The sequence below is a fragment of the Chinchilla lanigera genome, unplaced genomic scaffold (assembly GCF_000276665.1).
Source record: "Chinchilla lanigera isolate Chin_1 unplaced genomic scaffold, ChiLan1.0 scaffold00103, whole genome shotgun sequence".
Lineage (NCBI taxonomy): Eukaryota > Metazoa > Chordata > Mammalia > Rodentia > Chinchillidae > Chinchilla > Chinchilla lanigera.
In genome coordinates this window covers 1,733,567-1,805,655 of record NW_004955504.1, presented here as the reverse complement: position 1 = coordinate 1,805,655, position 72,089 = coordinate 1,733,567, and the positions used below count along the sequence as shown (strand labels likewise).

Here is a 72,089-nt window from a genome sequence, read left to right as displayed (position 1 = left end):
AATCACAACATTTGGCTAATATTACAATTTAAATTATGAAAACAAAAAGAGCTTTTAGTTAATCTTGTCTTTCTGCTTTTATTCTTCAGGCTCTTTTTTATTTTCCCTGAATCCAAAACACCATGTAAACAAATAAAAGTACGGGGGGGAAAATAAACAGTTTGGCATCTCAGTAGATTAATTAATGCGCTTCAGTCTTGGCACCAGTAGGTGAAAATTATGTGCATAAATAATATCACTAATTAAAAAGATGCAGATTAACATGCAAATAATGTTAATGAGGATCTGTAATTCCAGAGTGGATTCGCATAACATCAACAATTTAATGGGTTGGAAGGCTTGTGTTTGCATTACATTAATAAATTTCAAAGACCTTGCATTAAAAAGTTCTGTCAGAGCCCTGTTCCCCACTTGTGAGTTGTAAATTCTGTGGGCAGAAGCGAGCGGCCGTCAGCAGATGCCAAAGTCATTATCTCAAAGACTGGTGAGAGGCTGCCACGTGCCAGCGTGACCAGCTGCTGGGCACTGGGCGTCGGGCGCGACTCCGTGCCAATTATTCATATTATTTGGGTAGTCTTGATATTTATTTAAACTGATTAATATTTTGTGCTCTGCATCTTGATCTGGAGGGAAATCATTTTAAGCAAGCAAAGTTAAAAAAAAAACCTTATCAGCCTTTGATGTGCCGTGGAAGTTGAATGCATAATGGGACTGATTGAGCAGACATAATTCCGGACTACAGACAAAAGGAACATAAAGTGTTCCCAGCGATGTCATATAATGTTGAAATAAAGTATTACAGTGCTGCATTCTAAGTGGGCCGTAATCCGCGGGGCTCTACTGAAAATGGATTGGTCTTGCATGCTGCAAAACACTGTTTGTGTTGTTCCTGCTGCATGAATGCTGACCTTCTGCGGATGGAGTTTTTTAAGGAAAAAGGCGAAGCCATGTGGAATGCTTTCTGAAACACCAAGTTACCGTCTCAGAGCTCCCCGGAGGGTCCTTGACTTCACTGGATCCGGAGTGGGGACCACTCTGCCTCGGGCCTGTCCTTGAGCATCCAGGCGGGAGGGAAGGCAGGACGTGGCTGCCACCACACGGGTCAACCAAACACTGTCTCCTGCCGGTGAGCTGACCACTGCAGCCCCTGGGGAGGGCTGGAAGATGTCCCTTCCTGAGAGCCAGCGGTGAGTTCCCAGATCTGCGAGCATGGTGCGCCTGCCGTCTACCAGAGCCAGAAGCAGTGTGGTCGGATTAGGAGGCAACCAGCACACTGTGCCAAGGTGGGGCACCACCTGAGAGGCCGTGGGAGACACAGCAGGCTGGTGACACCGAGCCAGGGCCTCAAGCCAGCCCGCACGACGTCTCTCTTCAGAGCACGTTGCTCAAACACCATCACGCGTGCCCACCAGGAATTCTGCCCTCCACCACCTCTGTATTCACTCCTAGCACATCCCGGCTTCTGGAGAAGCAACCTGGATCTCAGACCCGCTCGGCCGCTGGATTTTGCTCCACTTGAAGCTTTGGGTGACCACTGACCTCTGTGTTCCTCTGAAGCCAGTGGCTCCTGCACCATGGGCTGAGCTGTGTTTCCTGGCTCTGCCCCAGCCTGGCCTGGCAGCGCTGGGTGTGTAGGGGCCGGAGATCAGCGCGAGGCCTACATGCTTGCAGACTGCACTGCATCCTCTGCCAACTCAGATTCCTTCAGGGAGGCAAACGACACAGATCATGCCTGAAGCTTCAGGCACCAACGCAGAGTGGTGGCTCACCTAGGGCAGCGTGGGGTCCCTCTGCAGGCTTCACAGCCACGATGGGCAGATGATGGAGAACACATCCCCAGACTCAGATCTCTCCAGACAGTGTGGGCCAGGAGTGGGCCCACATGCAGGCCCTGCCCTCCCTGCAAAAGCAACCTGCTGTGCCAGTCCTGGTTGGGTACTTTGAGGGAATTCCCCCCAGCCTCCTAGCACAGCACCTTCTCCCCGCCAGCGAGGGTGTTCTTCTGGGTCTCCTCACAAGATAGCATGTTCTTCCGGGTCTGTCCCGGACACTCAGTCCCCCGAGTCAATAGCCGTGCTCACTATGGGGCAGTGGCAGGGGTCCCATGCTAGGTCTCTGCCCTGAGCCAGTGACATTTCTGCTGCAGGGTAAGTAACTCCTGCGATCTCAGCCTGCCTACAGAAGCCCTACAGCCCACACCCAGCAGCGCTGTGACACCAGAAGCTGGGAGGTTCACTTCCTGCAGGGCCCTCACCCCTGAAAACCCTGCTCTCCCCCAAGCAGATCATGCCTGGGTGCAGGAGAGGGCAAGAGAAGCCTAAGGGCTAAGTGGCACAGGAAATAACCCCCACTGTGCCAACTCCAGGCAAGCCTTCATTCCCACTGTGAGCCATCTAGCCAGTCAGACCCTACAAGACGCTATGCAAAGCGTTGCCTCCAGAAATGCTCACCCATCTCCCACACCCCAACCACAGATTTGGTTTGTAAATTCTCTTGTGTAATGTTGAGAAAATACCATCATTATACCATTGGTTTCCAGGTTGGCAGACGCACACACACAAAGTACACACTTACAGAGCGATTATACACATGCCACATGGGGTACACGTGCCACATAGTGTACATACACTATATGGGATACGCATGCCACGTGGGGTACACACCTACTGATTGCTCGACAGATGCCTCACTCCTTGCCCTTTGCCATCATAATGGCAACTAGTGACCTGTGCCCCGCCAGCCCCTAGAGGGAGAGATACCGACCGCATCGCTGGCTGTCCTACCCCAGGTGTCTGATGTGGTGAACCGGGAGATAGCAGAAGATGACAAGATCAGTGCCCCTGCCAATGAACCCTGGCCATGTGCCATGGGGCACCGGCCGCCTGGTTTAATGGCCCCCTGCCAGGTCCATCCTGACCCAGCTGCGTGTGACTGTGACGTCTGCTCTGCCAGGTGTTGTCCCCTCTGCCGAGCAGACACACCCGACGCTCCCGGCATCTGAGAGGGTGACCTTCCTCATGCTACTCAAAATGAGGACAGGAAAGAAACCCTCAGAGTATGGTGCTTCTATTTTAAATTTTGCCTATTTTGTGGTTGCTCTTCTCTCACTTCCTTGTGTGCAATGAGAAAAAAAAATTGAGAATCATTTGCTGGACTTGAACATAAAGTGATTCAACGTGATTAAGGATCAAAATTTCCCTTAAAGATTTAAATTATCTCAATTGGCCACCAACACGTCCCAAGTTAGCGAGATAATTTGCAACACTTCATTTCACTAACTACCTCCCGATAGCACTAATAAGGCTGAGCTCACAGCACCAAGCACACCCTGTGCCAGCCACCAGCAGCGAGCCCGGGCACCCGGCCCTGGGCACCAACCTTGCCCAACCTCTGCCCTGCTCCTCCTGGGCACCTGCCACGCATGGCTGGTGAGACGCTGCAGAGCAGCCACTCCGGCCAGCTGGGAACCGTGGACAAGGTGTCCCCTGGAGCTCCCATGTCTGCATTCTGGGGCACCGAGGAAGACCAGCAAGAGCAGCGCTGAGACCCCACCAGGTCCTCCTGGGGAAGACGGTCACAGGCACAGCGAGCGGCGCCTGGAGTCAGCACCGCATTACTTCTGCTGAACGTATTTTTCTACTTCCTGGGGTTGCCATCAAGAGCGGAAATGCTGGGGTCCTGGCAGCACATTGACCTTTCAGATCCCCTGGTGTTCAGTTGCAGTTTGTCCCGATGGGAGCCCTTTACCTGTTTGCTGGAGCCCACAGTAAGCAGGGGGCAGGCAGAATGCAGAATTCAGGGTGAAGCAAACGGGTGGCTTGCTGGGCACGCAGGGCATGCAGTCCCCACCTGTGAGCTGGGCGTGAGGCAGTCCTAGACAGCAGTGAGGCTGAGGACCGGCTATGGGGGAGCCAGCCCTCCCAGGACATGCACTCACCCCAGGCGCGAGGAGTCTCGCTCCAAGGCTGGGAGAGGCCCGTGCATCCTCCTCCACATCAACCTACAGCTGGTCTCCTCACCATGGGCCACATCAAGGCTCCATATGTGTCCCTCTCACTGGCCAAGGGGTCCCAGGGCAGCAGTGACCACCCAGCCATGGTGAGAGAGAGCCCGGGCTGAGGTTCCAGCCCCGCTATTGCTGCCCCAGTGCTGAGGCCACAGCCCCACGCTGATGCCCACAGAGGAGCCCCTCGCTGGGCACACTGGGCGACCCCATGCCTCTCCCCAGGGCTGCCCTGGCAGTTATCAGTGAGGGCGCCGCAGCTTGACTGGATGAAGACGCGTGCAGCTCGGTGGGGCGCCCTCCAGGGGTGTCTGGCTGGGCCAGAGGAGCTGTGCCGGGGCACCACACCCGCTCCCTGCTCATCCTTCTCTCAGCCACCACAAGCTGCAGCTCTGGGAGGGTGACCCTCCCGCTGCCCCCAGCTCAGAGTCCCCGGGACCACGGGGGGGGGGGGTGTGCGCTCGTGTGAGCACATGCGCAGGTGAGCTCATGTGGGTGTGAGCACCCCCACGTGCGCCTTCCCAGGCAGAGCAGCCCTGTCCCCCAGATCAAGGTGAGGGTGTGGCAGTGGCCCGGGGAGCAGCCCTGGAGCATGGGGGCCAGGCGTGGGAAGTCTGGATGCCCACGTTGGCCTGGGGAGTCCCCGTGGCTTGCAGCCCAGTCCTGTCCTGCAGATGTGCTGTTGACCGCTAGGCCTTTGCTAACTCTCATCCTCCTGCGTGAGGCTGGACGGGACCTCATCCTGCTGCCCACCCCAGGCTTGTCCCATCTCGGGGCCTCTCCAGTCCTGGCCTTCCTCGTCTCCAGACCACTGAGCCCCAGCGTCTGCATCCAGAGCCGGGGACCCCGCCTGGAGGCCATGGGCAGAGCCACCATCCCCCACTTCCCACAGCCTTGGTGCTGACCCCAAACTCGGACGCAGGTGTCACGCCGCATGGGGAAGGGCGCATGTCAGACGTGACGTCATCGCTGTGGTCTGCTGATGGTGGCCGGCCAGGTGACGTCCACCACCTGTCTGGAGATGCTGGGGCGCGAGGCAGGAGGGGGTGCTGCAGGCGTGTGGGGGTGCTGCGGGGTCTGCTCCCCACCCGGAAGCACAGACGTCAGTTCTCTGGACCCTCTTCACGGCCGCATTCTTCTCCTTGCTGAGGACACCCGGATGTGCGCCGCTTCCTGGAGTCCAGGCCTGACCTGAGCCCAGGCACCGGAAGCTGAGCCGTCAGACTCGAGCCCTAGGATCTCGACTCCACATGAGCCGCAGGCAGGCACCTCCCTTCCACGGTGGGCCACCAAAGGCCGAAAGGGGCCGCAGCCCATTCACCCTGGGCGGGTATCTGCTGTCGGAAAGGGCCTAGGGCTCCTCTGCGGAAGTGACTTGGACCGCGGGTGAAGAGGTGGGAAGCGGGGTGGGCAGCGTGTGTCATCGCGACCAGCACAGCAGAAGTCCAAGGGGAAATGAACTTGGGGGCGCAGAGCCGGGCGGCTCCCCCTCCCAGCTCTGTGCGAAGGGTCTGAGCCCAGGGAGAGGCAGCCTGGCCCGAGCGAGCACCAAACGCCAGCACAGCTGCTTTTACTGTGCTGTGCTCCTCCCGCAAGAACTGCTGAGGTGAGGCCCCCCCCTCACGTTTGTTTGCGTCGCTGGGCACCAGGAGCACCCCCAGGGGCAGTGGACACTGCTGCCTCAGGCAGCCCCGCGGGGCCCAGGCGCAGGGAGCGAATGTCAGGCCTGAGGAGAAGGACGCTGTCGAGGGCCACCTCGGCCAAAGTCTCAGCAAGAATAGGAGACAGCCGGCCCCACACCGGCTCTGTCCACACCCAGCTCAGGCTCCGACCTTCCTTCCCGCACCTCCACTCACACACAGTCACTCTCACACACATTCACACACACACACTCACGCACTTACACACACACTCACACTTAATCACATACACATTAACACACACACTCACACATTCACACATACATACATATTCACACATACATACAGTCACACACATACTCACACACACAAATCACACATGCACTAACTCATTCACACCTGCACACACATTCACACACACACACTCACGCACTTACACACACACTCACACTTAATCACATACACATTAACACACACACTTGCACACACTCACACATTCACACATACATACATATTCACACATACATACAGTCACACACATACTCACACACACAAATCACACATGCACTAACTCATTCACACCTGCACACACATTCACACACACAATCACACATGCATATACTCACATACTCACATGTACTTACACACACATTCATAATACTTGTGCACACACACATTCACACTTACACACTCATAGTCACACATATACACATACACACACTTGCACACACATTCACAAACACACTCATGCAGCCACACGTATGTGCTTACACACGCACATACACATACAGTCACACACAAAGCTAGTGAGTGTTCTTAGCTCCTCCTCTGCCCTCAGATCCTCCCCACACACACGCACACCCAGGCACACGCACACAGACGCACGCACACCAAACCCACTGCGTGTCCTCCCGCCTCTCCTGACCCGCACCTGGCCAGAGCACTGTGGCAGCCACATCGGGAATTGGGCCAGGTGGCCCGGCCAGGGAGCGGGGTTCCTCACACCTCCCACCTCGCTGACAGGCGGTGCTGAAGGTGCTGACGTGAAGGGACGGACACCTCTAGCAGCCGAGGCACAGGACAGGCTGTGTGAGTGTGGCTGGTGGCGGCCGTGGTGCTGGCAGCGTGTCAGACGTGTCTAGGGAGTGTGCGCCTGATCCCTGCCCGGGGCTAGCACAGAAACCTTACTCCACGTCACCCCTGCCAGAAGCGCTCTGGGCACGAACATCCTGAGAAGGCACCGTGCGGGGCCTCGGAGGACGGGGAGGGAGAGGCCTCCTGCTCCCCCACCACACAGAGGGTGACCGCATGCCAAAGGACGGCCTTGACCTCGACCTTGACCTTGACACAGGCCTCCACCGGAGCTGCCCCTCTGGTCCAAGAAAGGAGGGGAGCGAGGATGGACAAGGTGGCTCCCAAGGTCCCTTGGATCTCCCCTGGGCCCTGGCTTCTGCCTCCAACCCTGACAGCAGGAGCCACAAAGCCTCACACCCAGAGGCCTGGAGCCAGCCCCTCGGCTCAGCAAGGCCTATGCCGGTCACCACGTCACTAAAGCACTCATCAACCCAGAGGCTGCCCCGTGTGCACCCGTCCTGCACCTCAGAGTCACCCAGAGCCCCACAGTGCTGGTTCCCAGCCCCCCGCAGGCATCTGCACGGCTCTGTCTCTCTGCCCAGCCTGGGCCAGGCCGTGCCACACACTCAGCTCATGCTCCTCCATGACAGTTACCTCCTTCCTCCTTGCCCAGGGATCTCGTGCATCTGCCGCGGCCCACTGGCGGACACTGGGTCTGCAGGTCACAGGGCGCACCCCCTCCTCCCCAGCCTAAAGCATCCCTGCTGGGCACTGTGCCCGTCTTAGACAGCACGGAAGCAGAAGTTTGAGATGGGAGAGAACAGGGGTGCGTGCAGAGTTCGAGCGTGCCTTGGTGAAGTACTCCTTAGGGGTGGAAAGAAAACATCCGAGTGTCCTAGACAGATCATGCACAGAAGAAAAGGGCAATTTCCTCAAGGTGTTCCCCCAAATAGAACTAAAGGATGCTAATGAAAAACAAAACATGGAAAACCGGTTCTCTGAACTTGGTCCCACACCCCCCATACTTACCTGCTCAAGTGGACCAACCCGGACAGCCCTGAGCACGGTTTGCGTCAAATGGGAACGCTAGGGCAGTGGGCCAGAGGTACCATACCTCCACAAGGAGTAGGAAGCTGGCGGGGGGCTCACTGTAGTTTATTTGCCGCCTAACTCTGAGACCCACAGGACTGGGGTGTGTGGCTCAGATACCCCCAAACCCGTGAGGCTGTGATAATGACCTCTTCACTACGTATGCGAGTGCTAGGTAGAAACATTGTAGGATGAATATTGTCCCTGTCCCCTGCTGGACTAAGGGTCAGGAACAGAAGACGTGGGGCCCTCCCAGAACAGGCCGAGGAAGCGGGATTTCGTGGCCACGTCATCCTGCAGTCCTGAGATCAAAACAGGGCATTCGCGGATGTCATTCACACTCTGAGACACACTTGCACTTCTCAGCTGTCCAGGGAGAGTGATGCCCCGCGTCTCTGTGTGGAAAGTATCCAAGAGCAAGCTTCTCCTGGCCTGTGCAGAAATTCCGACTTGAACTGTGAAAGTCCCCCAAAGACCTCGACAATCTCCAAGAATATGAGTAGGAAAACAGACTTGCCGGGGCAGAGGTGCACAACAAAAGCAATAGTATAGCATTTGGCATAAAAGTGGTCATTGGAAGTAAAATTTGCCATGCAGAAGGAGAGGCAGCCCTAAAAGCCAGGAAGCCCAGCTCTAAAGGTCCAGGTTGCCCTGACCAGCTTTGTGACTTCCTGCAAGTCAAGTTTGTCCTTTGAATAAACTTCAATAAAACTGAGTCATGGGTTTAAAATGCGTACATTAGGGAAAGATGACATCCAGGTCTCTCTCCTGTACCCAGTTCTACACGTGTCGCCTGCTGTGGGATGGGTGTGGTAAAGCATGACTATCGCAGTGAGGGCTTCGGCGGGTGGAGCCTGTGAGCCGCAATTGTTGGAAGGAGGGGTTGATGCCGCCCTCCATGGGCTGGATCAGGCGCCGCTGGAGCAGTGGCCGCAGACACAGCCCTGTGTCGTCCTCTCCCTCCCAGTGCACCCCCTGCCCTTTCGCTTCCAAGCCCCTCATAACCCAGCACACAGCCCTCGCCAGCAGCCACTGCCCGGCCTTGGACCTCCCGCAGCCAGAACCGTGGATCACGATGCGTTTCTTTTATCAGTGAACTACCCGGCCTGGTGTTCTCTTTCACAACCACACAGGGATGATGACATCAGCTTCCCAGTGCTGACAGACTAGTCACCGAATTTCACTAAAGCACAGAAATGGTATCAAACTCAGGACAAAATCCGTGTTTCTTTCTGTGTGAGAAGCTTGAAGTTCTTCTTTGGTGAAACCTTATATAGCACTCAACTGCAGCCTTTTGGAACGGGAAGTTTTGCTACAGAATGCCATATTGGCAACCCAAGTTTGACAGATTTACACCAAGCACCCACTTTGGGAAGCCAACGTTCTGTTGGAAGTTCTCAGGGCTCCTTGCTGTGCCCCTCAGATGCCCTAACCGCTGTCCCTGCCACAATACATGAGGCGCGTGTCACATTCACTGTGACACAGACAGGTGCCGGCCAGGGTGCTGTGCTACTGATCACCCTGGCTCCAAGGGACATTGCCAGGCCGACCCTCAGCACATCTGTCTGTGCGGGCACTCGGGCGCTTGCTCACAGTTCCCTTTCACGAAGGATTTCTACTGGCATCTGAGAAGGTCCTCAGCTTGTGTGCAGTGGCGGGGCCCTCTGGAGGGGCTCTCAGTGCCTGTGCCTGGTGCATGCCCCGGGTGAGCCGCTCTGGTCCTTTGGGCTCACAGCCCCACCTGGAAGCCAGACCCCTTCCAGAAGGCCAGAAGCCAGACGGGGTCCGGCACCTGAGGAGGTGGAGGCCACAGGTCCCAGCAGCCCCCTCCCAGGCCTCTGACATCGCAAGAGCTGGGCTCACAGGGAGGACATGCAGGGGGCTCGCCGCAGTCAATGCCTGAGAGCGGGCGGAGGCCCATGTGCTGACTGCAGGGGCACTCAGGCCGTGAAGCGCTGCCGCCCAGTGTCACCCACCTCCGTGTCTCCGCGACCCTCAGCGTCCTCCCCGTGGACCAGGAGGTACCAGCTCTGGTGGACAGGGCCTGCTGTCCCCTGGTGTCTTGCAGGTGGCCCAGAGTCCTGCGTGGGTGGCCTCCTCCAGCAGGAGGGGTAAATAAGCTCTGCTCTGCATGGTAGTGGGCTCAAGACCCACCCGGGTCCTATGGCACCAGGTCACAGCTGGGGGACAGCATGACCCTTCAGCACGTTCCTGAGGCAGGGCTCAGGGCCGGGGAGGGTTCTGTCCCACCGCCAGGCTAGAGCCCTGGAGATGCAGAAGGGAGACTTTGGTGAGAGAGCGGGAGGGAAGGACACATGGCACACGGAGGGCAACTCCGGCCCCGGGTGACAGAGGGGCACATGCGGGAGGACAAGGACTCCTCCCTCCAGGCACGGGCAGGTTGGACAGTGGTGGTTGCACCGCAGGATGCAATGACCCGGAAGGCCTCCAGGGCTGCAGGGAGACTGGGCCCGGAAGCAGCTCTCTGTGGGCCTGGACAGAGGAGGGAAAGGGCTGCATCCAGAAAGGGAGGTGGCCCTGGGCAGGCAGGGACGCGGGGAGCTGAGGCCTTGAAGAGCAGGAGGCAGGGCAAGGACTGAGCTCACCAGTGAACCTCCTCGGCCAGGGGGCAGGGCCTCGTCCTGAGGGCAGCATAGCCAGGCAGACCCCTGTCCACCAGTGACCCCTGTGGGAGGGCTCAGAGAGCTGTGGGGACGAGGGCTCCCAGCCCAGAGGCTGCCGTGGAGGTGAAGGGGCCTCATTCTGGGCCCTGGCTCATACTGCAAGAGGACACGGGGCAGGACGGGGAGGCAGCCCCTGCCAGGGCAGGGTGTGAGGTGATGACCTCCCACCCTGAGCCCAGTGGACGTCCACCCCACTCGGCCACCACCTTTGGAAACCCTCGGTGGCTTCCAGCAGCCACACTCAGGGGGCACAGAGAGGGTGGCCCTGGCAGGCGTTAGGCCGAGGGCTCTGGCAGCTTCCCATTTCCCCTGCCTGCCTGATAACCTGCAAAGACTACTTTTTACGGTTGTGGGGTGGGGTGGTACCCGGGATATTTTCTCATTTCCTTTTGTGGTACTGCAGGTTGAACCCAGAGTATATCCTGAGCTACTTCCCAGTACTTCTTTATTTGGAGACAGGTCTATAGTCATAAGTTGCCCAGGCTAGCCTCCAATTTGGCGTCCTCCTGCCTCAGCCTCCCAAAAAGCTGGGATTATAAGCACAAACCACCAAACCCAATTTCAAAAGGTCTTTTCTAGAAATTAATTATGGGGCTAAAAATAATGAATTCAAAAATTTCTATCTTGTGTGATGCTAAAAAAAATGAAGTGTCTGTCACACAGAATCGAGGGGCCCCTGGGCAGCCACTGCTCAACAGCTCGAACACACAGGGCCGAGTTTCCAGACTTCCTCCCGCCCCTTGAGAGAGGATGAGCTTTAGTGCACACTCGAGAGCCTGCGTGCTGTTTCTTCAAGCTTTCACCACAGCCCTGTCCTCTGGCCACAGACGGACACCTGGCAGAGAGGTCAGGAGCTGGGACACGTGGCTGGCTGCACCCCGCTGAGCAGGCCCTGCCGTGGGGACGGTGAGCAGCACTGCAGCCTGGGCAGCCGAGGTCCCTGCAGCTGGCCAGCAGCTTACATGGGCACTTGCTCCTGGCTCAGCAGACATCCGGGACAGAGCAGAGCAGGGTGGAGGCATGACAGGAAATGACAGGATGGGCCTGACCCTCCCTGCAGCCTCCGGGAGGACCTGGGCTTTGCCTGCGACGGTGGGCGGGGTGGGGACAGGGCCATGGGCTGCGATTGAGATGTGAGCACACACCACGTCTGAAGGACTGCTGCACCCCAAGGATGGACCCCAAGGAGCGAGGTCCCCCGAAATAAGAGTTAGTGATGCCGGGTTCTGGGGCAAGCGTGCCCAACCTTGGAAGGCGAGGTTCAGTGCAGGAAGCAGCAGGCAGCGGCTGCATAGCGACGGTTTTCATGACTTCCTCCAGCGATATTTGCCAAAACCCCCGATGGCTGGCCCTCCTGGGACACACACATAGCACTTGCTGCAGGCTGCACCAGCTGGTCACTGCCGTCCTCAGAGGAGAGCCCAGTGAGGGGTATAACAGGCAAAAAAGAACCTCAAGGGGAACTACATTTTTTATTTTTTATTTTGAAGCAAATTCTCACTAAATTGCCCAAGCGGGGCTTGAACTTGTGAGCCTCCTGCCTCAGCCTCTGGAAGATTAGGATGAGGGTGTGCACCATCATACCTGGCTTGCTTCCTACTTTGGAGATGGCAAAGTATCACAGCAAGTGTTTTCAGCGAGTGCTTTGTTCTCTTCTTTGTGAACTGATGTATCTATTCATTCAACAAAACCATCCTTTGGCGCCAGTGAAAGAAATCCAGCCAACTCCAAACGGGTTTTCCCTCCCTCCCCGCGCTTCGCAGCCAGTGACCTGGGCGAGCTCATGTGACCTCGAGAATCACGTGAATAAACACAAGAGGAATTGCAGGAGCGGAGGGTCGAGGGGTGGTCCTTTCTGGGAAGCATCTTGCTCTGCAAGAACCTGGCCCCTGTGCTGGTCCCTGGCTGCAGAATAGGGTGTCGGCTAGAGGCCTGGGAGAGACCCAGTGGGGCTGGCACTGAGGGGAGGAGGGGGATGGCAAGAGGAAAGGCAGCAGAAGCCCAAGGCTGGGCTCCGTGGGGCACAGGGGCCGCTGCGTTCCCATCCTCACTGTGTCCAGGAGACCTGGGAGGTCCGGCCTGGGGAGGGAGACCAGGGCTTGCTCTGGGCAGTGAGTTTGTGGGGCCTTGGCACAGCCCAAAGAGCCCAAGGGCAGTCTCACTCGAGGCTGGGCCTCTTCCATGGCCAGCGGCTGCCACAATTTCCATCCAAAGCCTCATGCCCTCGCAGGTGGTTCTTTGGGAGAGTGGCTGGATGGCAGGGGTGCTGGCTTGCTGTTAGAAGTTGGGGCCTGGTGGGAAGAGTCAGTCCCTGGGGCGTGGCCTGGGAGTGTGCGCCTCTGTCCCATCCTTCCTTGATGTCTCTCTGCTTCCCACCCACCCTGCCCTGAGCAGCCCTCCTGCACCAGGCCCCTCAGCTGTGCCGTCCACCTTGCAGCCAGATGACTTCAGACTGAAACGTGATCCCTGAAATTGTGGTGTCTGAAAATTTGTTCCAGCAAGGAGGGAAGTGGCTAAGACTGCCCAATGTCCTCCAACAGAAGGCTGTGACCCCTTGCTGGTGCTTGGCCCCAGCTCCACAAACTGAGTGGCTGAAGGCAGACCTCTCGCCCATGGCTCTGGAGGCTGGAAGTGAGACCATCCTGCCTCGTCCATGGGGCGCTGCACTGCTCCCCCGCCACCTCCCTGTCTCCTGACTTTTGCAGTGCATCCTCCTCTGCTTTCCTGTCAAACCTCCCCACCCCCTCTTTGAAGGATACCTGCAACGGCATCCAGGCCTCCCCATCACAGCCCAGAGCAGCCTCCCCACAAGACCTTCTGGTTGCCACCTCAGCAAAGCTGGTTTGGCCACGAGTCAGCGCTGATCACTCCTAGGGATTCGGTGTGCCTATCTCGGGCGGGGGGACCCATTACGCAGGCTCTGCACACACAGAGGCCGTGGCCACGGCCAGGAGACAACCCTGCAGCAGCTGTGCCTGCCATGCTGGTCTTGTGTCTCCCCTTGTGCTCAGAGCTCTCCGTTGTGAGGGATTGAAAAGCAAAGCAGACTTGTTCAGAGACAGGTGAATGTACTGTTCCACATAACTGAAAAGCCCAACCCAGGCCCAGCAGGGTTCAGGTGAACCCCTTCACCCTCTCTCTCCAGGTCTGTGTCCTGCACTGCTGCTGCTGATCTCTCCCCAGAGACCCCTAGCAGGCCTGCTTGTCGCACACCTCTGCTGCAGCTCACCCTGCTGGAAGGAGGCTTCTTTGCAGCCAGAGGTTGGCCCAGAGCAGATGTAACCACGGAAGTGGAAAATTATGCCTGCAATCTGTGGGCTCCACTGACTCCTGGAAAGCAAATGGGCTCCAAGGGCAAGAAGGGGCCCAACACTGCACCATGCTGAGATGATGTTGTCATTAAAAGAGGGACGTGTCCAGCAGCTGTCCCCCCCACACACATTGGTCCACACCAACAGTGCCCATCAGATGCTTTCTACCGCTGTCTGTAAAGATCTGCTACTAGCACAGCCCACAGGCCTGCTGGACTCCAGCACTCAGTGAGAACCTGGCCTTTCACCTGTCTGATCTGCATCCTGAGCACACAGCATTCCCATGTCTGGGGCCAGGATCAACTAGGAAGCCTCATCTGGCTGCAGAGGGGCTGGAAATGCAGACCCCTGGCTTTTGCTCTGCCTCTAAGAATGCTGTGCCATTATCAAGGAAGCAAAAGGGAATCAGAGCAGGACTATTCATACACCCAGCTCCCCACTGCGTTATACACAAATCATTTCCTGGTTTAAAACAGAATTTAAATAAGAAGTAAATATCAGATGAACTGAACAAGCTGTTGAGATGGAAAGGTGTGGTGGGGCTGGTGTGTCAATTTAAATAGCTTTGGAATCCACCCAGAGACTGATCGAGTGCACTTCTGGGAGTATCTATGTGGATCGTTGAATTGTGGCCCTAGGGGTCTGTGCCTGGACCCGACTCTTCCTCTTTGGCAATGCTCCCCTGCTCTGCTTCCCAGGAGCCATTTTTAACAGAGCAGCTTTGCTCCAGCCCTTCATTTCTGCCTTGAAGCTCGCTGACTGCTGACTGGATCCCTTGAAATCATGACCTAAACTAAACTTCTCCTCTAAGTTGTGCTAGAATTGCATCCAACATTCACTGATACATAAAATGGTACCAGAGAAGTGAGGTCTTTGCTGTGACTACCTGACCATGTGGTTCAGAACCCTTAGAATTGGTTTGCAGAGGATTTTAAAAGGTTTTGAGATGGGGACTAGAGAATCGCTAGAATGCTGTAAGCAGAGCTTCACAAGAAATTCTGGTTGAAGCTCAGGAGACCAGAAAGCTGACAGGAATGTGGACAGTAAAGGCCAGGCTCAGGAGTTTTCAGTTGGGAATGAGGGATTGGCAGTTGGACTAGAGGCCGTGTGTGTTACACTGTGGCAAAAATTTTGCCTGCATTTTACCCATATCCTGAGACTTCACAGGAGACTGAGATTGGGAGTGATAGACTGGGCATGAAATTTCAAAACAGTACAACATTCTGGTTGTGGAATGGAACTGATGCTGGCTGCTTTAGCCAGACTTATAGTGAGAATAGGAGACAAAAAAGCAGATCAGAAAATTCTGAAAAACTTAAATTTTGGTCCAGAAGGAACTACTGTCCATGCTAGTAGCAGACTTTGGCATCATCCACAGAAAGCTCATTTTACCAGCATACAATATAAGAAAGTTGTGGGGTCAGGAAGGCATCCACCCAGGTTTCAAAGAAAGGCCATGGATGCCAGGCAAGGAGCCCCATAGGGCCCTGCACGATGCTGTGGGAAGGAAGCCAGCAGTGCAGTGTAAAACCACAGATGCAGGCTAATAGGGAAGGGAGTGTTTCTTCTTCCTTGTGTGGTCAGTCATGGAGTCAAAGGTTATTCCACTTTTAATCATATAAGCCACAGTAATTTGCAGCTTGCTTTAATTGCATAGAAACTTTAAGATCTATTCTGCCTGCAGAGGCAGACATGCAATCTCCACATTCTTCTATGGTGTTTATCACCTCCAGAGGTTAGAGGTTAAAGCTGGGCATGGGGATGCAAGCCTGTAATCCCACCACTCTAAGAGCCTGAGACAGGAGATCCACAAGTTCCAGTCCAGCCTGGGCATCTTAGACTTAGGAAAAAACAAAAAAGAGTTAAGGATGTATCTCAGTGGGAAGGCTGTGGGTTCAGGGTCCACTTTCACAGAGAGAGAGAGCAAGACAGAGACAGAGACATAGACAGAGAGACAGAGAGAGGATAAGGAGAACATAGTGCATCATAAACCCATGTTACATGTTCATGGACATCACACTTTTTACTGTGGAAGCAGCTTTGGTGTCCCATTGAACAGAGCCTGGAGGGGGCATGGTGAGGTGGTATTAGAGGAACCCCCCTCTGTACAGAGTCTGTATCAAGGGGACCAGCACTGGCCTGGTACACAGATGGCAGGGGCAGCCCAGGGTCACCTCTCAGGGCACAGCTGCGTGTCACTCTGGCCCTGCACCACTTGAAATCTGCTTTATTTTCAACTCACCCACAAGAAGAGCTCAGAGGGAATATCCAGACCTAGTCACAAGGGGGAGAAGGTGGCAGCCACCCAAGGTGCTCCATGCTATGAAAGGACCATGGCTCTCAGTCCCGGGCTTTTAGGAGTTGTTGCCATATCTGAAGGGTGCATGGGACGGGGAGTAAGCAAGCATGATCAGGTTCAGGGCTTGGGGAGACCCCTCATACTCCGTACCTATTTGGGCTGATAAAGAAAGGAATCAGCTGGCCTGGCTGCAGGGAGGGGAGGCTTCCACAAACTCTGCTTTCTGCAGATCAGCAAGGAAGAGGAAACAAGCTGCTCTTCTCCCTCCCTTGCAAGAGGTGGTATAATCAGCTGAATGGTGCACCCCAAAATCACCAACACCCAGAGCCTCAGAATGCCCATCATTTAAAAAGGGGAATTTACAGATGCAATCTGCTACTTCTGATGAGGTCATTCTGGATTAGAGCAGAACTCCAGTCCTGGTACAGCAGTCCCATAGAAGGGAGAAATCAGGCACAGGAGAAGTGAGGGAGCTGGAAAGAGGCATACAGCCAGAATGCCTGCCACAGTCAGGAGGAGGAGAGGCAGGAAGGGTCCTCTCCTACAGCCCAGGCGGAAGCAGGACCCTCCCCACACTGGATATCAGACACTAGGCCTGCAGACTGTGAGAGGGAGTGGTTGCTGTCTAAGGCACTGGGTGTGTGGTTAGGCAGCCGCCAGGGCATCGCAGAGACCGGGCCAGGTCTCAGTGTCTGCCCGCTGCGCCCGCTCGGATGCAGGGTGTGGATGTGAGCCCGGGTCAGGGGCATGGACAGAGGACAGAGGAGGAGCTCTTCCTCTGCTACAGACAGGCACCTCGGGGGTCGTTTTCAGGCTCTTGGTTCCTCTGAACAGGAACCGCAGAAGAAGCAGCAAGAGGAAGATTCAGTGGAAGCAAAAGGGGCTCTACAAGGTAGGAACTGGAGCTCATGGCCCAGCAGGGACAGGCGCTGGCTCGCTGAGATTCTGGGTTCTGAGAGAACACGCAGCTGAGGCCTGAAGGAGTCACAGCCCTCGAGGGTACCTGCTCAGCCCACCACCGCCTGCAACAGTTTTTGACCATACAAGGCTTGCAGAGGCCCAGCCATGGCATCCAACGCCCTGGGGAAGCAAAGCCGCAGTGCAAGCGAGGCTGGACACGGGCCGCGCACTGGACTCTTACGTTTCCTGGGCCTGGGGGCCTGGGGCACAGGGCGATTTCAGCTCCTGGTTTCTGTTTTGACACAGGCGTCCTGCTCTGTTCTCAATTGTTGCTTCATGGTTCTCGGTTGTTTACCTGCCCTTGCTGCACCTCCCACCTCACCCCAACCTCCCTGGGCTGGGGGACTTGTCCCCCATCCCCCACCCAGCGTCTGGGGTGGTGAGTGTCTGCTTGGCTTGATCCACAGTTCCTCCAAGATTTTGTTCCTCCTCAGCACACGGCGAGTGCACTGTGAGCGTTTCCTAAGTGGGGCTATCCTCTAAAATTAGCACCATCCTGGGGGAGGTGGGGTCCCCAGAGGATCCAACTGGGGTGTCCCGAGCACCTTGTCCAGGACAGCAGGAGGCAGGGGACACTGTGGCCCCCAGTGTCCTCCTGGTCTCATTCTGGAGCTGCTACCCCACCCAGTCATGTCTCCCCACCTCGGGCCTGGGTACTGCCAGAGCTGGCCTTGCACAGCTGCCCACTGGGAACCAGGGTGGAGCTGGAGGATGGCACACAGTTGCCTGGCAGCAGAGCAGGGCCCTCTGTCTGCACACAGAACCTGGCTCTGTCCTGGGCACTGACCACGTGGCACAGCCATTTCCTGTGTCTTCCTCAGGGGCTCTGGACATTCACAGAGAACAGTGCCAAAGGGGTTCATGTACAAGTCTGGGACAGGTCACAGCAGCCTTAGGTAGGTGGCAGGGGCCAGTGGGTCCTGGGGATCTCACCCAGTTCCAGAAAGAGACCAAGAGGACATTGGGGACCACATTGTCCCCAGCCTGCTATTCTCCTAGAAAAGGTCAAGCGGTCTGCAGGTGCGTGGGAGACTCCAGTCCTGGGTCCCCTAAGGACACCAGGACCTCCACACAGTGAGGCTTGCCATTGGCCATGAGCAGAACAGGTACTTCTAGCTGGGGAGGCGGCCCCGCATCGACCCACCCCTGGGGCTCATCCCGTTCTGAATATCGTCATTTAATCCATAACACAGCCCTAAGACAATCAAGATCCAATTGTGTGTCTATTACCCTCAGAAAGAAATAGCATTGATTTTCTAAAAACTACTTCATTTTGTTTTTTTAAATCCAGTGATTTTTTTTTTTCAGTTCTCTCAATCTAATATTAGTTCACACACCAGGTTTTCTATGTCCTTTGAGATAAATTCAGCATCATAAGAGATAGAAAATGCCTCTTACGTGCACAAATTGTATTAGTCCTCCAAAAAGCAGCGTGATAATTCCATGGCGGTGACTGTTAGAATTCTGGGTCTCTCGGTGAGGTATAGTTCATGTCTTCTGCTGATAACTCACACAGTTGTTTCAACAGCAAATAAAAAGAAAATCTTGCTTTTCTTCTCTTGCCTTTTAGACTTTGCTTTTGAGACAGCGATTGTCATTTATCAAATGATGTCATACGTAAGTCATAATATTGGCAAGTGATTTTAAATCAACATATTAAAATGAAACTGCACTTGGTAGGTTTGAGAAGACAAAAGGCTTGTTATCAGTGATAATTATTTAAAAACTCGGTCCCTACCCAAGCGCACGGACTTCTGTAAAGCTTTAGCCCTTTTCCTCGGCTTGCTGATGGCCCACAAACCCCACTCACTGGGGGTCGAGCCCACTGCCGTCCAGTGAGGCGTCTTTGTTTCACAGCTGACAATACGTTGTCATCAAAATCACGCTCATGAAAAAGTGATGATTAAACATCTCCCCGTACAAGTGTTACATAATGTCACGTATCTCTTCCTAAGAAGGCCTATTTTCTGGGACCAAAGAGAGTAACTGGATTTGAACTAGAGGAATGGAATAGAATTGTTAAACAATCCTTTGCATTTTAAGCAACATTTAATTAGAAACACACTTTAACCACCAAAATGATAAAAATCCAAGAGATTAAAATTTGAGTGTCAATTATCATAAAATTCATCATTGTAATTCTTATTAAAACTCACTGTTTAGATAGGTAATGATTTTATAATATGCCAATTTGCATAAGGAGCCTTGAGCTGGCTTATTATTTCCATTCTACACAATTACAATTCCAGCTCCATACATCAGAGCTCTCAGCAATGTAAAATCACGGCGCTAATTAATAAGCCATTTACGGACTGCAGCTAGTTAGGTTGGTCCTGCCGCTGACCCCGCGGAAGATGAGCCGCTCTGAAGTGGCTCTGTGTAACTACAAACATAATGGTGTGCCAGGAGGGAATCATTAAAAATAATTTACACAAGCCTTCATTTACAAGATCTTTTGATAGCGCGCTTCCCCGGTGTTTAGATCCGCAGCACAGCCCCTTCCATTTGGGAAGTGCCAGGCGGGGGAGGGAAGGAGGGCCTAAGTGGTTAATTAAGAGCCATTCGGACGCCACCAGAGCCTCCTGAAAAATCCCTCTGATGTCTGCCGTGTCAAATGTCTCTCACAGGCAGAGCCACCAGGGGCAGCCGCCATCTCAGGCTAATTACTGGGGACAGCAGCAGCTGAGAATGGTCGTCACCACGCTCTCGGCGCGAGCACCCACACCCGAGATGGGGCAGGGCATCCTTTGTGTCCCTGGATGGGTGAGGAGCTGCGAGGGGAAAGTGGGGCAGTCCCACAGACACGGGGTAGCCGGAGAGAGAGGCTCCCGAGAGACCACGGCCAGCTTGTCGTGCGGTGGACACCTCCCCTCCACGGCTTCCACCAACGCATCCCGGGTCGTAAGTCTAAACAATGCAGATTCTTCAAGACGGTTCTACAGAAAAGCAAGGAGCTGCAAAAACAAAACAAACCAGCGAGATCACGCAAAGCTTAGCCTCGGTGACACGTGTGTGTACACTCCGCACACTCAGGCTCACACATAGACACAGCAGAGAGAAACAATAAAGTTCTAAAGCCACTTTGCCCAGGAAGGAGAGCTGCTCGCTGATTTAGAGAATAACTGAGAGGGGCTGCCACAACACAGTCTTACGAGACACAGGAGCCTGTTTGGGAAATTAGCAGAGGGGTGGTGGGAAAACTGTCTACCAGGGCAGGTGTCAGGAAGGATAAGAAAATGTAGATGAGGGAGGTAGACACACGCAACCTCACGATGAAAAGATACATAGGCAGGGAAATGGCTCGCTAAAAGCCCGGAGACACGAGCGTGGCATCTACGGGCCGGAACGGAGACCCTCAGCTTTGGGAAGTGGTCAGTGATAGGCAACAGTGTCCAGCTGTTTGTGTCTGATGGGACAAAGGGTGCTGAAACATCAATCACTAATCATCTTCGCCCTTAGCTCAGTCTATCTACCCACACACTGACCAGACAGTTTAAAGCACCCACCCTTAAAGATTTTGTTCCAAAATTACCACAAGTTTCTGTTGATTTGGGGTGAGTTCCTGGGTGCAGAAGGTTAATAAATAATAAGGTGCTTAGCGGCAACAGGGCCAATCGTTCTTGAGTGGTTTTGGGGATGTTAACGGTGTATGCAGAAGCAACATATTTGTCATGACCAAGGACACCCAGACTTCTGAGCCTTTTATGGTAAGAAAATAAAAGGCATGTTCCTCTTGTCTTTAAATAAATGGGTGTGAGTTTCCCATGCTAAATTCTAGGACCTTGCTGTCTTGAAAACGATGCTCGGTTTATGTATGTCATTAACTGCTGGGAAGTTTGGCAAGGGTGAGCTCAGGCATTTAACTGCACAACTTTTATTGTAATCCCCATCTTTTAACACAGGCTTTTGCCACAGAGAGCAGATTCAAATGCAAAGCACCCTTTGAAGTCCAGGCAGGCATCTCCAAGACAAAAGGTAATAAGGCAAAAATCAGTCATGGGATGGGTGTAATTAGCACCCATGTAGCTTGGGGGAGACTTCACACGCACAACTACCGCGCAAGCCAGGGCCCATTGGAAGTGCACAAGATGCGTGTTAATCTGACCCAGTGGTGCATCTGTCCTTGGCAATCTCCACTTAAACCACGAGGGGCTCCAGGGGATGTACACCACATAGCTCTGATGCCCTTAGTGTTGAGAGGTGGTGGGTACCCGGATGCAATGTATACGGAGACTCTCAGCTGGAAGCTGGGCCTGCCTCCTCAGGAGCAAGCGCAACCCACACCCAAGACCAAAACCCCAGCTGCCCAATCCCTCCTGGACTCCGCCTCTGAGTTTACAACTCTGGAGACCTAAAGGGGTCACCCCTGGGCAGGCTGCAAATGGCCTAATGTAAGTAGACCGGATAAAAGTCACTGTACTTGTATGAACAGCTCTCGAAATCCACCTAGGGAAGGAAATAGCAATGATTCATCCACAATGCAAAAGAAAAGTAGGGGGGGAAAGCTTAAAATTTGAAAACTTATGGCAACTCATATGAATAATTTTAATTAAGAAAATTCCCAATCCAGTGCAACCCTTAAGCCATGTGTCTCTGGAGAAAAATACGTTCATGCTTTTAAAAATTACATACTGTTTTGCTTCAAAAGCCAAACAAAATATTCAGCATATTAAGAATCCTGTCATATTTCTAGCCTATCACCTTTCTACATCCGTGGTTGAAACTTTATTGAAAAGTTATCTGGGTCTTAGTATCCGAAGGCCCTGACAGGTCAAATCACCACTAGCTTTATGCAAATACTTTGATAATTCCATCTCCCGTGCAGAGAGCACATTTCAGCACATTTCCACACATTTTTAACTCTACTGAAAAGGAAATTATTATATAGAGTAAACCAGTCTACCAAATCGGGGGCAGAACTGAGCGATGCCCGTGGTTCCTTTAATTTGTTGAGGGTTTAATGAATTTGAGTGGAAAGGATTAGTTCAGTCAGTACTTGTTGGTGACTTTGAAGCATTTATTGACTGTTGCATCTGTTTCTATAACCAGCAGAGAGAAGGCTTGATTCTAAAAATTTAAGCCAGCAGCTTCTACTTGCTCATCTGTTTACTTGTACAGCCCAAGAGGGAGCCGCAGTGTGGACCCTGGGATTCGGTGGGCACAGAAGGAGACCCGGAACCACATTCCCAAGAACCTGAGTCCCTGGGAACCAAAGTCTGACCGGGTGACGTTAACTGAGAGGAAGGTTCACAGTCAAGGAAAATGTACAAAATCCTTCCCTTTACAGAATGGCCAACATCTTCCCATTCTCCATCTTTTTGGTGGAGAACACTGAATATTTTAAAACTATTTAGCATGTATTTCCAGCCAAATTCACACTTAAATGTACGGTTTTCAACATTGAGGTTTTGGTTACCAAAATTCAAACCAAACAGAGACAGTGCAGGGCTTCCTATGCCAGGGAGCTTCGGGGTCCAGGACCATGGCCCAGCACGCTCCCTATGCAGAGGAGACAAGTGCAGATGGACAGATGGACAGAAGGACAGAGGGCTCCTGACATTGCCCGTGCAGGTCCCATGTCTCAACTGACCCTGCTCTGGGCTCCAGAGCCGAGGACCACCTGAGAGTCTTAAGACGGAGGGATCGGCCGTCCTCTGGGCGCAGACAGACTTCAAAAAGTTGCAATTAAGTGGGAGCTACTGAGATTACAGGGTGACATTAACCGTCATTAAGCGATTTCGGCGTGAATGAGTGAGCATGCCTTCCCACGTCTCGCTGCGAGGCCCCTCCAACCTCGGGTTTAGAGGTAATTTGATAAATACCTGTACGTGTCGGGATATTTGTCTGACAGACAGACCGCATGTATCACCTTTACAAAGACATCAGTGCTGCTGCAAATCCGACGCTCCAGTTTCCAAACAACGCGCCCCGGCATGTCACACAAAACCACACCGCTGGTCCCAGGAAGGGAGGCGACGCCTGTCTGCTCTGCTTTAAAGAAATTAGCTCAGTTTTCTCATAATAGTAAACAGAAGCTCCTGTACTCAGAATGTCCTGCTCACTCACACTGTATGTAAGCTTTTGATCTTTTGTTTTCGCTTGCAGCATGACATGATATTGGCACTGGGAGGGGAAGGCGCGGGCTTCCCTGAAGGCAGAGGCGAGGGCGCTCAGTGGCGGCAGAGGGCAGTGTGCGAGGCCGCAAGCAGCGCTCTGGGGAGCAGGTCCGTGGCCGGCCAGGGAGCTGTGCTTGGAGAGCAGCACCTGCTGTCAGCAGCCCCAGGGTCTCTTTGCTGCCCAGAACCAGGGCTCAAGGAGCCCGCACAAGACCTCTGACAGCACCCTGAAGCTTGACCAGGGATATTTTCACCGGGGACAGCAGTTTCCCCACATGACACCAAGACCAAGTGGAAAGGCCTGGAAGACAGCACACACCTTCCTTGCACTCGGAGTCTGGGCCTGTGGGGCAATTTTCCACAAGGAGGATATGCTCCTGGGCCCCCACCACAGCCTGGACTTTTAAAGAGGAAACCACCTCGTTATATTTTGAGAGTAAGGTCTATTTTCAGCAGCACAGAGTTGAGAATTGCAAACACTTTAAAACAGGCAAAGTGCTTTGCTAAAAATATATTGCAAAGATGTCTCCTAAATAAGGTCTCGGGATGGCACACCTGTCACCCTGGGCGCTACACTTTTCCAGCAGGGAGTCCGACGGGGCTTCATCCCGAGCACCCTGCACTGAAAAGTCAGTTTCTATGAATGCAGCCAAAGCAAAGCTAGTTTAATTGGACTAGCTCCAGCAGGCCTTTTTATTTTATTTTACTTCTTTTATAATTAGTATTCAATGCATGCACTCTTAATGAGATGAAAATTAAAGTTTCCACATTTAATACCATGTTTTCATGCCAGCCACGCTTGAGAAGTTTTCGTGAATAAACACGGGTATCAATGGGCCGCCAGAAAGGGCTTCCTTGAAAGGGCCTGGAATCTGTTTACAAAGCTCCGCACTGTTTGGAAATGGGAGGCCAAGTGGCTGGACTTAGGGGAAGGGTCTCTTCCCAGCCCTTCTGAATGCCAAGCAAATGCGGAAGAACTCGCAGATGGCTGTCCAAGGGACTTCTCCCTCAAGCCCTTTTGCTGGATCTATTTGCAGTCCATTACTACCCTGGCTTCCACCAGAAAAAAATCTCTCACTCAAAATCACCAATGTCACTCCGTAAATCGATCATTTTTTCCAAGAAGATCCCACTCCTGTTTTGAGTTTGGGCCCTCACCAAATGGAGACGCTCTGGTTTGAAATTGGTCATGCTGGGACTGAAGCAAAATCACAGCTCTCGTGTCCCATACTGCAGCTAGACAGGGTGTAGCTCTCATCCCGATGTCAGCAAGCCAGCCCAACTTTCAAACATTCACGCAAGGAAAGAAGGTCACACTGCAGCCTCAGTTCCGAGCAGAGACTTCTGTCTCCCCCAGACGCGCCGAAAGCAGAGGTCCGGGCTGGGGAGAGAGTGCAGCTCCACAGGGCTGCAGGGTTGTTTTAATGAACAGAAAATGCGCTATTATTTTTAGGAATGGAGGCACTTGCCCAGGGGCTTCAGGGAGCTGTCCAAGGACATTTTCTCCACATCACACTCACAGGCACGATTTCTCCCCAAGCTGGTTTCTGGGCTGAGAAAAGGCCACATTGGATTATTTTAAAATTCATTCCTAAGACCTCCTTGGTACCTAAAATAGCAAGAAGAAATAAATAAATAAATAAATAAATAAATAAATAAATAAATAAATAAATAAATAAATGACGTCTCCATGCCTCCCCTGTGGGGGAGAGAAGACCGAAGAAGGGAGCTGCTCCTGCCTGCGCCGAAGCCTACGTGAAGGGGTCGGTGGTGAACTGCTGGCCCGGCCAGGCTGTGGCTGGAAGGAACACAGGAAGGCAAAGGGCTTGATGACAATTTGCCAGAGGTGTCTTCCTGCTGAGAGCTGTGAGAACGCTCAGGAGTGACCTAGCGCACACATTCCCACCATAATCCACACACAGGCCTGACTCCCTCCAGGTAACCCGGAAGCAGATGGGGTCCGCAAGCCCGTTACGGAATTAATACAGATACGATCTTTTGAGTAATTGTTCTTCGTCCTGGCCTCACACCTGACATCGCTGTGGGGGCTCCGAGCGTGAAAGTAAGCTTGGGCTCTCTGCACAAAGGGTGCTCCCGCTGGGTGTGCACGCCCGGCCAGCAGCCCCGGTCTGACTGTGACATCAGCCCCACCACGCCCGGCACTGCTCGCACGGGTATCTGCACACTTACTGCCCACACCGCTGTGAAGTCCACGTATGAAAGGGGAAAGGAGTCGGCAAATGCGCTTTTTAATTGATTTACTAGCAAATATCTGACAGCAAACCATGAACCCATCTGCTCGACAAGCTGCAAGCTGGAGTGCAGAGCCAGACAGACAGACACAGCCGTGACGGTGCGGGTGTTTCGGAGTCAGGGGTTGGGGCAGTTCTCATTTTCTTCTTTTGGCTTCTCCTTGCTTACAACTCGTCAAGAAGAGTAACTGACTCCTGCTTTGCTGAGCAAAGAGACACTGGGCAGTGTTTGTCTAGCAGGTTCAGCTCCAGAAAGGAGAACAAAGCAGGGTGGTGGGCTAGCACTCGGCTGGGCAGGGGTGAGGCTGGCATGGGGGAGCTGGGCGGAGGGCAGTGGTGGCGGCAGGGAGCTGGATCACCAGGGAGCACCCCAGGCAGGACAGGAGCGCCCCTCAAAGAAGTCACACAGGTGCCAGGGAAGCTGCTGGGCGCAGGACCCCACAGAGAGTGGACGGGAGCGAGAGAAGGGGGTTGAGCTCGTGAGTAGGGGGCAAGTCTGTCCTCGGAATACCATTTTCCCTCCTATTTGGGGTTCCGCTGAGGGCTTCCTTCCTTTCCCAAATATACTCACAGATTGCCCTTAAAAATTAAAGCCTGTAAGGAATCAGGCTTGGCAACTTCCAAATAAAATAATATTCCAAAACCAAATGAAAACACAGGCAATTATCTGAACAACCTTTCTCTTTAAGGGCCCACAAGTATAATAAATTGTTGCTCCTACACTGAAGTGCATCTTAATTGTCTTTCTCAAATGTAGGTGTGTTCTCCTCTGTCTATTTTTCCCCTCCTCCTCCCTCTCTCGTGTCTGCTTCCATTCTGGAGGGAAGCAGGCCCGGCGCAGTGTTTTGTCTCCGGCCACACTGAGCTCTGAGTGCCAGAGTCCGCCGAGAGGCCCCGCGACGCAGCACGTGCGCCTGTGTGGGAACGGGCCAGGAGACTGCGGGAACGTCACTTCCGTGCCACCAAGACCCAGGAACGTGGCCTCTTGGTGGGCCAGCAGCAGGGCTGGACCTCGGCGTGCTATCAGTCGCTAGGAGAAAGGAATCCCAGCCATCTGCCCACCGCTGCACTGCGTGTGGTACAAAGAGCGCGTGCGGAACGCTCCTGACTCAGTGGAACGAGATGCCTGGAGCACTCCGCTTACCGAAGAACCCAAGTTCTCCTTCCCTTGCCTGGCAGCCAGGGCGGCTCCAGCCTCGCCTCGGTCTGGGTACAGAGGGATGGGGCGCCCTCGCGGCATGGGGACGCCCCCGCGCTGGGGCTCTGAGGGGGCCTCAGAGGATGAGCCCGCTCGGCTTGGACTCCACGGGGCCTTGCCTCAGCCTCGCCAGCTCCAGCACTTCCAACCCAGCTGAAGGCTTCTAATCCCTTTCTTTCGAGGTGTTCTTGGAGGAGAGTCAGGCATTTATGCCGGCTTACGCAGCTTTAGGACGCGTTGCAGGATGCGTGCTGGAACGAGCAAGCTGCCGTTTTAGAAAAGGACAACTCAGAAATTCACAGAGAACTTAAATGTTGTGATTTAGTCCCAAGGTATGGCGTACGTTGCAGTGTGATCTCACTTAAATCACATAATGAATGCAGTAATGACAATTAAACTCCCAGTATGCAGAACCGCGCCTCTTCATCTGCACACGGCCCCAGACAGTATGTCCTGGGGATCCGTTCCTTCTTGTGAGGGGCCTGGTTTGGAGACTCGAGAGTAAGTGTCCTCGAGGACTGAGTTTCGTGGTGTCAGGTGTTTTTCTTATTAGAAGAGGATTTATCTGCCCCACCTCCCTCCATTCCTGAGATGGCATGCACAGTAACACGTCTAATCATGGCACAGACCACACCAGGGGCAGGCGCCTGGCTCTCTCCTCACCTGCACCCAACACTGACTCCCCAGGGGGAGACAGGAGAAGGAGAATCGTTTAAAATCAGCCTGGCAGGAAGCAAATTCTGACCGAATAAAGAAAGAAAGGCCCAGGAATGTGGGTAGCTGGGATTTGCCTGCAAAGCTGGCTTCCCAGCACAGCTCCTTGAGCCGCCATAACCTCACAAATCCAGGCTTTCTCTCTTAAGCATAGAAAGGTCAAGGTCAAAAGGGTCACGAAGGACCCACCCACTTCTAAAAGTGGAAGCTGCATAGCTGCGTGGTTATTAGTTCTTTGGCCCCATAGAATTAGTTGAGCACCTATTATACCCCAACCTTCTCTAACAGACAGTTACAGAAGATCTGATAGACAGACACTCTGGAAGCAGCCCCACATCCTCAAGCAAGAAGTGTATGTTTACATTGAGTAATGAACCCCAAATTATGTCGCTGACCATGGAACGACACGACTTCCTACATCCTTTTCAACAGACTTAGAACAGACAGAGTCGGGTAGTTAGTATTAAGTTTGAGGCATGACAATTCTCAGAACTGTGTAAAGTTACAGGCATACATTAATAGAATTTTTCTCTTATCCTCACATTTTTTATTTTTTTAAATCCTTCTTTTCTCTTAGACATACACAGCAACAAGTTCCTCTGAATTGTTTTGCTTTATCCTTCTTTTCTCTTAGATATACACAGCAATAAGCCCCTCTGAATTGTTTTGCTTTTCATCTCCAAAGAATGAGCAGTGGACTTTCCAGGCTCAGAGACGAAGTGGCTGTTTCCTTCGCTGGCTGTCACCCTGGGCATCCCGACAGCTCCACCCATGGCTCCGCCACCCCGGGGAGCCAGCTGCTGGGCGTGAGCCTGCCACACGCAGGAGGAAGACGGGGAGGCCCTCGAAGCGCATCTCGGGCCAGCGCACCTCCCTTCCTCCTTCCCTGCACTTCGGGTTGGAGCGGTTCTTGGCGCTATCAAAGTTGATTCTAGGGAGAAACAGAATAAACAGCTCAGCTGGCTGCGGCAGCCTCCGAACCGCGCTTCCCACGGCGGCGGCACACCAGGCCTGTGCTCACAGGCCAGCCGAGCCTTCATCTGTTCGGATTTTTCCTGCTTTTTGGCGTTGAGGCTGCGGGGTGGGGCCGGCCCTCCTGCCCACCTCCCGCACCTTCCTGGAGAGGGAAGGCACGGCAGATCAGCGCCACCGCCATCAAGTCTATCAGCTCCGGGAGAGGGGGAGAAAATAAAAGTTTGACAGGAATTTATAAATACAGCCTTGGTTAAGTATATCATCATTCATAATACCATTAAATCTATTTCAATAAACAAAAACATGCTTTACTTCTTCCCGGAATTCTTTGTGAAAGGAAAACATTATGTGAAAAATAAAGTGTTATTGCAAACACAGTTAAAATCTGGAGTGAGGTTTTGAATAAACAAATTAAATTGCGATGGAATATAGTGTACCTCAGAGCCATTTCTTGACAAAACAGTCATCTTATTTACACGCTTCACAATACCCCACCATGGATGTCGAAGGAAAAAAATAAGGAGAAAAATAATTAGCATATTAATCTTTTTTATGCCGCCATCTTTCAGATCCAGAAGACCATGGTGTAATTTAAATCTAAACGCTTTCCTGGCATTAGAATTCATTTTAGATGGGTCAATTGTTCCATAATAAAGGGATAGGAGGTGTACTTCATGCAAGAGATTTATGTTTGCCATTTGTTCATATTCATGTGCTACTGAATACCCTCAATTCAAATGGTGATGGCTGTTCATATCAGTCGAGCGGCAGCCACACAGATCACTAACCGGCAGCAATGAATTTCATTTGCAGGACAAAAAATACGGCGAAATTAACTCCAACAGTTTATTGATTTTTGCTTAACAGAAGCCAGTATAACAGCTCTATTGCCCTCATAATGATTAGTGACAAAAGTTTAATTAAGCAATTATGAAGCCAATAATAGAGTTGTCTGGCCCGCTCGTCTCCAGCCCGCTCAGGACTTATCTCCCTCCTGCACATCAGAGCAGCTGGAATGTGCTGCCGGAGATTAATGCCGGGAACACAGATGCCTACTTTAATTCTGCTTCGTGATGCCGTTTGAATGGGGACGGGAACACAGCTCCCCTTTATCAAATTACAAGTCCGCTTTTCATGAATATGTAGTTTAAAAAAAAACCCTAGTTGTGGCTTCAAGGTGTAATTATAAAGACATACAACAAAAATGACACACAATTCCGTCTTAGTAATCCCTGCTATGAAATATGCATGATAATGTATTACTGAATAAAGACTTAACAACCTTCTAAGAGGCTTTGCCATTGTACCGTTATCCAAACAATTGGCAGCCTCCTCCAAATGCTGTGTGAGATATTGTCTGACCTTACATCTCTGTTTCTCTTCCTCTTAAATATATTGTTTCGGGCTTATTGTATTGTTACTTGTCCATAATACCATTAAACCGGCCTTATCTATTTGTAAGGACCCCTGATTTATTATGTATGCCTCAATATGTTAATGTAAAAATTCGAGCCGCTTCTCGGCATTCATCTTTTCATGAAATATGCACCACGTCCCCCGGACCAGCAAACCTGGAGCCAGGCAGGCAGGCTTCAGGCTCGCTGCTCACGTCCCTCCCTCGGCTCTGCCTGCACCCGCTCCGCCTCGAAGGAATCTCGCTGCGGGAGCATTGGATGCCTCCACTCCAGGGGAAGTCGGGCTCTCCTGCCTCTCCGGCAGCAAATGACCCCGACCACTTGCCGGCTGCTGTCTCTTTCTGCACAAAAGGGAGAGGCCACGCGCCCCTCAGGAAGCGAAGGCATTCCTCCCAGCCGGCCCAGGGACACTTATGCGGGAGCGGAGCAGAGGAGGTGATCTGCGGCCGCTGCACAGGGCTGGGAGGCCTGTGTCCTGACTTCGCAGGCCACAGCCCGAGCTGCTGCACTGTGTTTAAGGAAACCTAAAACAAATTCACCCCGTGGGTTTTTGTCACTAATAAATTGCGCCTTATCCAAAGGATGGCGATTTATTCTATCAAAAGCCCCTCAAAAGACATTTGTCTTCTTGGAACTGCTGGGAACAGCTGCTCCCATGTAACAGGCAGCAGAAGGGGGTCAGCGCAGGGCTCCCGGCGGCCTCGCTCCTGTCCCTGCAGACTGGCTCCCGGTGGACAGACTTGTCGGGCGCTGACTGCTCGGCCGCAGCGCTTCACACAGCACGCAGGCAGCCGGATGTTGCTGGGCCCCGCCGCTCCCTGGCAGGGCGGCAGCTGTGGCCTGAACAGGGTGCGCTTACCCCGAGCCTCCCAGCAGGGCGGGTACGCACTTGGCCTGCAGGCTCAGCGCAGATGTAGGTGCAGAGCTCTTTGCGAGCAAGCCAGAGCGTGGCTTTTTTTTATGGGGAGCACTTCCGTAGGGCCTCGCAGGGATGTGAACCCACCAAGGAGGGCTGGGCGCAGACCCTTGCTAAGGGCTGGGGCCGGGCCTCCTCAGAGGGGTCGAGCATTCCTGGGCCGTGCTCCCCGGCCTTATTATTAGTGGCTTAGGGTGTACCATAGCAGAGGTGAAGGGCACTCACACTTGCCGGAAGTTACAAGAACTCTGCCTACCGCTGGGTCAGGGCTGCCCTGCCCAGAAGACGTCTTCGCGGAGGACCATCTGTTTACTCTAGCACGCAGCGCGGAGCTGGGGAGACGTGCCTCTCACGTCTGCATTCTGCCTGGCTGTTAATGAGGAAGGGTTTCCTCGGATTCCCCGCCAGCTCCTTTCTGAGGCAACCCTTTCAGAGATGTCCCCGTGCTGGCCCTGTCTCCACTCATAAGACGGCAACGTCCAGAGACTTAACGGCCAACACCTTCTCCTAACTATCCTTATGGCATCTATTAAAAATGGTTCAACCGGACAGAAAGAAAGACAGTCCCAGGATGTGAGAAAGAAAATGTTGTTCTTCTATGTGGGTAATTGCTAGAATTTTCAAAATCTGCCTCACACGGCCCGGGCCTCTGAAAGGCTAGCAGAGGCCCTTCTGGGGAGGCATCTGGAAGGGACCCCATGCTGTGGACATACGGGGATCCCCCTCAAGAAAGCAAACAATGGTGCCGTGCACGGATGAATTTTAGGGACAAAGATTCAGTTCAAATAAGACTCTCATCAAAATGACTATGGCTCTATTTTTATCTTTCTCAAAAATCAGAATATTAAAAACAAATGGTCATTAAATGTCTATAAGTGTCACACACCTTCCAATTGCTGGCTTCATTGATTGCTGCATTTGGAGAGACAGAATAACACCTGATTTTTTTTGAAGTCTGGTCTACCAGGAGGGATAACATAAACTCAATTTTCCAGTCCCGCAGGCAAATCGAACTTTCCATCCATTCTGAGTCAGGACGGCCTCAGCCTTAAATGCGGTTTGTTTGCATGGAACCGCTGTGATATTCCTCCTTGAATACATTTTTAACCATTTGGTGCTGAGCTCAGCTCCACCTGTGACAAGTTGTGAATTATTAAAGGACAGGACGCCACCTTAATTATCCTTTAAGAGACCCAACAACAACTTAATTGTTCTCAAGACACAAAGTGATGTAAGTCATTAAGTAAAAGATCTCACATGAACATAATATTTGGGCAATGTAGAAGGTAGTGGAGCCTGTGGGATCTGGGGAGTGTGTTTTATGAACACGGACAGCCACACACATACACACTCACAACAGGAGACAGTGTCGCCCGCAAGGTGTATGTGCAGGCATGGAAGTCAGGGACCAGAGTGTTGGTAACAGCAATTAAAACCCCAGACAGGTCCAGCTCGAAAGGGAGTGGCCTGTCATCTGAGAAAACTGCTTTCTCTTCTCCCTGAGCCTGTGTGCCTCCACGTTAGACAGCAACCAGCCCGCAGGTCTCCCGCCCGAGCGCTGAATTAGCAGAGCCTGGGCGTGGACAGACACCACCGAGAGTGAGGAGCCCGCTCTGTCCCGTGCCTGCCCGCGTTCGCGTCCTCACCCCTGCCTCTTGGCTTCTCTGAGCTTGCTGCTGCCTGCTGATGATGAGTGCAATGTGCTCTGAGGAGCAAGGAGTCCTAGAAGCAGGATGACAACCCTGGTTTTCCGTATCCCGTCCTTGGAAGGAATCTGTAGCAGAGTGAGTGCAGTGAGCAGCTCACCTTTGCATATTCACTGAATTCTTACTCTGTGGATCGAATGCTAAGAGCAGCTCTAAAGCCGTGGAGGAAAGAAACCTCAGGTGCCCGTGCAGTAGCACATTAAGCCCGATTGGCTCGGGGTGCCGAGGAAAGGGTGACAGAAATCGCATCCATCCACAGCGCAGCACTTGGCTGTGCTCTCCGGGTCTGATTGTGCAGGGGCCCTGATGAAAAGCACCCCGTTTCTAATGGGCCACACGTCTTTCTCTGGGTGCTGCTTTCCCATTTTCCGTAACTCACCATGATTACTTTTTTAGGGGCCTTCACTTTTCCCCAGCTGATCCTCGTCTAGTTAGGCAGCATTAATGACACTTCAGTCATCCCGGCTTTCAAGCCGGGTCCTTCCACGGCGAACAGAGAGTTGACATTTCCTGACATTTTCCCAACTAATTACAGGACAAATAATTAAGCATGTTCTCGTATGTAACAAATGAAGGCAAAAGCCGTCTGTCAGGGCTGGTGATTGATGACACTCCGGGAGACTTTATCTGATGGGTCCTGCCATGCGAGCCAAGGGGAAGCAAATTTATTAGAACGAACAATGCAAATTCTGAGTCATCTCATCCAGTTATGCGCCAAAGCAATATCCATGTCAAGGTGAGTGTGACAATGAAAGCAAAATATTTGCATTTTGTGGAGCAGGTTGAAGGGGAAATCAGAGCGAGAAGATGACAGGCCTAATTATTTTGGCTCATACAGGCTGGGACAGCTGTTTCTGGTGTCCTGAACAAGGCTGTCACACAGGTAACTAAATAGGTCTGCATATAAGTCTGTATCCAACACTGTACTGAGATGTCTACCACTAATGACCAACGCTAATGTTACTGCCATCCCTGAAAAACAGAAAATGTGTCACCGTGCACCTTCTGCATGGCAGTCAACATTTCGCTACATAATTACTTGTTAGTGAATTAATTCCTATCTGTCACTATCTATGCCAGTGTCATTTTTAGACCATTACAAAATTATGCCATCACTATAGCAACAGCAGGCACAGTTAAAAGGCAAAAGAGTTCAGATAGGCAGGAAAAGTGCCTAGTTAGGCAGGAGATAATAATGTAAAACCCAAATCAGAACGCTGATGTCTACCGGCCTCATTTTCTTTATTTGGAATACCCGTTTGATCAGTGATCATTAAACAATAATTTTAGGCTCCCAATTTCAATCTGAGATTAATATTTCTCATAATTAGAACCACAGTCCGCAGTAGCATCTCCCCAAAAGGAGCTCACCTCCTGTCAAGTCAATTAATTGGGTGCTTAAAAGTGACGGCCCCGGCCTCCGAGCAGAGCAGCCGAGCCGCCGTATGCAGATGCGGAGCCGGCTCCCCTCGCCGGCTTTATCCACAGTGCATTTCGATTCAGCTTGCTCTGGAGCCTCTCCCCGGCGCCCCTTTGTGCGCCTTTCATCCGCGCCCACGCACTGCACCTCCACGCCGCACTCTCCTTTCGTTTTCTCTGGTTTAGCATCCCAGGGTGCTGCGCCGTTAGTCAAATCGCTCCTTCCGCATTCAAATCAAGACCTGGGGGACTCAGATGCCGTCTGCATTAAGAACGGTCGGCAACCTTCTGGACACTGAACGCCCCCGGAGAAATGCACTTTAAGGCAGAGGGAGACACAGGGGGCTGGGCGGGGGAGGAGGGTGGAGAGTAATTGCACGTAAGCAAAAAATTAAAATTGAAAACAAAATCACTTTGAATTTTAAATGCAAAAGTAGAAAATGTAAAGTATCCTATAGGAAATAGAGTCCATGTTCATTGATTTTTCTGTTTTAATTAAAATGTTAGCAGGCGGGAAACGAACGGCTCCCCGAAGCTACCCACATAAATTCATCGTGTTGGTCCAGAAAACGCGGCCACTCCGCACAAATACTTTGCCAGTGCGTCGGAAATGATGAGGAGCAGACATCAGAGTCACAATGGTGTCCTAAGACCTCCGAGAGTCGGGAAAAGGTTATGTAAAGAAGAGAGAATGTAGAAATTTAAAAGATGCCAGGAAGGCAGGAAGTCCTATAGCATGACCAGGTGATTTGACTGTCACCCTGGTTTTCATGTGTGGCGCTGGCTTATTTTTAATACTCTGCAATGTGTAGGAAGCCGTGGATGCTTGAATGAACTGAGACGCTGATTGCGTGGTGGGACTAACAGCTCAGATGGCAATGGCCACGTAAGAGGACTGTGTGAGCCGCTCGGCACCAAAGGCCCGACCCGGGCAGGTGAAGACGGACTAGACAGCTCGGGAAGAGGCGCTGCTTCCCGGGTGCTTTGGGTGTGGGTGGGGTCTGGCTGGGAAACAACTGCAAAGGCGTCAGTCCAGGGAAGCGGAGAGTCCCAGCGTGTGAGGCACATTATCCATTCTCAGTTCTGATGCCTTTTCTGAAGAATGCCACACGTCACGCTGCTGTGACGTTCGGGCAGGTTCCCAGGGCGCGGCTGAGAAGTCTTCACCGAGGCAGGGCCGCGGCCGGGCGGGAGGGCCTGCAAAGCTGCCGGAGGCTCACTCTGGGCTCATCTCAGCAAGCCGGAGCCCCAGCGCTGCTCCCGACCACCGCGTCCCAGATGGGCAGAAATCAATAATTTCCCTGGAAGGGTCTCGGCCAGTGCGCCCTTCTAGACAGTGCCGTTGACAGTTGTTAACACAGAGGCAACAAAGGCGGGAGAGCCCTGTCTCAGAGCAGCGCTCTGCTCTGCACAGCCGGGGACTTGCGCGCACGCCTGACGCTGCAGCCTGGGGACTCACAGCTCACAGGAAATTGAGGGCCAGAGCTGGGCACGCAAGCCTTTACTTGCTTGATACTTATTTGGCTTGAATTTCAGGCCAAATGTGAGCACCCAATCACAGATCCCTGAATTTTATCCCAAAATATCTGTTATTTCCAATCTGTTCAAGATAGTTGAAAATAAAGTATCTAAGTCCACTCTCGGGTTAAGAAGCAGGATTTTAGGCATGTAAATAATGCAATTTCTTGATAGAAGTTGTATACAAATTTGATACAAGGACCAATGAGATAGTTTCTGTCTAATGATCCCAGTCAATCTAATTAATGCATTCTGCTACATTACATTTTAAGAAGTGACCATTGTGTAATACACTTTGAAATATGCACAAGCTAATGGGATAAGATACAAAAATTATTATGCTGACAGTAAATCATATTACATTCCTAATAAGCATTAACTAGATAACTAGGTCAAAGCAGTATTATCTTAATTGATTTTTCAAAAGAAACCTGACAGAAAAATGTCAATGCTCGAATATTTCTTCATGCATCATTAAAACAAGATTGGCTTTTAACAAAAGCAGAGCCCTTCACAGAATTGATTCTTGCTTCGGGCTGCCTGCAAGTAAGTGTATTACATAAAAATCTATACAGGATATTAAAACAACACCGCTCTGCAAGACAGTTACAATTAAAAGCTGACACCCCCGATGTGTCGGCCACAGTGGCTTGCCAGCAGCTGAGGGAGGGTGTACCCAGCCACTCGGGTGAGCGCCAGGCCCTGCCGCCGTGGAGGGCCAGGCAGGCGTGATCACAGGACTTTCTGATGAGAGCTGAACACCCCTGGCTTCTCCAGTCCACAGTGCATAATTATCACACAGTCACGCGGGATCGTTTGGAGTGTGTCTGCCAAAGTGAGCCTGGCGCAGGGTGATTTGGGAAGCTGTGTCAGGACAACCAGAAGTCTTCAGTCCCAGTGGTGCTGGAGGGAGGGCAGGAGCCGTGGGTCCCAAGGGACTGATGGAGACCCACCTCCACCATGTGCTGACTCGGTTCTGGAAGCAGAAGTCCCCACCAGGTCATGCATGTGGCGCTCACTACCAGGACGTCCATCTCTGACTTGATCTCAAACCAAGAATCAGGATCAAGCTGGGTGTGACTGTATAGGCCAGCAACCTGAGCACTCTGGGGGGCTGAGGCAGGGGGTCTCCAAGTTCACACCCAGCTTGGGCAGTTTAGTGACTTGAAGGAAACTTCTCTCGAATGAAACATTTGAAAGGGTTGGGGATGGAGCCCAGTGTGAAGGCCCTGCATCCAGTCCCCAGTGTGAGCGGGGAGCGGGGAACTGTCAGCTGAACTTGGCTGAAAGTGGTCCGTGAGCAAGACGGGCATCAGGTCGGTAGGAAGGGACCTGCTTTACACACAGCAGGTCCAGGCAGACCCTCCCTGCTAAGGTGTTTTGGGGTCCAGATGGGTGGTCCTGGTTGCCAGTGTGGCCTGGCCCTCCCCTCGGGAGCCTGGGGGCTAGGTCAGGAGGACTCTTCACGTCTGTAGAGAAAGCTGAAACACATCAAAGAGAAACAAATGCACAGACAGACACTGTCCTCGTCGCTGACTGCAGATGAGACAGCTGGACACGGCGTGTTTCCATTAGGCACACCGTCCTCCCCTTCACCGGTGAAAGGACCTTGCCCCTCTTCTTCGCTTGCTCCTGGAGTCCCAAGTGCACCTGTACACCAGATTCATCCTTGGAGAGCGAGTCTGCCCTCCCCTCTGCCTCCCTCCATACCCACGTTCGCATGAAGAGCACGCGGGTCCCTGGCCTACAAGCAAAGTGGAGGCTGGGTGAGACCGCGGGGACGGAGGACAGACTCCTCCCAGACCACGTCTCCAGCCGCTGCAAGTGCTCTCGCCCAGGCTCTGTGAGGGAGGAGTGCGTGTCCCTCCGACCACACTGGGCTGCGCCGTGCGGCTCTGCACGGCCGTGGAGACTCTCCCCAGCGGCTGTCCAGCCTGCACTTCTCGCCCAAGGGCCCCTCATTTCTCTAGTGAAGCAGCCGAAGAGGCTCTTTCATCCGGAGCCCCGCCTGCCTGGGTGTGAGCAGGTCTCCAAGTCTGATACACATGACAGCAACTCCACGTGGAGGCTGGGACACAGGGGTGCCGCTGCGTCCCCCTCCTCGATGGACAGGCAGTCAGCACTCCCGCGAGGAGTCTCTCCACAGACCTCGGACGCTTACCCCGCGTGACTCGGCACCTCTTTCGCGTGATGCTCTGCACTGCATGGCACGCATCGCTGCGCTCCACAACGCACGCCGCACACTGGGCTCTCTTCCACGAGGACCCTGGTACCTGCCAGCACCGTGTGTTCATGAGGTGCCCACCAGGTGCCAAGCCTGGGGGCGTGTTGGTGAGCCAGGCCAGGCAGCCGGAGCCCAGGGCCTGGGCAGTCCTCTGGACGAGGTCGCGCCAGTCTGGAGGGTGGGTGGCTCAGAGGGTTGAGCTCCAACGGCAGGGACCTCCACCCCCAGGAGGCGCACCAGCCCAGGACGGAGCTTCCTCCCTGCCTGGGGGTCACTCTTCACCACAGGCTTCTCTGCTGTCCACTCTCAGCTGGTGCCGAGCCCCCTGGGGCCTGACCACCAGCCCGCCGCTCAGAACCCTCTCAGCCATCCCCATGCAGCTCTCAGGGAGCCGCTGCCCCTCCCCACTGCCCATTGCGAAGGACACAAGCAGCACCAGAGTGAGCTGAGCTCGGGCTCACCCTCAGTACTCCACGGCCCGCCTCCTGCACAGCTCCCCGGAGCTTGGTGCGTCTGCGCCTTCCCCAGCACATCCAAGCCTGGCCCTCCCTTCCTCTCCTCAAGGGTCTGCCCCTCACCACCGCGACCCCCTAGCAAAGCAATTTCAACTGCAAGTAACATTTGGGGTTTTGTTTCTTAAGAATTTCTAGATCTCTTAAATGAAACTTTTAAAAGCAGGAAATAGATTTTTATAAAACCTCTACCAAGTTTAAATATAGAAAACTGGCTGCCAATAAAAAGTCAGCAAAGAAAATCAATTCTATTCATATCAAAGCTTTCATTTAATTTACTTTAAATTAATATGAAGAACACTGCAAGTCATTTATCCTTCAATCAAACTTTATTTTCTAAATAGGGCTCACATGTCTTTAGCTGCCTCCAATAAAAACTTTTGGTTTCGCTCAGTTACCTCTTAGAGAAAGAAGTAAAAGAATTTTAAAAGTATTCTGGACAAGCTATTGACAGGAAACGCCAATAAAAGAACAGTCTGCAACCTGATCTCCTTTCTGTAAGTGTGTATATCTTTCAGTGTGTGTATTATAACCATACATTTATTATTTAACCTTCTGTCAAAATCACAAATGTGTTTATGGATCCATCACTCTCTCAATTTCCATGAGAGTTTTCTAAGTACACACAGAGTGGCAGTTAATTTGTGTGTGCGTGCGTGTGTAGTGCTGGGGTCAAACCCAGGACCTCACACATGCTAGGCAAGCAGTCTGTGGCCCAGCCCCATCACCAGTCTCACTGTTGAGCTGTGATTTAATGACATCCTTTCCAGATTAGAGACAGGGAGATTACATCTAATGTGTATCAGGAGGTCGTACACTACTAGAGATTATCTGAATTATTTGGCTACCACATGTGATTCGTAATATAGAAGTTCTGTACACTTAAAAATTGGGTATCAATACTACCATCTAGTAAATCATGATTGACTGATGTTACCGTAATAGTATGAACCAGGTATCAGTAAATAATTCCATTCCTCCAGAAGAACATTGTTTGTTTGTTTTCACGGTGGTTATATTTTTTGTCAGAGATTTAATGCATCAGTATTCGTTGAGTAGTTCTAAAAAGTAATAATTTGCACCTAATATTGTTACTTTATTTCAATACATTTGCGTGCTCTGTTTTAGTATAAATCAAATTAGATTTAATATTTATGGACTGGGGATATAGCTCAGTGGCACAGCTCCTGCTTGGCAAGTGCAAGGTCCTGAGTTTGATTCTTAATACCAAAAACAAATAAATAAATACATGATAACTGGTGGATATTGTCATTTTGTTCCCTTTGAAAGGTGGCTGTGACTCAGTGATGATAAATATGTGAATTATTGTTGACTGGTGGTTATAAACAAAGCAAGTATAGCGGGGTAGTAAACTGAAGTCTGCGTGAATATTCCGCACACTCAGTCCCACCTGCGTTTCCCTTTCCTGTCCCCTGCTCTGGCTCGGGTGTCTCCAGAAAGGGACTCCACAGAAGACTCGGGAATTAAGTAATAGTTCCCATCTTTTTTATTTCAAGTCTTTTAAATTGCACTTCAAGAAGTGTCCTGAAAACCACAGCTTGATTTTTAAAAGTCTGAATTTTAAGATTTTAAAGTCTAACCTACTAGGAGTAAGACATAAAAGTTATACCACAACCCACAGATGCAGGCCTTTTGACAACAAAAAGCTGGGGTACGTGGTAGGTAACTACAGAGCTCGAGGAGGGGAAATAAAGTCTCCAGGCATTATAAACCGGATTGAATTGCAAAGCCAGTGTGTAGGTGTGGGGACTTGTACGGAGCTGACCCAGGAGGTTTCAGGCTCAGATGTGGCCCAGCCCCGGAACCTCAGGCTGTGATTGGCCTGTCCATCTCTGTGGGACAGGTGGCCATCCAAAGCAGCAAGTGGAATAGGGATATAGCATAAAACCAGGACTCTGAAAGGACCATTCATTCCGTGATTGGAGCAGGGAGGTCATCATAAAAACATCCACATCTCTATCTCAGGAAACCAGCAAGCGGTTCGTCACCTACCCACGGCATCACTGAGAAGTACACTCTATCAATGGACAAACATCCCAAGCTAACCTCATGAATGGGTGGTAAAGGACCAGAATTTCTACTACTTTTGTTGTGTAAAATTGCCTGTTGATAAAGTTAAAAAAAGTTTCCAGCTACTAAAATTCTTAGAACCTCAGGGGAACATACCAATGTCCATAAGGCTATTTCCATGATCCAAGGAGTGTGTGATTTGTACAGGAGAAAAAGCTATCACTATGAAGATAGATATGAATACACAGAAAATCTGATCATGAAAAATAGCTGAAGGTCACAAGAGACAGCCACAGCAGTAATTAGAAATGGAAAAAAGAATTAGAGACAAGCCAGTGTGGCAGTGCATGCCTACAATCCCAGCACAGGGAAACCAAGGCAAGGGGGTTGGCACAAAGTATAGGCTAACCTGGGTGACACAGTGACCTGAGGGCCAGTCTGAACTACGTGGGAAGATCTTGCCTCAAAAACAAGAGTTTAAAGAGAAAGCAGAAATACAAGAACAAAATGAAATTCTCTGAAATTGCTGCATTTATGTTCTGTGTAATTTCATAAAAAAATTATTGGCCATAGATATAAGAAAAAGTGACAATTTTGAGAGAAAAAATCAATTACTAGAAATGAAAAGTAACATAACTGATGAAAAATATGATAAATAAGAATTTAATAGAATTAATTTAATTAATTAATTTAATCCCAGGATGAATAAAGTTGATCAGTTCCTTGCAACTCTGCCTAAAAGGAAAACAAAAATACTCTCTAAAGAAAACAACATCATTCATAACCTCTAAAATGCTTTATTCAAATCAGGTATTTACCTAAGCATTACCAAACTTTCAAGAAACAGAAAGTTATAAGACAAAAGTTAAACTGATTCAGACCTAGAATTGATAGAGACCTAGAAATTGTCAAAGGCTATAAAATAGTTGTGAGTAATATAATCAAGAAAATTTCTGAAAGATTAAATATCAGATCAATAAATTGGAAATTTTGTTAGAGAACTGCAATTTAAAGTATAAAGAAAAATGGAAATTCTACAGCTAAAAATAAATTATTAGAAAATAAGAACTTAATTGATGAGCCTAGAGGCCAATTAAATGGTGGACAGAAGAGGACACTAAAGAACTGAGGATAAATCAGCAAAAACATCTGAACTATACACAAAATAGAGGGGTAAAGAGTAGACCAAGTTCACCTGGCAGGAAACTAAGTGGACACAAGGGCAGTGATAGCAACTAAAGACTCCGTCACTGGAGATGCAGAAGGAAAGCAGAGAAGTAATGGGACAGAAAGAAAAGGATATTTGCAGAGTTTATGGCCAAGAGTTGTTTTACAAACTTATACAAAAGATGAATGCACCCAGGTACCTTGACACATGCTTGTAATCCCAGCACTCTGGGAGGCTGAGACCAAAGGATCACAAGTTTGAGCTAAGGCTGGACAACTTAGCAAGGCCATGTCCCAAAATAAAAATTAAAATCTCTGACATTGTAGCTCAGTATGAAAGCCCTGTGTTATTCTCCATTACTAAAAAAAAAAAAAGAACTCATATGTTCAAAAATTTTAAGGGGCACAAATAGGATGAGTTAAATAAAAAACCACACTTAAGACCATCATAGAAGCACTGATTAAAAAAAACGACTCGGAGCAATAGCTCACTTGGAGAGCAACAGAAAAATGACAGCAGACTGTCCAACAGAAATGATGAAAGATCAAAGACTGTGGAACTATGCATTTACAAGTGCCAAATACAAATAACGGAAATGAGCTTTATAAAAATCAAAGGAAAATATGTAAACATAAAATAAAACAGGTAATTTAACATCATTAGATATCATAAAGGAAGTGTTAAAGGGAATTCTTTGCATAAATGAAAATACGCTCCATGATTTGGACTAGAACAGCAGGAAGGACAGGAAAATGAGCATTAACAAAGGCATACATGTGACTTCACATAAAATAACATTACATATAGACTAAAAGGTACTAATAACTGTACATATTACAGGCATGATGGCAGAAATTTTAAAATGTATCAAAGAATTACGTAACAATAAGATATCAGCAAGAGGGGTTGGGGATTTATCTCAGCAGCACAGAGCCTGCCTGGTAAGTGCAAGGTCATGAGTTCAATTCTCGGTACCGGAAAAAAAACAAACAAACAAAAAAAGATATCAGCAAGTGAAAATTTACTAAACAGAAAGATAGAGAACAAAATTACTGAGAAGAAAACCTACAAAAATAAATACACAACTGAGGAATGGATAAAAACAATGTGACATTTTCATACAGCGAATTATAACTCAGCTATAAAGGAAGATAAACTTGAGGCTTTTATAGGTAAATGGATGCAGCTAGAGACCATACTCACAAGTGAAATAAATCAGACCCTCATGTGTAAACATCATATTGTCTCTGTAGTGTAAGAACCTGAAACAGCAAATAATATCTGAAAGGTGCAATAGATATTGTGAAAGGGAAAAAACTGCTCAAAAGGAAAGAACAACTGGGATGAGGAGAGGGGAAAAGAAAGAAACAAGGAAGGAAAAAAATATATATATATATATATATATATACCAGATAGTTAAGATAATTGTACTACTAATTTCTACTGGTTTATTGAAAGGAATAATTAATCCTTAATTTTTTGACCAGTTTAACATGCTTATATCTAATAATCTGAACAACTACTTTGGAGACAACAATATGCAATATAACGGCCATTGTTGAATTTCTGAAATAAAATAAATATAGTGTATGAATAGCTCTTGAGAGATACTATGAAAATAAGAGAGATTATGAAAATAAAATATCTTAACAGATAATATGAAAAAGACCCAAAAGAGAAGTGGTAGACTCTTGAATGAGAAATTACGAGTTTTAAAGAGAGTCTGCATAAAAATATACTTGAATTGGAAGAATACACACATCTTCAATCGGAAAGCACCTGAATGCAAAGAAATATAATTTTTAAAAAATTCTGCACTTCAGAATGACTCTGAAAAACAGAAGAAACAAAGAGAAAAACCTTTACACAAACAAAAATCTGATGTCACTTTACAGAATAGTATGAAACCTAGAATACGTGCCTGCCTGGCCATCTTCCCACTCCCCAGAGGGCTGGGAAACCCCGAGGCAGCGGTGGCGTGCCAGCGGCTCTTGTGGCTAAGCCTCTTTGCAGATGGTTCAGCTTCTTGATCTGGGTGTACTCGGATGTCCTTCTGCAATCAGTTTGGGCTCGTCATCATTTTACCTGAAATTACTAACTTTTCAGTATTTTCCTTTTGCATGGCATGAACTGTCATCCCACAAAAGTGACACACAATGAAGAGGTTTTCAGAGAAAAATCAAGACTAAAAACCTTCCATTTTGTCACCATAGCTAGGAGGACAGTAGAGGTGGCACCATGATTTTAAACACTGGGACAAAGAAGTAAGGAGTATTATAGGAAAAGTATCAAAGATACACAGAGGAAATTGGAGAAATATTTACTAGAAAATAAACCACTTGGAGCTGCATCCCGCGCCTTCCATCCGCAACCATCTCTGGCTTCGGTAGCTCCTCAGGCCCCCAGCAGCCAGAACGGTGCAGCAGTTGGAAAGCAGAGAGCACTTTCAGCAAACCTTGGCTGGTGCAGGGGATAAATTTGCAGTAGCTGATTTCTCAGCCATGCGATGTGGACCTTGCAGAATGATCAAGCCTTTCCTTCATTCTCTGTCTGAAAAATATTCCAACACGTTGTCCCTTGAAGTAGATGTGGATGACTGTCAGGATGTCGCTGCAGAGTGGGAAGTCAAATGCATGGCAACCTTCTGGTTTTTTAAAAAGGGTGAGAAGGCGAGTGAGCTTTCTGGTGCTAATAAGGAAAAGCTTGAAGCCACCATTAGTGAATTAACCTAATTGTGTTTGCTGAGGAACATAACCTGCTATCAGCTATATAAAACTTAGAAGTTTTTTAATTTACAAAAAATATGAAGTGGGAAACTATATACCCAACTGCCATCTGATTATAAATGACAATAAGTTATTAGTTCTACCCTTTCTAAAAATAAAAAAAAAATTAAAAATAAAATAAGCCACTTGTTTGTTAAGAGCTAATATGGAAATAATATACTAAGCAAAATAACAGAGTTCAGAAAATGGTCAGAATAAGATATTAAAATTATGTTGGTAAAAAGATGAAGTTAGTCATAAACTTCAGATAAAGTAATTGATTAGGTTTGTACTTTGAGTAAGTGTTTTGATTCTTTTATATTAAGACACAAAATCTCCAAACTGACAACAAAGTGAAGTGAGCAAGCCACAAGCAATGGAAAAAATGAGTAGCTCTAAATGAAGAAAAGGGTGAATTAAAATTTTACCTAAGGTAGCATAATTCCAATTATGTAGCAAATAAGATTAATACACTACCCAAGTATGGTGTCACAGACCCATCATCCCAGCAGTCTGGGGTCTGTGGCAGGAGATTCGCAAGTTCAAGCCCAGCTTGGAGAACTCACTAACTCAGCGCGGTCCTGTCTCCAAATAAAAAACAGAGAGGAAAAGGCTGAGAATGTATCTCAGTGCGAAGACCTCAAGTTATATCCCCAGTTCCACAAACAAATATTAACAGATAAGTAATATGCTCTCTTGTTAAAGATACAGATTATCAGAAAGAAACAGAAGAAAACCCACCAAAATCTTGTTAAAAGGCACTTAAAGTGTATAAGTGTTCAAAAATAATGACAGTAGAGAAAAGATAAAAAAGAAGCAAAAAAGTAAAATATTAGTGAGTAAAAGAAGATAGTGTAACAATACCAAAAACAAAATAAATACTCTGTTTTAAAAACAAAAATATACGGAACATATGAATATTTTTTCATAAAAAGGAGAGTACCTTATCAAGGAACCATAAAAGCATCTATCCTATAAACACATAACAACACAGACTTGGAATATATAATAACAAATAGAAACATACACACACACAAAAAAAACGAATACATTGCCATAATTGGTAAGTTAGTAAAATATTGTAAAAAGAATAAAGAAAATTATTTACAGCAAAAATATTTGAATAGCATAAAGCATCGATCTTGATCAATAAATAGTCATAAAAATCTGACCCAGTGATTAAAATTTTTTCATTTTCTCTTTTTAGAGTTTCCAACTCTTAAAAATTTAATATCCACTGAGATTCAAAGGTCTTTAAAAATAAACATTTTCATATCAATCTACTTTCTGTTGACAACAATATACTATTAGAAGGTAATACAAAATATCCACCAATACTCAGCCATTCAGATATTAAAAACACAGGTCCTAATAGTTTATGGATCATAAAGAGCAATTACAATGAAAGCTATAAGATATGTCTGACTCAATGCAGTGGGACCCCTTGTAGGGATGCAAAAGGATTCTTAGAGGAAAGGTAGCTGCCTGGTGTCCATACCTACTAATGGGTAAAGAGCAATCACCATCAACTTGAAAATTAGAAAAATGTCATGTTCACCAGTCCTGTCAAAAAAAGTAGTATAAAGTGAGTATAAGTTAAACAAAGAAAACCAGTGTGAACAAAATCAATCCTTTCATTAAAAGATTCATAAAAATATAACATTTAAAATGCTGAGGAAGAAAAGAAGTACATGTTCAAATTATATTTTGATTATAAAATAGATTACGACTATGGATAGAGTGAGTATTTTTAGAACTGTAAAATGGATTTCATGCTATTGTATGATGTTAGCATAACTGAGATATCAGATAGAAACAGTGGAAAATAATAATAGAGTAATACCTGATATTTACTAAGCTCTAAATATGCATTTCTTATGCTTTCTGCTGTATTTTAAAAGTACTTCTGTGAATTCAATTCTGACAACAGCAAGGGGGGTAGATACTTTAATCTCCACTTCACATGCGTACCTCTGAATCTCAATGGGTGTGAACAGTCTATCAGCTACAACTCAACTGTCAGTTTTTCAATTGTTTAAATAATTTGTCAGTATTTACATATAGTTACATATAATTTCTCAAACATGTGTATATATGTGCACGTAAGTGTATATAATCCCAAATAAATGTCATGCAACCAGTGCAACCAAAACTTAAGAAGATAGATTGTTACCTTGTAATGGGGAAGAATTTATTAAATGTATCTTGACTCAATTATTATTTTTAACTTTTGAATGTCTAAAACATGCCATCACATTAAAATATAGTAATATATCAAGAGGAGAAATTTTGAACAAAAAAGAAATTGTACCTAAAAAATACTAAAAGACTTATAAATTTATAACAGGCAAATATAAGCAGTCACAGACGAGGAAAACTTAAGCCTCTAAGCATTAACAGATTTCAACCTCACTAAGTAATATAAAGTTAATTAACAGAGTACTGCAACACAGAATGGTATAAAATAAAATAGTATTTTTTTAATTTGTACAGTCAGGTTTTCTATCAATGTTGGGACGTGAGTGAGTCACGATGCAGAACAGTTAGCAAGGCACACTGCAGTGAAACGTATCTATCTCCTGTTATGCACATCGCCCGTCTTCTTGGGAATATATTCTAGATCAGTGGCCTTCAAACCACTACTGGTCTTGTATTTCCATGAAAAGAATTGTAAAACTACACTATGAAATTATTACTTTTCATACTGTCAGCTTAATGGCAAAGAAATCCTTCCTGTTGTACTATGAATATTAATTTTTAAATGAAATTTCTAGTTGATTTTAAATGTATCTAGCACATGAAGCCAGCCATCATCCATAATAAAATATAGGAACAAGCTTTCTAAATCTCAGAAATAAGTTACTGTCATTTTTAATCATTGAGTTTATATTCCTATTCCTCTTCTTCTAAATAAATTATACTGATTATTTATTTTGTGGAAATGTGTCAGCCTATCATTTTAAATTAAACATTTTAAATACCCTGTGCTTATAGGGATTGTTATGGTTTGTGTCTGGATGTCCCCCAAAGTCTCATGCAGTCAACGGGAGCAAGGCTTTCAGAAGCAATTGAATCAGAGTTTGTGATTGATTCATGGTCCAGTGCTGGGATTAAGAGTGTGAATGCTACACCCTTCCTATGGCATAGTCTGCATACAATATGAGGGAAAAAAAGAGGCTTGTCTCTCTCTCCCTTACTGCTTTTGCTGTCTTCCACCACCATGAACTGTCACCCCTCTGCCATGTGCCACCCTGACTTGGAGCCAGCCAGTTATGTACTGAGACCTCCACAAACTGTGAGCTAAATAAACCTTTCCCCCTTTAACTTTGGGTGTTGAGTATTTTGTCTCAGCAACAAGAGAAAGGTAACTAATACAGGAAAGTAATAAATTTATAGTATCCAGTCATCTTTTTACAAAGTTAATGACAGCAGTCAACAAAATAGAAACTACTACCTCATCTCCAGCATACGGCCCTGGCATCGATCTGTTGGAAGAGAACAACACACTTTGACTCCCCTGTCCTTGTAGCATGACAGAGGCAACCACTAAGACACTGATTCTCATCACCAACAACAGAGAACACGAAGAGCCCCAACTCACAGGAAAGAGTTCATTCAGAGTGTGCATTTCAAAATTATAAAATAATTGAAGGGCAAGAGAGCCAGATAAACAAGGTGAAAGCCTTGTCGTGTGTTTGGGCTGTGAAGAACTAAGTGCTCACCGCCTTTCACAGTTCTGATCGGTGCAGGCAGCTGTGATTCCATGGGAGGACTGTTGCAACTGGGTCTGGCCGCTATAGACAGTGTGGCTTAAGCAACAAGCACGTATCTGCCCCAGGTCTGGGCCAGGAAGTCCAAGGTCATGGTGCTGGCATGGGCTGTGTTTGGCGAAGCCCATTTTTGATCTATAGACAGACACACCCTCATTGTCACATGTGGGAGAGGCTCTGACCTCTTCCTCTCTTCTTAAGGCATGAATGCCATCACTCGGATGCCAACAGGCTCTCCAGCCTATTTACCACACAGGGCACCACCTGCAAATGCCACTGAGATTACGGTTTTAACATGCATGTGGGGGAACACGGTAACTCCATAGAAAGCCCCCTGGATGCTGTGTTCTTGACAATGTGGGCATAGAACAAGCACAATTAAATCACTGCCATGGCTGTTGCTTTTATCTATTCCAGGAAAACCCAACATATGCCGAGGACCCCCCTTGCTAATTTTACCTGTGCTGTAAAATAGTGAAACACACTAACAGTTATGTGCGATGTCATGACTTCCGGTTCATGGGAGAATGAGTGCAGACCAGTGTGCGGCCCGTGTGTACCACCCTGTACCGCTTCAGTTGGCATTAAGTGCACCTGTGATGTTCACAGAGCGACAGTCGCCTCATGGCTCATTTCTCAGAATGCAGCGCTACTGCTAAGCTGCTCAGAACAAGGTGTCACCTTCCCCATGAGTCTTCCTCCAGTACCATTTTGTTTGTTCCTAGATTTTAAACTACAGAAGCCATGCTCATAGTGACCTGAGGATGGGACACAGTTACAACTTTATGTGTGAAGTGAAGGATAAGAAGTTGTGCACGGGAGCTAAGAAAGAAGGAAAAGAATCAGACAGGGAGAATGAGTGGATGGAATAAATAAAAAGTAAACTGCAAGACAATGGATTTAAATATGACCACCTAGGAAACTATACTAAACATAAATGATCTAAATCTCTAAATAAAGGATGGGAATTATAAAAATGAATAAGAAACAGTGGTAAAATATGTATTGTGTGTAATAAATTCACCTCAAATAATACACAGGATTTAAAAGTGGAAGGTTGGAAAAAAATAAAAATAGAAGGCTGGAAATGTATGTATTATGTTAATTAAGAGTATCAGAGAGTCACACTGGCTAAATAACAGCACACAAAGTAGACAGGGGAAACACATATTAACTAGGATAAAAACAATATTTCACAATGAGAAAGAGGATGCATTATTAAGAAGACTACACATGCATCAGGTGACATATTCAAAATGCATGCAGCCCAACAGGACAGAACCAACTGGAGAAAGGATCCAGTCTGTAAGTGTGCGGATCCCTGCAGAGGGTTTCACTGACTAATAGGCAAGTCAGTCACCAGCACCGCTAAGTGTCCTGACACTACTGACGCTTAACAAACACGTGACTCCACCATCGCAGGGAATGCACTGCACACATAGGCGGGGAGCAGTCAGCCACGCGGGCAGCATTCCGGGCCTTCTTGCTTTCTAACAGGAGTCGTGTGTGCCCAGGCTGAGCCTTTCCCTGCCGCCTGTCCCACCGGCCCGGCCCAGGCCCAGGTGCCCCTTCTCCACTGGACTTCCTGCAGCACCCTATCCACACTTCTCCATCAAGACTGAAATATGAGCCAGGAAGCTTTGTCTGTGCAAACCATGGAACGACTTTAGTTATTAAAAACATCTTTTTCTCTTTCACCTCCATTCTCTACTTCCTAGTCTTCCTTAATCTGATCAGGTTGCAAGCTGAGCCTGTCAGCATGTGACTTTTTCAAGAGTTACTACTGGGAGTTACTATTGGCTTTCATATTAATTTTGTAACCGTATTGCCGTAACTCACTTGTACTTAACCATTTAGTTTCCTTCATCATCATCATTATTGCTTGTTTGACTATTTTAAATAATCAAAACTGGAATGTGATTTATGGAATTTTTCACCCAATAATCACATAGAGTTTCTGAACTCTGAAAACATTTTAAATTAATTCTTAAAGACTTTTGCTCATAATACCCTTACCTTTTTGTTCGGTTTTGTTTTTTTGACAGAGAATCTCAATGTGTACTCAAACTTCCATTCTCCTGCCTCAGCCTCCTGAATGTGGTTTATGTATTTTCCCCCCACCCCCTGGATGGTTCTGGCATGTTTTTTCTTTTCTCTTGAAAAAAAATGGACAGAATATGATTTCACCCAAACATGTTACTTTTTCTTTTGATACAAGTATTCTGAGAATGCACAGAGGTCTTCTCCAGTCCAACAACATTTTCCTGATAATTTCTTGATGTCACTGTTATTAATACACTGAAAATTCACTGTGACTTCCGACAGTCACCATTACACACGTGGTAGGATCTGTGTGTCCTGGGTTAAAATATTAAATACCACTGCACTATTATCTTGATTTTCTTCCTTTTATTTTCTGCAAAGTCAGAGCTCCTCCTGTTAAAGCGCTGGCTCAGCTGGGGCCGTGTGAGCAGGATGAAGTTCCTACTCAGCTAATATATGAATATAACCACAGTAAACAGGATTGTCGCGGAAACTGCTTAATGAGCCTGCCTTGTATGATTGGCAGGTGCCTCAGTGAAGCCAGAGTTCCACATACACACAAAGGAAGACAACCTGAAGCCATGATGACGAACCTGCTAGAGCTTCCAGTGATAAAAAAGGCCGCTGCCGCATGCACGCCTCAGTTTGCCACCGCTGCTGTAAGCCTTTCCTACGAATTACTTCCCTTGTTAACCGATAGATTCACTGTGTAACTGACTCGCCAGACATGTATGCACAGTAAAGTGCTTCCTGCGGAAAATGAGCAGGAAAGGTATCTGTTTTTAGATTTTTGCTACTGAGTTGGAAGAATTTCTTAGAACTTTGGATCCTCGTTTTTCACCCCGTGTGTGATGGGCATTTCCTCCCACTCCATGGGCAGCCTCACCCACCCACCAAGGAGTGTCTCCTTGGCGGGGCAGAAGCTCTTTGGCTGTGGAGGACCATGGGTGACTCTCCTTGAAGGAGGAGCAACTGCCTCCATTTTGGTTGAGCCTGACCCTATTTCCATGTATTGATATGTACAGAGCTGGGTAGGACTTTTCCTTATCCCTTTAATTGGATTTGAGCAATGCTTATTGGTCCAGCTGAGGTGCTAATGTTAGACTTTGAAGATGGCAGGCAAGTTTCCCTGGAGAAACACCCCATCTGCCCCCCCCACCCTTGTGTGAGCTGGATGAAGAGCCAATACTCTGTGCTGTCAGGTGGGATCAAGTCTCAAGAGAGAGGCTATGACTTCCTGGGGTTGAAGGATTACACCTCAGAGCTGAAGCACCGACCCCAAAACATGAGATACTATCTCAGTCGTGTTATGCAGATTATTCTTTCTGCAGATTCTTCTCTCTGCATTGCAGAGGTGATTTCAGGCCCCCTACATAATCCAGCTCACGGCACTCACCTACTTCCCACCGTTCTCAATCACTCATCCACAAGCCATTCCCTCTTCACAAATTAATAAAACCCAGGTTCGGCCTTGGGTCAAGGCCTTTGTTCCAGCTGGCCATCATCGTGGCTGGACTTAGGACGCCTTGGCTCCCCAGAACTGCAAATATGCCTTAGTGTCTTTATTCTCACCATGGGTTGCACTGGAAGTGGTAGGTTGGAATTAACTCGCTAGAATTCCAGTAACTTGTCATGGGATCACAAATATAAACTTCCTGGGCTGGGAAGGGCTCGCTACATTTAGCTCCACGTAGCCCCACCTGCCTGTTTCTGCTCCCGCTCCCTGTGCTTCTGTGTAGAGTCCAGGAAACGCAGGACGGAGTTCCAGGCAAAGTGGGAGGTTTCCTTGCATAGGCACAGGTGGGTAAACTGCTGACAGTGGTGACAGCTTAATGTATTATCGCATTCTGCTGCCTGGGGTGGGTGTCCAGGTGTGCCAGCTCTGTGTGTTGATGAGGTGGCCTCCTCCGCCATGACCATCAGGACGTGTCTCGGCTGTGCTGGTGACACATGCAGCAGGAGGCGTCACCCCGCTGTCCCGGCCCCCCTGCCCAGGCTAGAGCCAACTGGTGGGCAAGGGCAGCCCTCATGAGCAGAACCGCCCAACCACGTGCTCTGACCACAGATGTCTGTGAACTCCGACCCAAAGCCCAGCCCAGGTCGCCTCACCCAGCCGGACCAGGACTGCTGTTTGCACTGTCTGTCCCTGCGAGCCTGGGGTCCTTGCCATGCTCGACCACAGTGACGCAGACAACGGTGCAGGGTCCCCAGGCTGTGCTCCTGGGAGCGTGGACAGGACCCTACAGCGAGGGGGCAGCAAGGCAGCCAGGCTCTGCAGGAAGCAGCGCCCAGCAATGCTAATTGGGAGCCCCTGCGGCCGTCATCACCACAGCCCCGTTCCTGAGCCTGGCCTCCCCAGGACGCTGCGTGTCCTCTTCATTTTCCTGCATCCCCGGACTCTGGAGTGTGGCTTCCACTAAGACCTGGACTCATACACACATGTGACGGGGCAGCGCCTGGGCAGAGGGAGGGTGAGGACAGCGGTGCAATGTGTCCACACTGGCTGGGCGGACTCAGCCCCGGGACTGCAGGCTACTGCGGGAAACTGCTCGCTCTCCCCAGTCTGTTTCTCACCAGTAAAACTGGGTTAATAACAAGCTTGTTTTGGAAAATTGATTTGAAGACTAGATGAGACGATATGAGAGATGACAAACTATATGGTGAATGTTTTAAAAAATTATCACAGCAAAAGCCACATTGCTGCTAATGCCCTCCCCCAAAATACCCACTTCACTTTGAGCACACTCCTTGCCACTTTCCGAAGCAGTTCTGGGAGCACTGTTTCCTGAGTGTCGTTACGAAACATGACCAAAATTGGAGTGAATGCTGCCTCTGAGGCCATCCAACAGAAAGGCAACTTGTAAAGACATCAGTGTCCTCATCAGTGAATAAGGCAGTGTCTGCTTTATTCACAGGGTCTGGTATCCCATCACTTCCGGCTCTTACCAAAGTCAGAATGATCAGGAAAGGGAGAGTTTTTTAATCTGTTCAGGACATCGAGGCAGCCAGGACAAAGCAACTAAAGACACTCAGGACAGAGAACTCCAGAGCTGCTGCAGAAAGTGGCAAAGATGGTGGGAACAGTGCTCTCGGAGGAAGGGAAGGGTTCTGGGGCACACATGGCAGATTTCTTTTACTGTTCTACATGTTCTGTTTAACACACACCACATCCTTGAAAAGCCCTGCAGCTCCTGTCACCACTTCTCCTCCCCTCCTGCAGGGCAAGGAGATAGAAATTGTTCAACAAGCAGAGACAGTTTCCTCAGGACCAGGGCAGTGGCCTTCACTGGCAACAGGAAAGCCTGTGACACAGGGCTTCTGCCCCACACTTTGGAGATGAGTGACCGAGTTTATTAAGAGAAAATGGTCTCTCCAACTCAATTTCTCCTGCTCCATTCTCACGTGCAGCTGCCACCAGGTGTGTGGTGTTTTCTCCCGGCCCCCCAAGCTAGCGATGCTGCTCTGCCACACCCACCAGGAGAGTACCAGGTGCCACGGACTAAGGGCTCTGTCCTAAGTGCCTGCCCTGGCCCCTGGAGCTTCCGGTTGGCCAGCCATGTACTGAGGTTCCCACCACCTGCTCTTTGGTTGGATGAGTACCTAGAAGCTCGCTGGGCTCAGGACAACTCTTGAGTTTTCTGTTTTATTGGGTATGATATTACAAAGGACACAGACACACTCCAGCTGAGGAGATGAATGGCATGGGGTGTGGTGCGGCTGTGGAGCTCCCGTGCCCTCTCTGGGGGCATCAACCCCAGGAGCCCATGCATTTACCTGTGGAGCCAACACCCTTGCTCTCTCCAGTTTTACGGAGGTTTCCTTGCATAGGCACAGGTGGGTAAACTGCTGACAGTGGTGACAGCTTAATGTATTATCAGCTCTCCCGTCACTGTGGCACAAGAGCCAGCCCCTGACACTGAAAGCAGAGGTCTGCCTGACTCATGTATCGGGGTTCAGTCCGCAGTCAGCCGCTCCAAGGCAGCAGCATCCTGGCAGAGGGCGTGGTGCATAAAAGCTGCTTGTGCATGGTGGCAGGGAGACAGCAGGGGAACGGTGCTGGCAAGGCAGGGATGGCGACCCTGCATAACGGCTGAGGTCACTGCTCTGTGATCTGCCCAGGCACACCGGAAGTGTGCCCCACCCATCCCCGGGCAGCTCTCGAGCAGATCCAGGTGACCCGATCAGGTTTAACCTTCTATCCCTCCCTGCCCCCAACCTTCGAGCCCTGACTTGGCCCTTCATGTGACCAGATCCTGTCCTGTGGTCAGCCGGTCACCAGTCAACACATTAGCACACGAAGGCACTCTGCTTGGAGATGTCAAGGGCTTGGGATGCTGTGTCCCAGTAATGAACGTGAGACCAAAAACACATTGCAGAGCACTGCAGTTAAGGAGGTAACATCGTGCTGGGAGCCAAGGGATGCTGTGGGTGTCAGTGGAGGAAACGTGTGGGGAGGAAGAGTGGTCTGAGCCAAACCAAAAGGGTGAGGATGACTGAGCCCCCAAAGGGTGGAGTAAAATGTAGCCGGGACGGCGGGCTGCGTGGGAACTGCGGTGGGCCGTGGGATGGCCAGCTCGATGGTCAGCCAGAGGCAAGGTTGTGAGGTCTCCTGACTCGCTGGGGCTGGGATTTTGTGCTTAGAACAGCGAGGGATGCCAAGGGGCTCCACAGGTCAGAGGCGCTGTTCCAGGACACCAGGCTGTGCTGGAGAGGGCACTGGGCACAGGGCACAGGCTGTGGTGGGGCTGAGCGGTACAGAGGAGCCAGGGAAGCAGAGGTGTGTGCTGACAACGGGGCCCCGGGATGCACGCTCCTGGGTGGCTTCCCGATGGTGTGATCCTCACAGCACACTCACAGACCCACGTGCTGTAAGTCAGCCACCTCTCCGGGTTTCTCGATCCAAAGGCGAGATATGGTAAATAAAAGATGTATCACAGCAATAGTCGTGTACACACTTCTCACTAGTAGAAAGAATGCACCCTAAATAACAGTGGAAACTATACTTGGATGTAGTCCCATTTGTCCACTTCTGCTGTTATTTCCTGTGCTTCTGGTGTCATATGTAGGATCTGAACACCTGGTTAGGGGAGGGAGAGGAGCAGCCGCTCACAGTGGGAGGTGGGTGGGTGGGGACTTCCAGTTCAGCTCTGCACACTTCAAAGCTGGGATGCGGGTGCCTCCCTGAACATGCAGCTGAGGGACAGTGGATCTGGAAGTCTGGGGCTCCAAGGAGAAGTCCACTCCAGCAGGAGTCACCTTGGAGCGTGGACGTCTGGCTCCCCCAAAGGAGATGTGGTCCCCAGCCAGAGCGAGGGTGATGAGGGGCAGGGTGCCTGTGCAGGCTCACACAGCCGCCTCACAAGAGCACCAAGTCACAGGGCAGCTCCCCCTCCCACCAGAGTGCAGAAAAAGCACAGTGAGTGTTGCAGAGAGCAGAGAACCGGCTGCCACACCGAGGCACAGGGGGTGTGGTGCCGCTTCGCTGTCATGAAGCCTGCAGAAATACTCCTCCTGCTTCGTTTCCAGGTTCCACTCCCTCTAGGTAGGTTTGTAACAGCTCAGGGCCCGAAGTTCTGTGTCTCAGACAAGAAAGGTAAGGCAGAGGGGGGCACATCCCCCAGTTAGGAAGAGGCCTCCACTGCACTGATGCATCTTGAGGGACAGACACCGAGGGGACCAGCCCAGCCCACTTCCGGGGGGGTCCACCAGCCGGTATCTGGGGGACGACACCTGCTCCAGTCCTTGACCCCTCTCTCTGGCTCAAACAACCAAAAACCATGAAATAAAATAGAAGCCAAGCTAAGTACTTTGCACTGAGATGACAGCAAACGCTGTGAGGGTGTCTCAGGAGCCGGGCAGACTCCAGCCAGGGCAGGCTCAAGGTTATAAAAGCACAAGCTTCTCTGAAAGACTTTGCTTTGAGAAAAAAGCCCCAGGGCAGCCTGTTCATTCTGGGCTAATCCGGGAATTGTTTCCCCCAGTTCAGGCTCTCAGAAGCCCTTGCACTCATGGTCACTGCTTGAGCTGACCATAGACGTTGTTGTCTATGTGATGTGTGTGTGATCTGGTGAGTTTTCCATTGTGTGCAAGGTAGTTACATCACACGGTGGAATTATGACCTTGTTATTATCTCTGTACACTAAGTGTGATTTAGGGAGACAGGTCTGTGTGCCAGGTGGACAGGGCGACCTGTGATCATTACTGGTGCGAGGTCACCTAGGAGATTCAGACAGCACAATTCCAGGTGCATCTGAGGGTCATAGAGGTGACACCTGGGGACCATATCTAGTCCTTGGCCCCTCCCCACTGCTGCTCCCGGCTGTTCTCAGACACCATGAATCGAGCATCTTTCTTCTGAGATGTCTCTGCCTTGGAGCCAGCCAGTTATGAACTGAAATCTCTAAAGCCTGAGCCCAAATAACCCTTTTTCTCTTTTAAGCTGTGTATGTCAGTTATTCTATCGTAGTAATAAAAAGCTAACCAATACACTCTCAGCACAGACAAAATTGATGGGAGTATTCCTGCAACCAAAGTTACCTTAATTCATACTTTTCTGGGCAAACAGTGATTGACTCAAAACAAGGTCATATCTGTTCAGTAACAGCACCCATTTTTATTTCTGTGGCCCCATCGTGCTCAGGAGATTGGAGTCATGTGTCCAAGTACATCTGAAGAGGATAAGAAATCTACCCATCACCTGTCTACAATCTCCAGCACATATGAGTGAAGGCAAGCCTGGTTGATTATAACATAAATCTCAGGGGGCTGGGGATTCAGCTCAGCGGCACAGCGCCTGCCTGGCAAGCACAAGGTCATGAGTTCGATTTCTGGTACTGGAAAAAAAATAAAACAACAAAAACCTAAAAAAAATTTTAAAAGCCTACGATACTTTTTTGGAAAATAAGGTTCTACCAACCCTGCATTAATGTAATTATTCCATGTGTAGGATACATGCACAGATACACACACAGACACACACGTATGGAAATGGTTTATTTCAAACATTGTGGCTTTTTATTACTCATATTTTTACCCTTCTCCTGGCTAATCTCTTTTAAGTGCTTGTTTTGTGCCATACCTGAAGAACATCTAATGTCCTTTGTCTTGTTTAATAGTCGTAATTTTCTTCTGATGTGGATACTCACATTGTCTTTGTGAAGCACTGAGGCTCCTGGGAGCTGGGAAATCTGCCCACAGCTGCCGCGCTATCTCACGAAGCCTGGAGCGCTATCTCACGAAGGATGGAGCAGTGAGCACTCCACTGAGAAGCACCGTGGTTTCTCAAACTCTGAATGCTTAAAACCATTTTGTTCTCCACGGCTGATGCCTCGCCCAGGTAAGAATCCAGGGCCCTGACTCACTTGCTTAGGTGGTAGGAGTCCCCACTCGTTGCCAAGGTGCCTGGCCGTCCAGAACCTGCAGATCTTTCTGGACCACAGAGGACCCAGCGTGTGTCACCTTGAACTCTGCCACTCCATGGAAACTTCATTTGGAATGCATGGTGCCCGAGTGACGGGAAAGTCACGGGAAACTGCAGCCAGCTGCCCTCCTATGGTGTCCAGCCCTAAACAAGCATCATCTAAGGACAGAGAAGCAAAGCCTAGTCCTGAACCCAAACCAGGACCACAGCCTCTCCTTTGTCCTGGCACTGACATGAGTGAGGTGCATCGAGGAAGAGCAGCTCTGCGTCACAGTGGGACCCTCTGGGCCCCTGCTGGGCTGGACTTCAGTCTCATGAGGTGCCTCCAGGCCTCTGAGAATCTGATGAAACAGCGCTTAGACCAGCAAGCCGAAGGTTCTGCTTTCTAACAGCCCAGGGGAAGCTGGGAGCCTTGGGCTGCAGCAAGGTCCCTGGGTGAACAAGGCTCTGTGGGGAGCATGACAGGCAGCCTCCGGCAGAGTGACCTGTCCTGTCTCCACAGGTGAGAGAGCCCAGCACACTGGAGAGCTTGCCCCAGAGGAACCAGCTAGCGTTCTCTGTGCCCATTTTCCCGGGCATCCTTGCCCTGCTGCCAGTGAAAGTGTCATGGATGAGGACCGGGGAGTCAGGAGGGACTCTCTGCCCGGGCAGAAGGCCAAGGGGCAAGCACGCTGACCTACACCGTGTGCTTCATCACGGTGAGGGCCCCCCACCGGCACCCTGCCGAGGGGATGAGGAGCTTCAGCCGGCGGTGAGTTCCACCTGTTACTGCGCCTTCTCACCACCCAAACAGAACACCCCCCACATCCACGAAGCAAAACAACCAGCCAGTAGGTGCTCAGAATACAATTTCAGCTGTTGTAAATTTTTACTGGTTGCTGTAAACTTTTTTGAAAAATTCATAGTTGTGCAAATCAAGTTTTCTCCTCATAACTATTGATGATTTGAAAAATAATCATCTCCAGGCGGTGGAAATAAAGTACATATAGCCATTTCAAGGAGGAAACATGATTATAAAAATATAAATAACAACAAATTTCTCATTACCAACAAAAAATTCCATTTGAAGTTACACACAAATTCAACATGTGGAGTGCTGCCTACAAGCTCATTTTTTTCTTTTATGCTGTTTATTTAACTCACCATTTCTTTTCTTTGACTCCACACAGACACCACCCAAGCCCACTTTGGTTTCCTCTGCTAATGCTTGCTGTTTTCTGCCTGTGACGGGTCACACATTCAGGACATGCTGTGTGGTCACCTACGGAGTTAGACGCGGTGTCTTCTCAGAAGGGCTTCCCAGAGCCACCACGGAATGAGCTGTGCGCTCAGGGGCCACGGCACGTGGAAACCACGGTGATGAGGTGGTGTGGTGGTGGCCGTGGCAGAGGACAGTCAGCCCAAGATGGAGCTTGCCTCCAGCCCCGGGGAGGAGGGAAAGGAGCTGAGATGAGGCGTTGCTCCTGAGAGAGAATATCGTGTGATGAGATTCGTGAAGGGTCAGCAGGGCAGGAGGAGAAACAGGAGACCTGGGAAGAAAACAGAGAAAGCAGCCTCTCTGGAACAAGGAAATGAGTGAGAAATTGTGGATGACACTGACTTCTAATCAGGGCCTGGCTCAGACATGGGGTGAGGCCGCGGGCAGTTTTTTGAGAGTAACAAAGGAACAATATAGCGCTTTTTCAATAGGAAAGTTCATTTATAGGCTAGGCATGGTGGCACATGCCTGTAATCCCAGTATTTGGGAGGCTGAGCCAGAAGGATCGCTGCAAGCCCTGCTTGGGCTACATTGTGAGGTCAAGGCCAGCCTGAAATACAGAGTAAGACCCTATCTGAAAAAACAAAAACAAAAAAAAATAGAAAGTTAATTTTTTATTGCAGAAAGCAAACTCCAGCAGTGTCTTAGTTCATTTTTCATTGCTGGAACAAAATACCCAACACCCACAAGTGAAAAGAGGAGAGGTTTATTTCAGCTCACAGTTTGTAGAGGTTTCGGTGTGTGGTCAGCTGGTTCTAAGACAGGGCAGCAGGCAGGGCACAGGGGCAGGGCAGTAGGAAGCAGAGAGGGATCAAGGGCAGAGGAGAGAGACGACCCATCCAGGCCATGCCGCAGTGACCTCCCGCTCCTCCCACCAGGCTCCATCTCCCAGCACCACAGCCAGCTAGAAACCCACCAGTAGACTAATCCAGTGTCCCACACCCACGATCCAGTCACACCACAAAGCCCACCCAGGTGTGCATGAGGCTCTGGGGAGACATCTAGATGTAAACCATAATAAGCAGGCTTTACGAAGAAAAGCTGATTCTGAAATGTGTATGGAACCGCCAAGAACCTAGAACAGTCAAAACAAATTGGATGTAGAAGAACAGGGTAGTGGGAATCACACTTTTTGATGTCAGAACTTACTGCAAATCTTAGGTAATGGAAGAGATGGAAGGGAGAGACCAACCTGAAATAGACCCACATACTCATAATGAAAATTGACTTCAGTAGTGGTATCTGGGGAATTTAATGGGTGAAGAAAAGTCTTTTCAACCAAAGATGTTGAAACAACGAAATATCTGTACAAAATGTCCCTCACCCCTCACCGTACACCGTATTCAGACATTAGTTGAGATGGACTATAGACATCAATGTAATAGCTTAACCCATAAAGCTTTATACAGGAAACAGATGAAAAATATTTCACAATTGTGAGGTTGGTAAAGATTTCTTAGGTAGACAAATATATCAATAATAAAAGGAGAAAATTCATGGATTGGCCTTATGCAAAGTTTCTCACTCAAATAACCCTGTGCTATTAGAGTGTCATTAAGAAAACACAGAGGCAAGCGGGGACGGCGGCTCACAGCACAGCAGCCGACACGGTGCAGGTAACAGCTGAAGGACAACCCTAGAAAAACAGGAGAACGGCCTGCAGACACCCCTTGGCAGGAAGATGTGCAAGCAGCCGGAGGAGCACAGTGCAGTGCCCCCTATCATTAGTCTGCAGGAAACCGGAGTAGGAGCAGGAAGAGGCTCCTCAGACTCGGTCACAGCTAAAGGGACAGCGCAGTGTCTCCTCGCTGGTGCGCATGCAGCAGTTGGAGTTTCCAAGTTGCCAAGGGGGGTGGCGAGGTGTCCAGCTCCCTCTGACAGGGTCAAGTGTGGCTGCCACTCGAGCAGGGCCGAGGGGACCCAGGAGGCAGCCCCAGGGTCCCACATGGAGCTTCACTCAAGGGTGGCCGCAGCTCCCCTGTGACTGTGACATCCTCACTCCCTCCGGACTGGCTGAGTCCCAAGAGTGGTTGTCATAGCTGCTCCCTTCCCCGCCCCCGTGTGTACCCGCAGACCCCGGCACCATGACCTGGAGCAGCACAATCACAGCCATTGTGCTTACAGGCTGCGGGGACCAGGCCGAGGCTGAAAGGAAAGTATTGAAGGGAGCTGCTGACTCTGATCTGCACTCACAGAAGAAAGAGTGATGGCCACAAGAAATGATAGCAGAGACACCAGGGCATGGTGGAGCATGCCTGTAATCTCAGCCTTCTGGGAGGCTGAGGCAGGAAGATCACCAAGTTCAAGCCTGCCCTAGGCATGTTGGAGACTTAGCTAGACCTTGTTTCAAATTACAAAAACAAAACAGGAAAAGCCAGGGCCAAGCATATAACTCACTGAGGACCTGATCCAATCCCCAGTACTGCAAAACAGACAGACACACACATGGTAAGAGGTGGCTGCTGGGTGCAGGGTTGTCAGGGACTCCGGTCAGACTCACTGCATGTCTGTGCCAGAGCAGACTGGGCTCTGCAAGCCGGCTTTCCCCAGGGAGTAGGGGGCTCGGGAAGGTGCTCCCGCGCTGCCCCGCGGTGAGGGTAGTCCCATTGGAACAGGGACTACCCTCACCAGTCCTCAGAATGGTGGCCCTGTGACACGCACCTGCCAGCCCCACTGTCAGAGCCTCAGCCTCTGGGTGGTGCTAGGCAAGAGGGGGACCTGGGAGACAAAGGCCCTGGTCTCGGGGGACAGTGGAGCGGGGTGGGTGGCCCGGCTCATGGCCTTGGTTTGCACTAAAGGCAGAGCTTGACCTCTTTCCATCCAGTCACACGCGGAAACCAAGGAAATGGGGAAAACGGAATCCCCTGAAGTCCAGCCTGAGGCAAGGAAGAGGAAACCCTGAGCCGTGCACCTCCAAATGCAAGGGTGCAGATTAACAAAAGAGAAAAACCAAATACAAAACTATACAAGAAATGAAAATAACTCACTGCAACAACACTGTTGACATTATTTAATAGGGCAAGAAACTATTTAATTTAAAAGTTCATGCGCCATGTAATCCCATTTAATCAGATCCATTGGTTCCACCAGCAAGTTTAAGATCTGATCTATATTCAATTTGGGTCCATCTTGCCATAGATGCTAAATTGCAGCTACACCACACTGTCAAACTTAGATAAATACCACTAACAAAAGCTGCATGTGCTTTGTGAAGCTCATTTAAATATATATATATATATATATATACATACATATATATATACACACACATATATACAGGGTTACTTTCCTCTGTTCCACAAGGTCACCTTTAAATCACCTGAATACCACCTTTGTTAGGCAGAGAAATCAAGAAGAGTGCCAATTATTAAGAATTAAGTTATTTTATTTTGAAAATGATCCAAGCAATTTCTAAGCTACCAAATGAAATAGAAGCACTTTTGTTAAATCAACATGAAATAGCCAGCTGGTTACCAGAAAAAGAATGATACCTACGTATTTGAGCACATTGTGTATGTGTGCGTGTAACATAGTAACACAAAGGAAAAGGAGATCTCTGCTTTGTCTTATGCTCTATTAGTTGATATGTTAATATTGTGCCTGTGTGTGCACGTGCATGGGTGTGTGTGTGTGTGTGTGTGCGTGTGTGTGGATGTGCATGTGTGTGTGTGTCACCGAGCTACACCCCCACTCCCGGTCCCCGAATCCTCACGCACACTTGTACGACACCACCTCCGCCCAGTCTGTGCCAAGTCTTGCCCACTGTGTACCTGTGCCACGCTAACAGGGCAGCAGGTGGGCCCCATGGGAAGGTCACAGTCACAGGCCAGGCGTGGTGGCTGACTGGGCACGTGAGAACCAGCCGCGAGTGGGGACGCTCCCTGCTTTAGGGTTGGCACAGCCAGCTGCGGACCCTGGCAGCAAGCAGGCAGAGTGCCAGTCTGGCACAGCATTCTCCACTGTGTTTCTGAGTTGGGAGCTCCAGGGTGAGATAGGCAGACTTCCAGACCCTAGTGCTACCTTGGCCTGAAAGGACAGACCTCCTGGGGACAGAGGGAGCACTGTCAGGGCCCTGACCTGGCCCCCAGGCCTTGTGGTCGTCGGGTGCCCAGGGCACATCTGAAGCCTGCACACTCGTGCGTTACCTCCAGGCAAGGGGCAGGCAGCTGGAGGCTCCCTCAGGGGCCCAAGTCCTGCGCACACTAGAAGAGCCACGTAAAGGCCATTTGTGTGCCATGAACAGCAGGGACCTGTGGGCCAAGACAGGAAGTAGGGGCAGCTGGGTGGATGACGCCCTACCCTGCCAGTGTCCCCCTACACCAGTGCCAGCTCCGCAGGCTCTGCTCCAAGTGCTATCCTCATCCTCTGTCCCCACAGCGCTGCCCTCCTGCGGCCCTGTCCCACCCCCACTGCTCCCAGTGCCTCCAGGCTGGTAGGTTCATTGGGTGAAAGGACTTCCAGCCCCTTCTGCTCAGCTGCCAGGGACCCTTGGGGTTCCAGGGCTCAGTTCCAGGCTCTCTGTCTGCCTGGCCTCTCACAGCCGCCTGTGGAGGCAGTCAGCGCACAAGTCTGACCGGGCGCTCAGGGCCCTGAGCTGCTGGACTCCGACAAACACTTAAGGACATGGTTTATTGCCCGCCTCTGTCTGCCCTGGCACAAACTTGCCTGGCCAGATCCTCTCCCAGGTGTCTCCCGGACCAGTCACTGCACACACCCAGGTGCGTGTGATGGAGCCCTGAAAAAATGTTCCTCACCACTGCACATTAAAGAAACACAAATGAAAACAACACTGAGGTTCCATCTTACCCCAGAGGGAATAGCCATCATCAAGAAATCTACTAACAACCAACTCTGGAGAGGCTACGGGGGAAGAAGGAGCCCTTCCCCATGGTTGGTGGGAACATAAACTGGTACAACCACTATGGACATCAGTACAGAGATTCCCCAAAAAAGCAAATCTAGAAATTCAGTTCAGCCCAGCTGTTCCCTTTCCAGGTACCTTCCCGGAAGAGTCGAAGACACCATGCCACAACAACCCAGGCACACGCGTGGTTATAGCAGCACAACTCGTAACAGCTAACTCACGGAAGCAGCCTCTGTGCCCATGGAATGGATAAGGATAATGTGGTGCTCACACACAAGGGACTACTACCAGCACACTGCTGTAAAGAAGGACAAATCTGAGTCATTTGTAAGAAAATGGATGCATCTTGAGACCGTAATGTTAAGTGAAAGAAATCAGACACACCAGCTTAAACATGGCGTGATCTCTTATGTGTGAAAGCCGAAGCACAGATAAATGACAGAGCAAAATAAAAGATCAATGACAGGGAATAGATCTTTGGCAAATGGCAAGGAGCCCAGGAGACGGAGGGAGAAAGGGGGAAGGGAGAGAATGGTATGAAGAACTGAGATGTGCTGTGCACGTGCCCAGCCCCGTATGAAGGCAGCTGTTGCTCACTGCAAGCTGGTGCTGATAACCATGTTGAAAAGAAACGTCAAGCGCTCGTCCACCTGCAGAAGGATGGCGTGGACATCCGTGAGTTGTTCCTCCTGCCGAGAACTGAGCTGTGAAGCAAGTTCAGCAAAGCTCAGAGGATGAGAGGACCTCAGGCCATGGACACGGAGATGGTGCCTTCGACCTTTTTGCTCCCCCGCCCCAGACTTGGAGACCAGCCTTTATTGTTAGTAGATTTCTTGATGGTAGCCATTCTTTCTGGCGCAAGATGGGATGTCAGTGTTGTTTTAATTTGCATCTCCTTAATGTCCAGAAGCTCGAGGTGTGGAATTCCAAGGTGTGAGCATAAAACCAATGCAGTAAAAACCTGCTCTCTCTGGCCAAAGAACCAGGAGAGGAACATGCCAGCATGACAGAAACTTCTAGACAATTATGGCTGTGCTGTACCAAACACAACAGGAAGCATCTGTGCTCCAACAAAGAGAGGACCCCAGCTCCCTGCTCAGAAGGTGGTTGAGGTTCCATCTTACCTCAGAGAGAAGATGGTAAGATGGAACCTGAGGTAAGATGGAACCCCAAAAGGTGGCTCCGCACTCCCACCCCTGGGAGGCAACCATGCCCCCTGTAGTGGTGGGGAGGAGGGGTGGGGGCAGTGCTGAGTCCCACGTCCTCCCTGGGGAGAAGGTGTTGGCCGAGCTCCCACCAGGGACTCCCTCCTCTCTGTCTCTGGAGAGCTCCAGCATCCGGGCACCCAATGGGTAAAACCAAGGCCAAGCCCTCGCCTCCCTGCCATAGCGGACCCACGGAAACCACCACAAAAGGTAAAACAATGGGCAGAGGCTCCACACATCAACCAATCAACACTGGTGCAGCAGCAATCATGGGGAAGACTCCAGACCATGATTAGAACCCAGGTCAAGGTGCAGAGGTGTAAATTCTCTGACAAAGTGTAACCAAGACATGAAAAACATGCAGAGTGGAAATTTTAGAATGGCAAATATAGAGAAAAAGAGTGTTTACTGCAAGTTCAAAGGTTATACCAGGGTGGAGGAGAGAAGGAAGGGAAGGCATGAATTGCAAGACAGAATACAAATTACCCAACCTCAACGACACAGCAGAAATGAAAAAATTTAAATGATGAGTGCCTAAGTTGTGTGGAGCTGTGAAAGAAAGCTCATCTTTGTGCAGCTGGAGCCCAGGAAGAAAAGAACAAGATTAGGGTGAAAACGAAACTGAAAAAAGAAGGAAAGAAAACTCTCAATGTTGGCAAAGCACCTAAAACTCGCAACATCTGGAGGCAAAGCAAACTCCACGCAGAGCAACCTAGGGCAAAACACCACACACCTGTAACATCTGCTGCTGAGAGCTGGGTGTTAGGATCCTGAAGCCGTATGTGGAGCCCTTACCCCGGAGGTGGGTGCTGGAGATGGGGGCACAGGGACTGTGAGTTTTCAGGAAGCTATGAGGCGAGACCCACAGGAGAAGATGCCTGAGCCAAGGATACAACCTTGGCTTTCTCTGTGCTGACAGCAAAGGGCACTGAGGATTCACAGGGAAGGGCACATTTATTGTGGATTTCCCACACTCAGGACTGGGAGAAGCTAACTGCCATTATTTAAGACACTATGTCAGATTTTTAAAAATCCTGTTTATTTTTTAATCTTCATTTATTAGTACATGTGTGTGGTATATATGACTACCTTTATTGTGGCATTGTACACATGTACATGACACATCATAATTCTTTTATATTTCTTCCCTTCCTCCCCATGGCTCCTCCCTTCACCTCCTGGCTGCTTCCCAATTTACAGTGGATCTGCTTCCCTGGTATTGTCAAAATGGCTAGACACTCAAAACTGACACACAGATTTAGTGCAATCCCAACCCAAATGGCAGCTTTTCTTGTTACAGCCAACTAAACTGGCTAAGACACCCATAGTAGTCAAACTTGTGAAAAATAAAGACAAAGAAAAGCTTTTTGAAGCAACGACACAGAAATGATAATTTGTCTATAGTAGAAAACTCAGATGATAGAGAGTTGCACCTCAGAAATTGTGGTGGCCAGAAAGAGTGGTGCCCTTCTCACGTGCTGAGAAGAAGTGAGCTGTCTTAAGCAGTTAAAATGACCCATTGGATGCAGGAAGGAGTGTCAAAACTGAGGTCTGAAGACTCAAGAAAAGTAATAAAACACTGAGTACAGTTTTATGTATATATAAAGGAACTGAAAACATTATATTATAAATGAGGAAGGACAGAAAAGGAAAATTTCTATACCAAATTCAAATTGGTAAATGATAACACCATTAGGCTGACAAATTATATATACATAGTGAAATACTTCAAGCAAGCAGCACACAACCTGAACAAAGAGATACACTCAAAAGCACTATAGATGAATTAAAATGCATCTCTAAAAAGTAGTCAATAATCCACAAAAAGTCAGGGAAAGGAAAACAGGAAAAAAAAATAGAGTTCACACAGAAAAATTATGAAAGGAAACAGAAGGTAAAATAAATGATTTAACACATTCATGATGGAGTTGTAATTCGTATTTCTCCTTGTTGGATGGCCTGCACCGCCTGACGGGATTCTCCAATGCCACTTGGTGGGACAGTCACGAATGTACCATTGGCGGTACAAGCTGGTGGAAATGCTAAACTATAGTATATGCCTGGCAAGCACAAGGTCCTGAGTTGGAATCCCGGCACCAAAAAAAAAAAAAAAAAAGAAAAAGAAACTCTAGTATATTGGTAATTACACTAAATGTAAATGTTCTAGACATACCACTTGAAAGACAGAGATTAGAGTGTGGTAGTTCATAAAAGATAAAAGGAAAGAAAAAAAAAAACACAATGTTTGACCCTATTTTGTGGGGTCTATGAGAAATTCCAATCCTGACAATGTGGATAGCTTAACAACAACACAGAACAGGAAAAGATATGCTGTATAAACCAAAATTAAAAGATGGCAAGCGTGAGTGCTGCCTTCATATCATGTAAAGTAGACTTAAGAGCAAAGAAAATCAACAGGGAAAAGAAGAAATGTATCTAATGATAATGAAAGGGCAACCTATCAAAAAGCCACAGCAATCCTGAATGCATCTGCACCAAAAACAGAGTTGAGGAAAATGTAAATAAAACCTGATAGAACTGAAAGAGGTACAAAAATCCACAACTGTAGTTTGACATTTCAATAATCCTTTCTTGGAGACTGAAACTGCCACAGGAAAAGAAACTCAGTAAGACTTTCACCCAACAGGACCTGGGGAGCACTTACCGAATATTCCACAGAACACATGTTCTTGCCAGAGATTTTTGAGCACATACCAACATGGACCATAAATGAAACCTCAAGAAAAATAAAAGAATTGAAATTACACAGGGGTATGTTACATGGTTACAACAGAGCCAAGCTAGACATCAGTAATTGAAATACAAGAAATTCCTGTCATACTTGACAGAAAAACAATGCCATTCTAGATGTTCTAGACAGATAGTCTAGATAATCAAAAAAGAAGGCTAAGGGAGACAACACAGTACTTTAAACTGCAGGAGAAGAGAGTGGAAAGACAGTAAATTTGTGGGACACAGATAAATCGGTGCTGGGAGGGCAATGTGCAGTGCTGAGTGTTCACACTGGGAAATGGTCTCACACCGGTAACCTAATGTGCTACGAAAAAGACCAAGGAAAGCAAAATTACCCACGCACATCAGTGGAACAGAATAAAGAATTCAAAGTTGTCATACACAAATAGATGAAACTGACTTTTTATAGAAGTGCAAAAGTGATTTGTTGGAGCAAAGAGACACTCTAACAAACAGTGCCAGAGACACAAGACACTGTTGGCCCAGGTTCTGTGGAACCAGCACAGAAGAGGGAGCTGTGCTGAGACAGAGGCAGAGAGAGAGCCAGTTCCAAGACCCACAGAGTGAGTGGGCAAGCTGGACTCCCGGGGGCGCTAATGGTCTGCTTCTGGTCCAAGTCCTAGGGACCAGCGATTCAGCGACAGGCTCCTGCGCAAAGGCTTACAGGGAGATAATTCTGTTCGCATTCTAAGGCAGAGAAATAGCGCATTTTAGTTAGAAGGCTTAGGCATGAAAGTTTCCTCTCATTTGGAGAAGGGGCGGGTTGGCCTTTTTATTCTGTTCAGGTCTGGAGGAGGGCCATGTACATCAACAAAACTATCTGCTTTACTCATTATAATAATTTAAATGCAAATCCCTTCTAAAAGCATCTCCAGATGAGTGGTGGAGGGCTTGCCTAGCACGAGCTGAGCCCTAGGTCCAATACATAGCACTGTGAACCAGGTAAGCCAGTAAATATCATGAAAACACCCGCACAGAAGCATTAGGGATGAGTCTGAACAAGTATCTGGGGGCTCTGTGGCCCAATCAAGTTGCACATAAAGTTATGATCACACATATTCACAGGTAAATATGAAAACGCCCATACTGTACATAAAAGTAAATTTCAAATAGATCAGGGACTTAAGTACAAAATATGACATGATAAAGCTTTTAGAGACAGACACTGTGATCTAAAGCTAGCTCTAAAAACAGTGAAGAGGAGCATTTTATAAGTAACACCAAAAGCACACTCCATGGAAAACAAACTTGGTAGGTTGGACTTGAGCAAAATGAAAATCTTCTGTCTACAAGAGACCCTCCAAGAGAATTAAAAGACAAGCTACAGACTCAGAGAAAATATGTGTAAATTACCTGTGTGTCAGAGACTGGTGCATAGGATGTATAAGAAACCCTCAGAACTCATTAGTTAATAACCAATCCAATTATAAAATGGGCCAAAGACAAGAGGAAACATTTCATTTATGAGGCTATACAGATGGTGAACAGGCATATTTTTAAATGCTCAACATCCTTTGTCATCAAGGAAATGAAAATTAAAACCACTGTGGGACACTAGTGTACTCCTATCGGACAAAGAAAATTTACAAAGCAGGAACAAGAATCACAACTGGAGCCAATGTAGAGAAAGAAGAAAAGCAATTTGCCAATATTTTAAAAATTACAAGCTGTGTGCACAGGTACATGCCTGTAATCCCAGCTACTCCAGAGTCTGAGGTAGGAGCATTGCAAGCTCGAGGCCAACTTGGGCAAATTCGCAAGACACTTGCTCAAAATAAAACGTCAGAGGCTGGGGATACAGCTCCGTGGTAGAGCATGTGTGCGGCAGCACAGGGCCCTGGATTCAATCCCTGGGGCTGCAAAACAACAACAGCAAAAACCACACACACCAGTGCCACATGACCCGGCATCGCCCTCCTGGGGGTTTGTCCCAGAGAAAGGAAAATTGATGTTTCCATAAGAACTTGTCTGCAAATATTCTCCACCACTTTGTTTATTAAAATAATATTATTTTAAAACCTGGAAGCAATCTGTATGTCATTCAATCTGTGATGATTTAAAAATACCTGGGGCTGGGTCTAGCTCAGGGGGCAGAGTGTTTGTCCAGCATGGCAAGGCCCTGGGTTCAAGCCTTGCACCACAAATAAGTAAACAAACAAAAAATATGCAGTGCGCTCATACCATGGCATACTCCTCAGCAGTAGCAAGAATGAGATACTGACCCATGAACAACCCAGATCAATTGCCACAGTTCCAGATGGGGGACCCCGGGTGCACCCCAAGGGCACAGTGCTGGAGATGGGGGAAATGGATGTGGCTGGCAGCTGCACACGGTCTGTGCGAGGAGATCGGGTGTGCTGGGCTCGGCACACGGCTCCCTCGCTCCCTGGTGGCCTCAGTTTCTCTCCCTAACAAACCCTGTCCTGCCCAGAGGAGAACACGCTGCAGGAGCATCTTCGGAGCCCGGACTCCTCCCAACCTTGTGTCTTCCTCTGTCCCTCATAGCGCAGGTCAGCGCTCAGGACAGGGGCTGTCTGAGCCTGACAGCAGGACCACGGTCAGTACTGAATCAGCAGATGAGCATAGGCCCCAGCCCCCTCCCCTTCATCTGCACCCGTGTTGAGCAAACTCTACTGTAACCTACTAGCACTCTTAGTTGTCATTGTGCTGCTTTCTAGCTCCCAGGCTAGCTGCTTAGAGTATCTGCGTTCGATGTTTGTTTCTGACTTGGACTCACAACTGGCCTCTCGCCTTCCTTGTGAATTTATTTATGCCCTCATTTTACTACTCTGTATTCTGTTGCTATAAGCAAATGCCACAGAGTGGGTAATTGGTAAAGAACAGAAGTCTCTTTGGCTCTCGGTTCTGGGAAATCCACAAACCCGGCATCAGCACCTTCTCAGCATCTGGCAGGGGCTTCGTGCAGCATCAGGGCTGGTGGAGGGTGCCAGGCAGGGGCACGGAATGAGGATGCTATGTCTTGCACCTACCTTTTCTTATAAATCCACTCATTTCACCTTGGGCCACCCTCGTGACCTCATCTAGCTCAATTACCTCCCTAAGGCACAACGTCCAAACCACCCTAGTTCGGCTTTGGGGATTAAGTTTCCACCAGGTCTGCCTCAGAGGGACAACATTAGACCTCAGCAGTGGTCTTGACCCTGGGCCTGAAGGTGGCATTGCTATGCAGAGATGGCATGGGCCATGCCACACCCAGGGAGCCTCTGTGCCCTCCCAGTGCTGGTGGTCGTCCAGCAGAGAGCATGGTACGCTTTGGAGTCTCCTCCCGCTTCCCTCAGCGCTCGAGCATAGAGATGCATTTTCCCCACTTTCCTAACATTGGCACTGGGCTGCACTTGAAAACATAATTTTTAGACCATTACTGGGCTTCACATCCTAACACCCACCAATTTCCTAGGTACTCACATTTTAGTTGGTTTTGACAGGTTCTAGTGAACAACTTGTTTCCTTCCTCTTGGCGGGGTAGGTTGGAGCTGCTCTGCCTGGCCTGGAGACTACAGAGCCCTCAACACATGGATGGGCTGGAGGCTGCGTCCCATCCACATCCCAGTTCCACTGGTACTTGTTTCCCCACCCCACCCCCACCCCCACCCCCACGTGCGGGCCTGTTGCTTCTTTGTTTTGCTTTTCTTCTGGAATGAGCTGGAAAAGTCAGGTTCATTCTGGAAAAGGTCCAGAGGTTTGGAGGAACATATTTTTATACCACTGTTATTGTTGAATAATCTACCGGCCATTCAATGCACCCATTCTAGATGCATCAACCAACAGAGTTTTTAGAAATGTACGGTGGTTTGTGATAGCCATCACCGCATTCAAGATGTCTCATGTTCTGATCACCCCGGCAGCAGGAGGAACCTAATTATAACCAGCCCGAGAGTTGTGAAATGAACAAAAATAAAACACTAACAAACTCTCACTTGGGACTAAAACCTTCAGCCATACTATTCCGTAAACAGTTCCAACGTGGAGGTGAGATGTGTGGGAAACATGGCTCTCTGCATAACAGAGGCATGCAATGCCCCCAGCATGTGCCCACAGCCGCAGACTTCTCAGCCCTGTGCAGCTGCCCCAGGCTTGGTGCTGGCGTCCTGCCTCCAGCACCTTGGCTTTGCCGCTTGCACTCATCCTTAGACTGTGACCATCCTCAGGGCAGTTCACGGCCAGAGCATGCGGCAGGCGGGCAGCAGCTCCACTTCTGCATACCCCGTGAGACATTTTGACGGCTGGATCCCCAGTCCAGTGAGTCCAGGGGTGTGTGGTAATTCGCTTATTTCAACACACATTGCTAGGTTTTCCCTGTCCTATCCAGCTGTCCTCACCCCTTTACTGGCACCTCCCAGACCATCTCCAAAATGGGTAGTCTGTAGCCAAGACTCAATTGCAGAGGAACTGGAACTGGTGTACGTATCCGGCACTGTGGTTTCTGCACACTGGACCGTGCACCAGGGCCATGGCAACCCTACAGAAAGTGGTGAGGAGAGACGTGGAGTCAGGTCTGTTGGCCTCCAGTGTTCGCCTGGAAGCCACCATACCAGGGAGGAACCCAACACTCAACAACTCCGAGCTTTCCTCCCTCGGTTTCCCTCTTCTCAGCCAGAAGAGAAAACCGGTCTGCCCTTTAGCGCTTCACTCAGGAATCTCCTTAGCTAACTGTTAAGGCTGTCACTGGGAGTTCCACCTTCTGTAAGCACTAGGAGAAAGTGCAGCCCAAGTGCTGCTGTCCTTTTCCTTCACCGTGCTCCTCTTTACAGTCGGAGCTCTCACA

General features: G+C 49.3%; 1 protein-coding gene across 1 annotated transcript; it reads left to right on the top strand.

Moving 5' to 3' along the window:
- The first annotated feature begins 37,479 nt into the window (after positions 1–37,479).
- Positions 37,480–43,956, top strand: LOC102021901 (thioredoxin domain-containing protein 2-like). The gene is made up of 3 exons (XM_005407083.1): positions 37,480–37,691; positions 37,824–37,953; positions 43,615–43,956. Exons 1-3 carry the CDS (start codon positions 37,480–37,482, stop codon positions 43,954–43,956), a joined length of 684 nt encoding a protein of 227 aa, XP_005407140.1.
- Positions 43,957–72,089: the final 28,133 nt, after the last annotated feature.

Bases quoted from the DNA above. Each gene is read 5' to 3' on its own strand.
- LOC102021901 (XM_005407083.1), top strand. From the start codon at position 37,480: ATGCTCTGCACTGCATGGCACGCATCGCTGCGCTCCACAACGCACGCC. The intron at 37,692-37,823 runs GTGGGTGGCTCA...GTCCACTCTCAG, and splicing joins AGGTCGCGCCAGTCTGGAGG to CTGGTGCCGAGCCCCCTGGG. The intron at 37,954-43,614 runs GTGAGCTGAGCT...TGGCTTCGGTAG, and splicing joins AGGACACAAGCAGCACCAGA to CTCCTCAGGCCCCCAGCAGC.